Consider the following 70,350-nt stretch of genomic DNA (forward strand, 5'->3'; position numbering starts at 1 on the left):
AATTAGTAAAAAGCTAATTGGGGAGCCCATATCCAAAATCTTCCATAGATCCCTGTCTGGGCCCAAAAGGAACTTAATATAAATAGGAGAATAAAGGAGATAGAAATCATTCATTCATTATTATTATTCATAATTTTCGCCCCCCCTCTACCTAGAGGAGTTTGAATTTCTCTCATAATTGGAGAAGAATTTCTTCTGTCTTCTTTATTCGAGTCCTAGTATTTTGATAAGATCAGCCCACCCCTGATATCGCGATACAGTTCGGGAACCGCAGAGAAGATCCGTGGTCTAGTATTGAAGATCATCACGTGGAGAAGGCGCGAGCAATCGACGATTCTTTGGAGAATTAAAATCGGTAACCCTAAACCATAGAATTCATGTTTCATGATTTATTTTCTTAGAGCATGAATTATTTTGCGTTCTAGCATGCAATTATCTGTTTAACATGTGAATTGATTAATCGCATAATCGGTCAAATAGATCCTAGTCTGATTTATTTGTTTTGTACAAGTCTTTCGCTGTGCAAGGGGCTCCAAACCCCAACCGATTGAGCTTTGAATCTTCTAGTCAATTACTCATACCTAATGGATATTGAATATTGTGCGGACAATAAGCTATCAAATCCTAAATTTAGAAGAGAAAAAAATATTACAGCTTGAAAATTCCAGCGCCTTGGAGTTAGATCTGTGGAATTGATCCCCACTCCCTTATTTATGGGAGAGTAGTCGAATTTTTACCTTGGGTAATCTAATCTATTAAAGTAGTAAACTAAGAGAGTTAAATTAAACTATCTTATGCCTGCATTTAAATACAATTTTTTTTTAACAATATACATATCACATGTATTTTTAATATGGGCCATCAAAAACTCTAGACCTGACGATCAATATGCGGTCTTAGTTGAACATTTAAAAGAATGATTTAAAGCGACGCTATATATATAATTTTCTGAAAAAAATCATTAATTTTCAATGAGAATATTAAATTTTGTAGATATCAATTTTAAAGCCAGAAGATCAGATTGTGTTGATATCTATTTTGATTCTCTTTGGAAACTTGAATGATCTCCATATTAACTTGTTTAATCTCTACCAATCAATTATAGACGGAAATGATACTTACTTCTATTTAATGACATTTAAATTTGTTAAAGTTTCAACATTATCATTTATAATTAATGAAATGGAGTGTTATGCATGTAACGTGTAGACAATCCGAAGTTCTATTGTTGTGGGTGGAATTTTAAAATTTTATACTCCATAAAGTAAGAAAAGAAGTTCTGTTTAAAAGCAAACCAATTTTGTTACTTTCAAGTATTACTCACAGAGATAATTTTATACAGAAGACAATTGAATACTACTTTAAAGGAAGAGCGTGATTCGTGAATATATTTTTAAATAAAAAATACAAAACGTCGAACGCACCTCCCCTCATACTTACACTCTAAAATGAGACTTAGTTGGTGGAGCAAATCAATTTATCAATGATGGTCCATATAGCTATAAGTAAGGCAAAGGCAAAGACAAAGAAATACTCCTATCTTAAAGCCCACCCTATTCAATCTACGCCTTCACTAGAAAACTTAAAAATCTCTTTAACAAGATCGCCGGCGCACACAACACATGTCTTCCAACAAGATACACAAACTGAAGAGCATTTTCACCGCAAATGGCGGCTGCGGCTGCCGCCCTAAGCCAGCTGACATCATCCACCCACAATCCAAATCCAAATCCAAATCCTCACTCTCCGATCAAAAATCCTCCCTCCTCCCTTCCTCCTCCGCCACTTCCTCCGAGAGCCGCCGCTGCAATTCCGCCGCCGAAGACGATGGCTGGTCCTCCTCCACCACCTTCGACTCCCCCCCCCACCGCCACACCCTATTCTCCGACGCCTGCCCCAAAATCCAAAACAGCGTCGCGGTCGTCAAAGACTCCGACGATCCCTACCAAGATTTCCGGCAATCCATGCTTCAGATGATCCTTGAGAAACAAATCTACTCGACAAACGATCTGCAGCAGCTCCTCGACTGCTTTCTCAAGCTCAATTCGCCGTGCCACCACGAGGTCATCGTCCGAGCGTTCGCCGAGATATGGAACCGCGGGAAGGAGGAGGCGCCGCCGCCGTGCTCCATGTGAATACATTAGAGATGTGTGATGGGGGGGCACGTGGAGGTGGGGTGGCCATGTGATTACACATTAAATTTCACATGGTGGAGTTGAAATTTCAATTTATTGAATTGGACACCAAAAGCGATCGCCATTTTTGTGGCGAGGGAGATTGGAACAAGGTTGAATTCAATTCCATACTCTAAGTGTAGGTGTTATAATAAGTGGAAATGAAATTCCAAATAATTTAAGAATTTAGTACTACTCCTATTACTTATTATCTCTCTACTTTTGACCTTTTTCTGTAAATTTGTACTAATATGTAGCTTGATTGAACTTCGAGGATATTGCTGTTTATAAATTTCGTCCATCTTATTTTCTTCTACGGCATTCAAGGCAGTGACTTCATTTTATTTGTAGAACTACTTTTACGGGTTCCTAGTTTTAGCCATTTAGGGACTCGTACTTGAACATTAGCCATTGGTTTGCTCATACACCTTCATCTCGGTTATCATATTATGCATAATGATACATGAATACATGATATCAGAATTAAAGGATTTGTACCAAAAATGCATCGCACCTTTCACTATTGCCCAATGCGATTGTGGCATACCAAATGTTTGCTCAACATAATTCTGCACAATCTCTTGTTTTTGAGAAAATTAATCTCTGTTGTCATCAGTCGAACAAGTAATCGACTTCACAAACACGGGCCGCATCGGGTAGATGTCATCCGCCAAATAGTACCCATATAATATTGTTGGTCGTTGTCTATGAATTCAATGTCCGAGGCTCTACCACCACACAGATCGTTGGAAACAGGCGACTGGTTCAAGACATTGGTTTCATTGTTAGAACCGGCCAAATCGAAGTAAGCATGTCATATGCAAAGTCGTTGTTGAGCATTAATGGCTTTGAGAATCAGAGTCGGGTGTGTGTCCTTGTAGCCATTCGTGCACGCGCCTCTCCACACGCTCTAACAATTTTTCAGGCCCAATGCATACAATTAATGTTTCCCAACATACCTGAAAATTCATGAGCTCTCAATGCAAAAAATATCGGAGATTGAGCATCAACAGTGGTGGGCCTTTGCAAATATGTGTTGTGGAACACCTCTAGAACTTCACGGCAAAATTTCTTCAAGCATTCACGCCCAGTTGCATTGGCGACATGGAGATACTCATCAAATTGATCCATTGTGCCTCCATAAGCCAATTGCTTAATTGCAATTGGGCACTTCTGCAGTGTCGAGAGTCCAAGTCTGCTGCTGCAATCGACATGCTCTTGAAAGTAAGCATTACGTCCCACCAACGTGTTTGCAATGCATAAGAAAAAAAGAGAACGGCTCATTTTGAAACGACAGCAAAAAGTTGTTGCGCCCCACCGCGGTTGGTTAGCGAAGAAGTCATAGACTTAACCGTTGGGCGGTCAAGGCATGCTCATGAAACACGGGCTTCCGATGACGGATTTCCTTGAGTACCGTTTGTTGTCGTTGCTGTAGGACCCTCTCGTAATATTGTCGCACATATTTAGCATAAATTCACCTTCCAAGTCCGATAATGAATCAAAAGAAGACTTGCTTGCAGCAGAACTCATTTGGAGTAGAGAAGGGAAAAGATAGAAAGAGAGGAAATGGAAGTGAAAATGAAAGTAGATGGTGAAATGAGGAAAAGAATGAGAGTATTTATTTAGTAGAAAATATTCAAATCTGCGGCGGGAACGAGCCAAATAGGGTCGGGAAACCCTCTGCCCGCACGACAGTTTCCACGCCGCGCCCCCAATTCCCCTATGCATTAGCGCCCCAAAAACCGTCGCATCCGGTAGGCTGATTTGGGGCGTTCCTCCAAAAATATCTGATAAAATAGAAACAATACAGAAAAGATAAGCATAATTCGTACAAAAAAAAATGACACACGTAAATAGAAAAAAACTTTTATAACTTTACATAGTATTTCCTCCGTCCCATAAAAATATGGACTTTGAAGACGACACGAGTTTTAATGTAAAATTGGTAAAATAGAAAACATCAGAAAGAAAAAATGATTGAAATAGTGTAACTCAAGAATAGAGCCCACTTTATAGAAGAGAAATGACTTGTTAAAATTAGAAAGGGACTATTTTTATGCGACGGAGTAATTAAAAACAGCCTATCAAATTGGGTTTGCAATATGCACTGTCACATGTACTAGTATTGATTTTCCTACCTCCATCTTTGACTTTACTGTTCAACACTCTGGTCAGTGGTCCGTGTCCATGGCATATAAAATTTGAGCATTTCGACTTAAATTTAAGAGATCAACTTCTAATGAATGAATATCTAAATAACAAGTGACACATATTTTCTTAAAAGTAATAAATAAAATATCAACAATTTCTAGAGTTACCCTTATCAAACCAAGAAATACTTATGCTAATTAATCAATACACTTCTAGTCCGTACAGCACCCCAGCATACTTCTCGTGATCCCGCTCCACAAAATACAAATCCCTCATTCTCTGAAAGGCGTGCCACGTGAGCAGACTATCCGAACCAGCCTGATGGCACTTTCCCACCACCCGGTCCACATCTAGAGCCCGGGCCACCCGGTCCAGCCCGCCGTACAGGCTCTCACAAAACCGCATCAAGTACTTGATGTCGTACACGTTGCTCCCGAAGAACGCCCTCAGCGCCGCCGCGAACTCCCCGAGCCGGGCGGGGAGCGGGCGCCGCGTGAGGACCTTCATCAGGTATCCGAAGTCGTAGGCGCTGTGGAACGTCACCCAGCTGACCGCGTCGCTGCAGACCAGGCCGGAGCTCATCATCAGCTCCGCGAACCGGGCCGAGTCGACCCCCTCGGCCCGGTTCCGCTCGAAGTCGATCCCGTGGGCCCGCAGCAGCTCGATCGACTCCGGCGCGTGAGGGTCACGCGCCGCGTCGAAGTCCGCGAAGTTGAACTGCCAGATGAAGCGCTCGCCGCCGCCGCCGAGCTCGGGGAGGTTGCCGGCGGCGTCGGAGAGCGTGATTCCGAGCTGGATGAGGTTCAGGGCGTCCACGTTGGACTTCAGGAGGTGGTAGTGATCTGCGGAGGATGGTCTGCGGCGGTTTCGGGGCAGCGGTGCGGGCTTGAAGATGACGCCGGGGAACTCCGTGTCCATGGAAATGAAGGGGTATCGATCGATTAGGTCGGAGATGAGGTCGAATTCGGATTCGAGATTCTCGGACCACACTTCTCGGATCCTTATAGGTTTGGCGCCGTCGTTTTTAAGGTTGTCGGAAACCATATCGGAGACCGGAAAATTCGAGGGTTTGGATAAGCTTGAGTTGATTTTTATTTTGTTGGTGTTGGAGGATTGAGGGAAATTAAGGGATTTTATAGTGGATGATGACTGATGAGAGAGAAGAAGTAGCTTGGAAAGTGGGGGAGGAACGAATAATTGTTGCGATGCAACTAAGATTAAATTAATGGAAAAATAAGGAAAATATATTTGAAATGGAGCAGTCATTTAAGTAGAGAACGCGTTTCGATTCGTTGTATGACTGAAACGTAAAAATAGATGCACATTGCACTGAATGAGTTGGGGGAAGACCGTGTCCAAAGACGGCTGAAGAGGATCAAATGTCAAATCACTATTCTTGGTCTACTACAACTAGTCAACTAGTCTGTGCAGACTGCAGATACATATATTCACACTACTTACATTCGATCAAAATTGTGAGTTACTATCACTTATCGCATTAGTTTCACGTATTGGAAATTGTCAGTTAGTCTAAACTGCAGTTCTTAACTTATGGCATATATCGATTCTAATACTATTACAGAACTTTCATTTATTTTGATAATAAAACGATCTAGTTGTAGTTTTGAAAAGAAAATCACTACATATTACATTTTGTCATTTCTTAAGTGATTCATATTCTTTTTTGAGACGTTTCAACCTAAGTGAGTCAAAATTTTTGGACACAGAGATTAAGAAATTGTATTGAAAAGTAAGAGAAATAAAATAGGAAAATAAAGAGATAGTAAAAAAGTAGTAGGTAATAAAATAAAGTAATAGTGATTTGATGTTTTGTTTTTTGTCAAAAATGAAAATGACTCAACTTACTTGCGATATATCAAAAAAGAATACGACTCAACTTAGTTGGGATGGAAGAAGTAATTTTTTTTATATATATCTTACTTTATCCTTTCTATTTAACTAACAAGACACCATTTTTTTTAAATCTAGTGTCACAAAGAAATGTCTTATTTAGTGAGGGACGGATGAAGTACTAGAATTTTCAAATTCATGATATTTCCAAAAGTTAATTCTCGTATTTTCAAATTCATGTAAATATCATGGATATTTCCAACAACCAATTCTCGTTTGTCTTTAGCTTCTTCTGCTCTTATTACTCCTAGTGTTTAAGAAAAATGATCTAGAAAAAGATGTTTTAAAATTAATTCAATAATCTAGTCTCTTGTTTCATTAACTAGGGGCTGTAATATCAATGAACCTACATTTTATTATAAAAACTAGTGTAACACCTATGCAATGCACACACGCATTACATAATATTTCTGCAAGTTATGATTTATATATTTGATATTGATAATACTTTAATTGAATAATAAAGATATGTGGATATTATAATAATTGAAGTGTGAAAAATAATAATTAAAATATAGTAAAATAAATCCCAACTAATCATTATAATCTAAATATGGGGCAATATAAGGAAAATAATTAGATTCAACAATTTATTTTTATATGATCATGAATTCAACATTTTGAACATTATAAATTTATACTCCGGATTAATAATTTTATTGAATAGTCAGAAGAATACCTAAAATTGAACACAGATTTATCAAAAAATTCAGTGAAAAATGCAATATACAATAACATAATTAATGGGTAATTGAATTTACAGCAATCAATCAAATGTCATAAATTCATAGTTCAAGAAAAAGAATTAAGATCATGTTCCAAATCTTCCCATTACCACATTTATGATAAAAATAAAAAATAAACATACTCAAATCAGGGGTTGCGTTTGCTAACTAATTTATAGTAATAATTAATAACTTTCAATTCCGTGTATTAAAATTATAAACACAAAGATATAATTATATCAATACAACATGTAAATTTAAATATCAAGACAAAGACATAAGTTTATCAAAACAAGAAGATAGAGAAATTTATGTTTTTGTATTGAAATTTTTAACATACAACATTGATATTTAGTTATTACTATAAGAAGTTACTATTTGATCACACGCTCTCAAATCAGTATCTAAACATCAGTCAAATGAATCAAAACGTTTTCTGTACATAAAAAAGTGGGAGTATGATAATATAACAAATAATTAATTAAAAAAAATGATTAGCAGTGGGCGGTGCTAAAGTTTCATGAATATAAATGTAACGTATGAGATACCTTGCCACACTAAGAAAAAGGTAGTAATATAGTAGTTGATTTTATTATAACAATTTAAATAAAATATTTTATCTTTTTCGTTTGATTCACTAAAACGAATAATAAATGATTATTTATCATTTCTAATTATAACGATTATATATTTTGAGATTTTTAATATAATTTATTTTATTATAAGAATAATAAAACATCTTAATGACAATTATGAAATAACTCCAAAACTCGTCTTTTAAATTAGTAAATATAGATATAGATATGATGATAAAGTGTAAAATTCAAAGCATGTGACATTTCACTTATTTTGATAGTTTTATTTTCATGTTTCATAACATATTGGGTGCACTAGATCTAGATAGATAATATGACGTACTCACCTGTGTCTTTTAACGGTTTCAAGTGCATATTTTTGGCGTTAGGTACATTTTCCTTAATTTAAAATAATTGTTATTTGTGTCAAGTTAGTATTTTGGAAGAAGGAACATTCTTGGATCTTAAGTCACTTCTACTCTAATGCTTCCTTTTGTTTTTTAGCTCACGGTTCGTTGTATGGTTTTCTAATAGGGGACGTTAGATATGTTTAATGTGCCAAATTGTCAAACAAATTGCACATGTTCATATTAACAAGGATTTTAATATTACTAATATCGAGCCGTCTTTTGGGACACTATCAAGTTGATGCAGCTATGAATATATATTGCTTGAATGAGAGATTAGGTATTTACTTTATCCGCTAATAGCCTTTTAGTAGTGGTAAAGAATCTTTTGTTGTGTCCCACAACAATTGCGCAGATCACATTGAGTAAGTTAATATATTAATAATTGTTCGGATTGAAGGACCGTACGTCAGATTAAATATCTACTGCCTTTAATTTATGTGATTGTATCTCGGAATTAAATCATATTAGATAAATAATTATGTGATCATTAGTCATAGTAAATCCCTTCCAACAAAAATAAGCTCACAATTTAACCATATCTGTCTCATTCAATAGGTCCATTTTCCCTTTTTATTTTATGCCGCTCAAGATGTTCATTTTTAATAGTATTTGGTAATAAATCACTCTCTCATCTCTCATCTCCTGATTAAAATATTCAACTACTTTTTTTTTTCTATTTATTTCACTTAACAATTTCTCATAAAATTTCGTGTCATTTAAGAATGTGGACATCTTGAATAAGATGAAGAGATCATATTTTATGTTGGTACTACTTTATTTTAAAAATTGAACCCCACCTAATAGTACTACTATACTAGTAAATTCAAGTTTAATAGATGAGCTAAAAAAAGCAATTAGAATTTTTGGAGTACATCGTTGCCACTGCCTTGAGTGTTTGAAGACATCGGTTTAACTAAGATCATTTAGTTCCATATAACAAGTAGTTTAACTAAGATCATTTAATAGTATAGACTATGCTAACCTTTCACTCTCCGGTACTCCCAACTCCCAAATGGCAATACAAATATGGAGTATTTATTATTTCATTGATCCACAAGAAATAATCTTAGGGAACAAAATGAATATTAATCTATATGATACTGATAACGTAATAGAAAGAAAAAATAAAGTGGATAAAACATGAGTGATTAAGAGAAAATGTGAATAAAATGGAAGAGATAAATATAAAAATGTGAATAATAAATTGTGAATAAATTTTTGGTGGATAGGCGAATATAGAAAATGAGACTATTTTTTTGCGAACGTATGAAGTAGTAAAAGTTCGACAGGAAAAAGTGAAGAGTGAGCTACATTTTTTATACCTAAACTCTTGTTTCATACGCGGTATTCAAACTTTAAAAATATCACCACACGTCCATAGTCTTTGATTTTAATATCGTCGCGGGACTTTTGCACTTTTGAATTTGTTTTTTCAAAATACCCTATATCCCTTAAAGGATATCTTAATCTACTTACGTTGAGAAGGACTACCATCATTTGTTTTAAAAAAAATTGCAGTATAATAGAATAAAGTCAAATTAGTGTCAATAAAATGTGGGGTTTATGTTGTGAAATAGATAGTTTAAAAAGTCTTTTTATGAGGGGTGACCCAAAATAAAAACTGTTTTTATATTTAGATACAGTTTGATAGAAAAAATAAATAAACTAAGTTTGATAAAAAGAATACATATGTCATTTTTATTCATAAAATTCTAAAATAGATGATATCTATCCTACTAAAGTGAAACGATAAATACGACTTCAGAAAAAAAGAAGGGTAGTAGCACTTTCTCCGCCCTGCAAGTCTATTGGAACAACAAATCCAAAATATCATCTCTCATTTCGCTTTGATCTCTCCAGAAAAGAAAAAAAAGGCAGTTTAACCGATTCATCGTAGCCCGACCCGAATCCCAAGATGAACGACTCCGAAGTTTCCACGCAGATCCAGCAGATGGTCCGATTCATCCGCCAGGAGGCGGACGAAAAGGCCAACGAGATCTCCGTCTCCGCCGAAGAAGTACGCCCTGCTCGGAGCTCCGACACGTTCTGATTTATTTTTTCGGTTTCTAGGGTTTTTCCGATAAGGAGTTTTGTTGATTCGATGAAACGTCTTTCTGTTTTAGGAATTCAATATCGAGAAGCTGCAATTGGTGGAGGCTGAGAAGAAGAAGATCAAGCAGGAGTACGAGCGCAAGGAAAAACAAGTTCAAGTGCGCAAGAAGATGTGAGATTTACGGTTGCATTTGAATTTGTCGGCATTTGGTTTGTTTTTGCTGCGTCTCTTGTTGGAACTAGTGGAGTAAAATATAAGCGAAATTGTTTAATTTTAAATAATTTCCCAATACTCTAAAGCAGGCATATCTACATTGATACTCTGATGTTGATGTGTTGGTCCTCTGAATGATTTTTTCCCTCCGATTTTGTTGGAGTCGGAAACTTGCTTCTCCTAAAAAAATCTCTTGCTCAACAATATATAAATTTTGACTAGACTTGAAGTGAGAATGATCAATATGTCAATTGACATGTAAGTATCTAATCTGTAAATGTTTTGGTTGAGGCTCACCGCTCATGTGACTAGACTTGAAGTGAGAATTATCAAGAGCTTATGTGAGGACAATGTTTTGATCTATTTTGGATGTCATCTGATTAAATTTTTATACTTCACTGTTGTAGTGAGTACTCAATGCAACTGAATGCTTCTCGAATTAAGGTTCTCCAAGCCCAGGATGATCTAGTCAATTCCATGAAGGACAGTGCATCAAAGGAACTACTGGGTGTTAGCAGTGTTCAGAAAAACTATAAAAATCTCCTGAAGAATCTAATTGTTCAGGTTTCGCAAACTGAATCTTGATCTTGTATATTCCTGGCATTTGCATCTTGCACTCATAGTTCAGCATATTCTGCATAATACATTATTTCTCAGTAAACTACCGGGTTCTAGTGATTTGGTTGTCCAGCCATAGAATTGATTTTCCTTGTACTAGTATGTTACCTTACGGAAAGAATTTCAGGAAGCTGTATACATGAGGCCCTAGCACAATGCATGATGGACCCCTGGGGAAAAGTTACAGGATAGGGAATATAATTTTATAGATATTTGAACATTCTGCTTTTTTTGTTCAATTTCATATTCAAACTTATATTAGTAGTAATTTAAACATATGCTTTCTGTTTCACTATGAGTCATTTTTGTGATCCATAATCATGATTGCATTTATATGTCATTGTAAATCGAATTGGGATATTCCCTTTATTTACTCCGTCTATATCACTGAATCTCCTTAGGCATAAAATTGTCAAATAAAACTTCATCTGCTATTGTTCAAAATTGTATTTTTTCCACTGCAGAGTTTGTTGAGGCTGAAAGAACCATCTGTGTTGCTGCGCTGTCGTAAAGAGGATGTGAAATTGGTTGAGTCTGTTTTGGATTCAGCAAAGGAAGAGTATGCAGAGAAAGCACAAGTTCATCAACCTGAGATCATTGTTGACAAAATTTATCTTCCACCGGCCCCTTCTAAACAGAATGAGCATGATCGCTACTGGTAATAGAAATTGCAAAATAATAGTGCACTTTTGTTCATGGGAATATGTCAAAATGGGCTTATGCTAGAGTTGACCGAGAACACACAACAAATTTCTAAATGATCTCCCCTCCCTCCATCCCCCCTGAATTATAGAATTGACTGATCTGGAAAGTTGACACTGCTGACAAGTGACAATGGCATGATAATTATTTTCAGTTCTGGAGGTGTGGTGTTGGCTTCTAGGGATGGGAAAATTGTTTTTGAGAACACTCTTGATGCAAGACTGGAGGTTGTATTCCGCAAAAAGTTGCCAGAGGTACCTCCGAATCTGAGCTCTCTGTGTTCACTTTTCTCTGTTTCTGCTCATTATGATACCAACCATATGGAGCTGGCAGATTTGAACTATGAATTATACTCTGCTAGCAAGCTAAGCTCATTTTATGTTCCGTCTTCTATATATTCTGTATTCCTCTTATTGTTTTCTGTTAATTCCACGTCAAGTAGTTAAGAGGGGATGTTGATCTCATAATCTTAAAGATCATTTTTGGAATCAATGTTAGAGTGTTTGTTAAAATAAAGGCCAACCCTGCTGCTGCATAATGTGCAGAAAACACATCTTTTTTCAATCTATTAAGCGTTTTAAGAAAGAAATGAGTAGAAAATGATTACCATAGATAACAAGAAAGAATATGACAATAAGGGGGCATTTACTTTGAGTGATATGATTGAATGATAAAGTATATGATTAAGTATTTGAAGGATAAACTGGTTAAACAAGTTCAAAATTAATCAATCCATCAAAATAAATAGTGAATAACTTGGATTGTTTTTATAAATCCATCTTTCACTCCATGTAAATGCCCCTAATGAGAAAATACTCTTTACATGTTAGTCCTGCCAAATAAGCTTTGTCTAATTGCAGGAGTCCTTAATATAACCCTTACCTAACACCATTAAACTATCTAACCCATATTCACATTCTAGGTTATTCAGCATGTTCTTGGCTTAATGCAACTGTATCTGATTGCAGATACGCAAAAGTTTGTTTGGCCAGATCGCTGCTTGATGGTTGGAAGCCTAGTATATATCTATCTATCTATATACTGGCTTGGCCATTGACCCAAGAGAAGTATATCTGGTGGCCTGTTCGTGGCTGTATGCGCTTTGTTCTTCTGTCACATTCTTAATTGCATCGCGAGGTGCACATTTTCCACATTTCATATTTTATGTATGCATAAGTTTAGCTTGATACTGCTATTTATTTTTTTATTCTAGGTATGTGTAATATTGTAAGCTGCTCGGACCTAGTTTTTGATCCTGTTGTTAATAAACCGATGACGGATATCGTCTTGAAAAAAAGTTGCCTGTTGTAAAAGTAATACGAGTAAAATATTAAAATTGCCTGACAGAGATTGTCTTGAAAAATACTCCATCCGTCTACTTTTGACTCGGCACAATCTTTGAATAAAAAGTTAGTGGAATATGAGACTCATTTAAAGTATTAGTTTAATATTAGATCATGAGTGTTAAAAAAGCTAGTGGAATATGGGGTCAACATATATAAAGTGGAATGAAGTAAATGGTTCTATAATTCGTGGACAACTCAAAAAGACAAAATGGTTCTACAATTGGTGGACAGAGTGAGTACATGAATTGTAGTCTGTTGGTTAATAGTGTTTCTAAGAGCATCCGCAATAGCGGACTAGCGTACTCCCTAGCCGCACGAAGTAAATGGTTCTATAATTCGTGGACAACTCAAAAAGACAAAATGGTTCTACAATTGGTGGACAGAGCGAGTACATGAATTGTAGTCTGTTGGTTAATAGTGCTTCTAAGAGCATCCGCAATAGCGGACTAGCCGACTCCCTAGCCACCTACGTGCGGCTAGGGAGTTCGTCTTGTCCGATATTGGGCTCGGCGAACGCGACGGACCAAAAACCAACGCCCTAGAGCTAGGGCGCGGACAAGAGCGGCTAACCGATTTTTTATATTTGTCTTTTTTCTCTCTAAAATATCATATTCCTATTTCATTTTTTTCAATGTTTTTTTTTCTCCAATTCATTTTGTTGTTGTTTTTGGTGTTTTTTTTCTCGGGAGGGCTAGGGCGTCGGCTAGTCCTAATGCTAGCCTATTACTGGGTTGTTGGAAGTCCTAATCATGTGGCAGGTTGTGTGAAGTCCTAGTGATGTGGCAGAAGGTGTTTGTGACTAGTCCTAATGCTAGCTTATTGGCTAATCCGTGCTATTGCGGATGCTCTAATTTACTATCTCTGTTTCCAATTAAATGTCTCATTTTTGATCGGTGTGTATTTTAAGAAATTATTTAACTTTGTTAGTAAAAGTGGGTTGAAAAAGTTGCTGGAATGTGCACGCTATTTTTATTAATTAATTTTAGAGTAAAGGTCAAAATTAGTCCTGAACATATGACCATTTTACCTTTTTGGTCCTAAACATTATCTTTTGGATTTTTTGGTCCTAAACATATGAGAATTTGATCATTTTGGTCCTCTGTTAACTTTTCCGTTAAAAACTAACGGTCAACGGATTTAAATCCGTTTTTGACCAAATTTAAGTTTTAATTCTGTTTTTTAACTCCTTAATTAAAAACCCTAACTATTATTAAAAATATTCTTTTAAATAAAATTAGAAATTATGAAAAATTGTTGTAAAACTCAAAATACGATTTTTCATTCTCAAACCACAAAACGTCTTGCTCTCTCAAGCTTTCACTTCGATCATTTCTTCTTCCAATCGGCGACGGTGAATCCAGGCAGACGACGGCGAATCGAAGGTAGACACGACGGAATCCTTCTCCACGAACCCTATTTTCTCGGAACCCTAATCGAAGCAATCGCGAAACCCTAATCGAAGATAATCGAAGCAATCGCGACAATGAAGAGGAAGAAGGATCTACACATGCATGGAGCTCCTCCGGATCCGCCTCCTCGGACTGGAAATCCGCCTCCTCCCACTGGAAATCGGCAGCTACCACCACTTGCCCCTCAAAATCAACCCCGACCACGTAATCCAATGGCACCGACGACTGCTTATTGTGCAGGTGAAACTTTTAATCAAATGTGCTTGGAAATCAGTCTCGTTTTATACATATTAGGGCTCGACTGTTTTGGTTTTGTAAAGCATTTCACTTTTTAAATCAATCTAATTAAATGTGCTTGGAAATCCACAAACTTTCGTTGTTTGTTGTGGATTTTTATTAGGGAATGTGTAGATTGTGGGTTTGGGGGACATGTGGTTTTGTAGTTTGTTGTGGTCCTTTGTTTGTTGTGTGTTGTGGTCCACACGCATGAATAGGAGTATTTTTATTGGGATTGGATGCTTTCCCAGCTTTTAACCAAATAGGGGTGTGGATTTGCATTGTTTTTTTCTTTTTCTGTTTCCAGTTCGTGGTGAGGTCAAATACTTGTGCTTGGGGAACATGTGTGGCTTATTTTTTTGGTGATGGGGTCAAATACTTGTGCGGGGGGGACATATTTAGTTTAGTTTTTTGGTGGTGGGGTCAAATACTTGGGTTTCTTTTTTATTTGCTGCAGTTCCTTTTTTTACTGTGATTTCTGTGTTAAATGTATTTTTGGGATCAGATTAACTGTTTTTTGGATTCCTGAATACAATTAAACTTAAGGATTTGGTTTGTAAACTGAGGGATATGAGGGTATATTTGGTTCAAGTAAAAAGATGAAGGATTTGAGAATACCTATTATGTGCACATCAGTATCTGGTTGCCTCTGGGTTCTGAATTTGTATACATCAGCATTAGTTTAGTTTTTAAATTGTTTAGGGTTCATGATCACAAGACTGAAAAATTAGTGAAATAGCAGTAATAAAATTTAAAAAAAATCTTTGATAGGATCATTTATGATGGCTCTGCCCAGAAGCACTATATATACAACAATAGTTTGGTGCATTTTCTCAACTCACAATCAGTGAGAGATCTATCTTCTCTGTTTTCCAGAGGCTTCACTCCCTTTCCCTTAGTTTAGTTTTTCGTTGGACTGTGTTCAAAATGCTGGGCTTGTTTCTGCTGATATTTTACTTATTTATTTGGAAGACTAGGAATGTGTGTATGTATTTATTTTTCTGATTTTATTTTGTTTTTTGGGTTTGTTTGTTGTACTTAATTTGATCTACTTGCACTACATATGGAAATTTTACAACAAGGCTGCATTATTCCGGTGTGATGGTGGAATCTAATGGAAAGCACTATGTTGGTGGGAAGGTACAGATGATAGACAATTGTGACCCTGATAAATGGTCTAAATTGGAGGTAGATGATGTCTTAGAGAAACTTGGTATTGATGTGAGTAAGTTAGAGTATTACTACTTGAACCCTGGGATGAGATTAGATGACGGGTTGTTGAGGTTGTTTGACAGCCTCTTAGCGGTGGAGATGGCTGAAATTGGGGTTCAAAATGAGGTAGTTGATGTATATGTTGTCGAAGCAAATGAGGTTGTGGAAAGTCAAATAACACAGGAGGTTGAAGTTGGTGGTGTGAGTGGATTAGATGATATGGGTGTGGGTACTGTGAGTGTTGATATGAGTGATAAGTATGATGACATAGTGCACTTAGATTTTGAGGGATGTGAATCTGGGGAGGGTGGTGAGTCTGAGGATGGTGAGATTGGGGTCGGAGAGGATTTTGAGGGATGTGAGTCTGGGAAGGGTGGTGAGAAGGAGAAGGAGAAGGGGAAGGCAAAGGCTTCTGCGAAGGGGAAGGGGAAAGTGAATGAAATTGTTGAAGATGATCCAGCCAAGGATCCTTCCTTCATCGATAGTGACTACGACCTTAGTGACCATGAGGAAGATGCTATCATGGCCCTTCAAGTAGAAGGGTGGAAGAAGGTTGTCGATGAGATTGTAACTGTCCACATGGGTGATACTAGTGATAGTGACCACCTCCCTAGTGAGTCACCAAGTTCAGCAAGCGAAGCTGAGAATGAGCATGATAACAGCAATAAAATTGTGTCGAGAAGATATATGGTAGCAACCGATTTCAATGATCCCAGATGGGAAGGTGGGATTCGGTTCAATTGCAAGGAAGACTTCATTGACCTAATCCGTCATCAAGGAGTGTTGCATGGAAAGAAATTGAGATTGAAGAAGAATGACAAAATTCGGTGCGTCGCGCACTGTAGAGGGGTGATTAGAAGCAAGAAGAATTCTGGATGTCCATGGTTTGTGCAGATTTCGTATAAGGACAAACTTGGTTTTTGGCAGATTTCCAGACTCCGCAATCAACACAAATGTGGCGGGGTGTCGTTTAACCATGGATGTGCGAATTCCAAGTATTTAAGCAAAAAATACAAGGAAGATATTCGGGTGTTTCCTAGTATGTCTGTGGGGCAGTTTATCGAGAAGTTCCATTGCGATATGAAGATAACCATTTCTTGTGGAAAAGCAAAGCGGGCTATGCAGCAAGCACGAAAGCTAGTTGAGGTGGACTTGGTGCGACAATATAGGAGATTGCACGACTATAGGGCTGAGATTTTAAGGAGCAACCCGGGAAGTACGGTTGTGTTGTCGACCCTGAAGGGGTTGGCAGCGGAAGCGCATTCATAAATCAATTACATAATAATCAGATCTATTTAGCGGATTATTTAGACAAATTCTATTCGCGTAATCATCTCACGTATCATGCTCATAACTCAAATAATCACATGCTTTAAATTAAATGAAATCTAAAACATGCTGTTCTAGGGTTTAGCCATTATACCTTGATGATTCTTCAAAGAATCGAAGATAGCTAGCGCCTTCTCCTCGTGAAGATCTTTAGTACAAAACCACGGATCTTCCGATCGGTTCCCTGACCGTGAACTCGATATCGTGGTGGGCGATCTCACCAGCGCACTAGGACTTAAATAGAGAAGACATAAATCCTTTCCCACGGAGGAGAAAAATTCGACCCCTCCTAGGATTAGAGAGGGCCGAAAATTTTGAGAAAAAAAACAAGTGTATTTTTTGTTTCCTTTATTCTCCTATTTATAATAAGTCACATATTGGGCCCAGACAGGGATCTATGGAAGGCTTTGGATATGGGCTCCTCCAATTAGCTTTTTACTAATTAAATTAAACCCAATTTAATATAAGCTTAAAATTGGAATATTACGAGCAGCCACTACAGAAGTAATACTGCACTCCCCATCCAAATTCGAAATTACAAGTACTTCGGGTTTCCAATACTTTATATTTATTTCCCGCACTTAAGATAGAAACATCCATTAATTAATTATTGTCTGCTATGGACTTAATTAATTAATATCTTATTTATTCCAAGAGAGGACTCAGCAAAAAAATCTTATTTATTATTCATAGAGTAATTAAACTCCAACTAGCTAGGTTCCAAATAATAAAACCTTATTTCAAGCTTCTCTTGATGATGTTATCAAACGAGACTCACCTCGCGCACGATTCAACATAATAGCAATCCTAGCACCGCTAGATACTAATCACCACTACCCAATATACCAGGCTTATTGGGTTACGAAAAACCCGCACCATTTGGTAAGTCAAAGTAGTGCATAATCAATACCGTATGCTCAATGCTAACGTACATTGATTTAGATTTGCAACATATTTCTAAACCTTTAATATAGTTTTCGCAGCCTATATTTCAATGGCTAATTGTATTTTATAAATGCAGGGAAGAAGCGCAAGCGATCTAGTGAAAAGCAAAAATGCGCATTGTGTCGCCAACCCGGTCACAATAGGGCACGCTGTCCAAGTACCATAGCTAACATGTTTGCCAATCCAGCCTCATCCTCGGTGATGGGTGACAACCAAGGCAGTTCATCTACTGTGAAGAAGTCATAAACAGTAGTGTGGTTTTAGTTTTTTGGGTATGGAAAGTGCATATTGGTCCTGAACATTAGCGAATTGTGTAACTTTTTGGTTTGGGCAGTGCCCATTGGTTTGTGGGGTTTATAAACTGTTAGCTTATTGTGTTTTGGTTTGGGAAGTGCATATTGGTCCTTAGCATATTCATGAATTGTGTAACTTTGTGGTGTGGGTAGTGCCCATTGGTTTGTTGGAATTCACAGCCTTTTTGTGGGAATTCATGAATAGTATGGTGCATTTCATTGTGAAGCCTTGTACATTTCATTTATGATTATGGTTTGTGTTTCATTTATGATTATTGTTGTCATTCTTAAGATATTTTAATAAGACATGTGATCCAACTACGCTCTAATATTTTTTTATGCAACAATTATAGCTTTTGCAATTGATATTTTTATGAAACAATGATAAAGTATCAGCATCTGTCTTTTTCATTGCCTTGAACTTGGGGATACATGCACTGCAAGTTTGTTGGCTGATTACAGATTCCAAGTTTGAAGAAATAGTTTGATAATACATCATTAGATCCTCACTTATTCCGACACACTAATATAAGATCTAATGTACTGTACACCACATTAATTGGTATCAGTAAGCAGCCCCAAGTAGAAGCACTTTGATGTGAATTTAAGAATCTGCGACAGGAAAAGCAGAGCCAATTCTGTTGCCGAGACGTAGCACTTGATATTCACAAGGTATGGACCAAGTTCTTTGGTTGTTGTCCCATTTATGAATGGTTGTTGTCCCCATTTAATTCTAAAGGAATTCAACTACTTATAGGACAAACATATTTACAATGAAGCAAAATAATCACACCCATCTCTCTAGTTCTCATTCCAAATGTATAACTCCAATAAACTATCGAAGGCAACATTGAGAAGATAATGAAAAAGTTAAGGAAACCGGGCGATATCGATCGACGTCCGAGTAAACGTTTGGAAACCGTTGTGGCATCAACAAGCGTCATGAAGCCAGAACTTAGACGAGAGAATGAGAAGCCAGAACCTAGACGAGAGAATGAGAAGGTCGATCATCAACTCCAAATCGAGATCAATCTGTTTGAGGAGATTTGTAATGCATCTATCCAATGATAAGTTCAATTTTTTTGTGTAAATTGTAGCTTCCATTTCAAAGAAAACACATTTCAAATTTGAGATTACATAGCATTTCAGATTTCTGCCAAAATCCATAGATTACTTCACTCCACATTCATGCCAAAGACTACCAAATGCATACCTTACTGCCAAAAATCCATACATTACAGCCAAAAAATCCTTACTGCCAAGATATTCAAACATTACTAAATCCATTGATGCCAAATAAAGCTTTTACACCATGATTCCACTCCACATTCATGCCAAAATACATACATTACTTCAACATCAAAATACAAGCCAACATCACAATAACCAAGAAACTAAATCCATACTTCACAACACTAGCTAATTTCTGTATGGCCTGTTTATTGTCATCGATCGATGCCAAAATCAAGCCTAAACTGTCACCATCCGTCTCTGCCAGTGTGGGCAATGATTCCACAGCATCGTCTTCTTCAATTGGTTCGATTGGTGAGCACCACTTGAAAAAAGTGCACTCTTTTTTCTCACAAACAAAGTAGAGCTTCCCCCTTGTAGGTTTTTCATGGCTTTAGACGATACGGAGGGAAGCAAGTCGACTGCAATTGCAATACTCGTACCGGAATCGAAGGTCACGTTGACCGCCGCCACTCGCGCCGGACCCTTTGCTCAAAGTCGTTCGCTCCATAACTAGGGTTTGAGAGGGAGAAGATGGAAGATGAGCGGAAGAGAAGGAAGAAGATGAAAGGTGGAAGAAACCCTCGTCGCGAAGAGAAGGAAGAAGAAGACGCGATGTGAAAAATAAGAAACGTAAAACAGAATTATTTAAAATATTTTTAGTTAAGGATTTAAAAAGATTTTTAAAAGATTTAAAAGAATATTTTTAATAATAGTTAGGGTTTTTAATTAAGGAGTTAAAAAACAAAATTAAAACTTAAATTGGTAAAAATCGGATTTAAATCCGTTGACCGTTAGTTTTTAACGGAAAAGCTAACAGAGGACCAAAATGATCAAATTCTCATATGTTCAGGACCAAAAAATTCAAAAGATAATGTTTAGGACCAAAAAGGTAAAATGACCATATGTTCAGGACCAATTTTGACCTTTACTCTTAATTTTATAATAAAATGTGAGTGAGAATAAGTTAGTGGATCCACCACTTTAAAAACATAAATATAGAAATGAAATATTTATTAGGAACCATTTAAATAAAGAAATTTGAGACATTTAATAGAGACTATTGGAGTAATTTTTTTCTAGAAAAAACAATTAACAACAAGAATCATAAATATCATTAAAATTTTTGGAGCCAGGTTGCGTAGCCTCATTGAATTGTTAGGTGATGATAGATAGGATAAGACTTTTGCCGCCATGTCATTATGCAAGATCTATGATAGTAGTAGTATGAAATATATGCTGACATGGCATTGCCATTTTCTTTTCAAATCATACCACTAATGTGATAGTGCGCAGACCAAATTCGGTCTGATCCATTATTCTTTAACCAATTATTTTAAAACAATAGTAATTTATAGAACAACAATAATTTAATTTCACTATAGGAATGACTTTATTCATAAAAATAATAACCATTTTAATTTATAATAACAGTCACTTTTAATTATAAGAATAACATCTTTGAATTCTTTTTGAAGTCGATGAGAGAAAGCTTATTTAAGTTTTTTTCTTGTATAATTATTTTTTATTTTTAAACTAGAAGTCTTCGGCAAAATTTTACTATGGAGCTATATATGCTACTCCGTATCAGTAAACGCCAAATAATATTGTAATCACATTCCAACGTGGCTTTTGTTGTGCGAATTTATGGTTTTTCTTAAATATTGCAAATAAATATACTAGTTGTAGATAAAAATAAAACACCCCATTGAATTTTATTAACAGCCGTATTTACTTAGAGCATGCTACATTAATCTCCTCACTTTATTGAATCTACTTTTCTTTAATAAACAATTACTCCGTATAATGTCCAACGGTAAATATGGCATCCAGATTCAATAAAAATCTTGATTATAGTCTAACAACTTCATTTAATAATAGGCTATATTTGCTTGCTTCCAAGAAGCATGTGAAAATAGCAACTTTAAATCACACTCACATAAATATATTTATGCCTCACAATTATAGCCTACGATGTTCGTTGCAACTGCACCACATCACATTCAACGCACTTTGAGAAATTGTTTCTTGACAAAAATCCAAGCAATGTAGAAACGGAAATAAAATAAAACATTGAAACAAAAAAAAAAAAAAAAAAAAAAAAAAAAACAGAAAATGAAATCGTAAACATGCCGCAATAAAAGCTAATCACTTCTTGAACTCTCTGGCCTTGTCTTCATGCACGAAGTCAAGCAAAACAGTGCTCTTGCATTTGGGGCATTTGGGATCATCTTCAAGCAGCATCACATACATCAAGCAGCGTGGGCACCCCACCACCATCATGTTGCTGCTGCTCTCGGGGCTGCTCGCCTCCCCATCCGGGCTCATCTCCCGGGAGACGCATGAGCTCTGTGGGGAAACCGACTCGTGGGGGGACCCCACTTGCCTCCGGGTCGGGGACAAGTTGAGTTTCAGCTCCAGCTTCGGGCTTTTGTCTTTGTAGCTCATTCTAATGGAACAGGATTACAAGAATTTGCTCCAAAATTGGATTAGCCTTGATTTTGTGATGTGACTTTCATGGATGGTTTGGGCTATTTATAGGAAAAACAGGACAGGTTTGCTTTAATGACTACTACTACTACTACTATAAGTTATTACTAACAGAAGTGGAGTGTAATGAAATGCAATTGAGAGAGACAGAGAGGGAGAAATGAATTGTAATAAAGAGGAGAGTGGTGGGGTAGGAAATGAGGGATTAAAAATCCCAAGCAGGAGAGGAATGTATTAATTATATATAGGTGAAAAGATCACAAGAAGTTTGCTGGCAGATTGAAAATTAGAGTAAATATTTGCAACCATAGTGTGTCTAATAGGCTTCACTAATTCAAGGCTGCAATTGTTGCCAACATATACTGTTCGAAGAAGCAATTAAATTGCCATTAAAAAGAGCTAACTGCCATCAGAACCCTCTTTATTAACTTTCACTATGTGTAGGTTACATGTACATAAATCTCTCTAGCCCCGTCTACCCATCTCGTTTATTTTCCAGGTTTTTTAGGTCCGGTTCTTGACAGCCCGGTTTCGAGCAAGAGACATACAGAATATAACTGCAGTACTCCTCTCATCAATGCCTATAGTTGCTAATCAAAAGAGCAGGTGTTGGTATGATTTTGCAGCCAATAAATCCACACACACCGTTACATTTATAGTCAAAGAGAAAATGAAAATAGACTTAAATTTCTAAGCAGAAGGTAGATGTGTGTTGGAAAGGCTCCAACTTTCTGCTATTATGCCCCCAACTATTTCTCATCTGCAGCAGAAATGAGTTGAATGTTTTTTTACAGATTGGCAGAGTTTAAAGCATTTACTTAGCCATTGATGAGCTTCATCAAAAATGGAGGGGTCTCACTTCAACTAATCCTATTTATGACTAATAGTACCATTTTTTTTTCTCAATTGGAAGAACAAATATACCACAGCAGCTTTGTTTTTTTTTTAACGTCCTAGAGTTGGGGCAAGTAGCATTTTAGGGCCACAGTTTTACACATGAATAAAATAGGATGTTTGTTCATTGTAGATACCTTAAAATGGCGTCTAAAGTCATCCGTCATCAGCAGGCGTCGTTCCTGCCATAGTCGGACTAAAAAACACAAATGGGGTTGATGGTTAGGACATGTTTGGAGATGTCCTGGATTCATCAAGATTCAAGAAAATGAGATGAAAAAAATCAACCACCATATTTAAGGCCAAACATGCTCCCAACCAATGTTGTTACTGAGTAGTAATTAGTAAACCTTGTTGGGATTGAAACAAGACGCAGCCATAAATTCTCTCCATCTACTAGAGATATTTTCAATTTACTCACCTTAATCTTATCTATGTCCCTAGTTCCTGTCTTCGTGATAAAAAAAAAACACAAACAAATATGTCCCCCACACTTGAGATAGATATCTTTCATGGTTATGATTCAACTAGCATATACAATAAGGGCAATAAATTGAAATGGTGCAAGAGAAGAGCTCCATATTAAGCAAATTCCATAAATGGAGTTTCATAAAAAAAAGGAAAGGCAAATGTTAGAAAATGATCTTTTACAATAATGTTCGTGGTATTACCATGTCAAATTTCAACAACTGTAAATAGAACTTTTTACAAGTCTGCTACTTCACTGAGTTAATTATGACACAAGCATATTGCAATGCTCGCTGCAAAGCATAAATAAACACCCCTCTCAAAAAAACAAAGATTGCTAAATATAAGAAGCAAATCAAGAATCCGAATTAAACAATAAACATCCCCTCTCTCTAAAACAAAATATTGCTAAACATCTGAGCTGGGATATTTTTCAAATCGTAATTATTGCGATTTTTTTTAAACTAGGATAGTATAATAATTTCAATAGCATGTAACCTATGTCGATTTGAAAAGCTTTAAGAGTGAGCTTCAGAATTAGTCTCTGTAAAATTAGATTTGCACCTTTGAGATATCAGCAAGTAGAAAAAGTTACTCCCTCCGTCCCAATAACACACTTGGGTTGTGACATCTAAGATTTTAGATGATGTTGCTTTATGTAATAGGTGGAGAGAGAATATAGTATGTTTATATTAATGTGAGGAAGAATATATCCAAAAAAGAAAATATGACATATTTTAAGGACGTAAACAAGGAAAAATTAAATGGTCTCTACATCTTCCTGGCCTTTGCGAATTAATTAATTAAGCTTCCAAAGCTCAATCCTAATTTAATTCTAGTCCAAGCGTCTTGGACTTATTTTCAGCCCAATAATAATTGATCATTTCTCTCCACAATTAATTTCTCTCCAAACTTCTCGCCCGGCACCACCAGATCACCGGCTACGCCGCCACGTTTTCTACCCCTCCGACTACAGATCGAGGCTCGGCGCCGGCTATGAATTTACCAAATTTGTATCAGACTTACTAGAGCTGAGCACACTTGCCATGCACAATCAGTGCACACAACGACGGGTAAGAAGAGTATGAATCAACAAATTCATATTATGCTTACAAGTTTACATTTGTAAAAAATGCATGGTATGAATCCACCAAATTTATACTATGTTCAACTGTTAGGATTTAATGTATCTTAAATAAAAAATTTGAAATGAATAATTGCTCTATTTATACCCTTATTACTCTATATCCTCTCAAACCTAAATTTGCATCCATTATTTGGAATATGACTTTTTAGAGTTCCACTTGTTAAAAAATTATGAGTCATTTTTTCATTTCAAAAAATTTCAAGATAATTGAGTTATTTCTATTTATAGCAAAGAATAATATTCTCTCTTATTTTATTCCTTCTTCATCTCTATTACTTTGTTTTTTCTCCATTTAACATATTAAATATTTCTTTCTCAATCTCCATATTAAAAAGAAATGACCCAATTAACAAAAAATAGAAATAAATTTATAATGTCATTTGGTATATGTAAATTTTTCTCAAACTGAAAAAATCATGTCGTAGCACAATTCAAACCAATTGTAGCATAAATCTTTACGGTGCATTTGTAACTCTCTCTACATATTATAATATTATTGGTCATGGGGCGGAGAGTAGCTTGATGTGTACTTCCTCCGTCCCAAGAAAGATGACTCATTCTTTGGGCGACACAGGATTTTATGCAACTTTATTGTGTGTGTTGAGATGGAAGGGTAAAGTAAGGGAGAGAGAATAGCGTAGAGATGGAAGTGTTTTCCTTTTAAGTAATTAGTTATCTTGATTGAAACAAACTAAAAAGGAAAGCGATTATCTTTAATGAAACGGATGGTGTATTTTCTTTATTAAGCAAAAAATGGGAAAAATATGAGAAAGCAAGCGACCGTTGTACATGACATGCCCCATTTCTTTATTCCAAACTTCCATTTAATGATTACAACCAAATAAAACTTTATTTATTGTTATTATTATAAAATAATACTCCATCCGTTAGCCTATAGAGGCCCAATTTATCATTTTAGTTCGTCTACCCATTAGGAGTTTCGATTCACTTTTACCGTAAATGGTAGGTAGATTTCATTCGAACGGATGGACGGAGAGAGTAGGAAAGTTGACCTTTAATTGAGGAGCTCAAATAGGTTGAAGGCCTTATTCATGACGGAAAATCCTCCATCAACCATAAGGTTATGTCCACTCACATACTTGGATTCATCACTCGCCAGATAGAGAGCCGCCTCAGCCACATCTTCCGCTTTCAAATTCACTCCTTTTAGGTTGCTATAACACCCTCGGATCCAGTCGCCGTCCAATCCCCCCGAGCCCGTAGTCAACGGCGTCGCCAAGATATACGGCGACACGCAGTTGACACGCACCCTGTGGGCCCCAAGCTCCACGGCGGCGTTCCTCATCAGGCCCACCACCCCGTGCTTGGAGCTCGTGTAGGCGTGTGAGGTGCCGCCCATCACGGAAGACACGCTGGCCGTCGTGATGATGCTCCCGCCCTGCTGCGGGATCATCACCCGGGCCGCGTGCTTCGTCCCCAGGAACGCGCCCACGAGGTTCACGTCCACCACGCGCTTGAATTCGGAAACCTCGGTTTCTACGATCTTCAGTTGTTTAGATTCGCTGATGCCGGCGTTGTTTATCATGATGTCTAGCTTCCGGTATGTGGAGAGCGCCGTGTTCACGGCACTCTCCACGTCGGATTCTTTGGTCACGTCGCAGTGGACGAACGTGGCCGGAGCTAAATCTTTGCACACATTGCGAGCTAATTCGTCTTGGATGTCCGCTATAACAACCTTCGCTCCGTGCCGGGAAAATAATCGGGCGGTGGCCTCTCCGATGCCGCTGGCGCCGCCAGTTATTAGGGCTACTTTCCCTTCAAGCCTACAAACATGAAATTAGTTGTATAATAAGGACGAGGTCGACGATATTAGAAAATGTGAACGTTCAACATACCGTCTAAGAGAAGTTAAGGCCATACTGACGATATTTTTTTTTTGATGTCGTGAGTTTCAGTTATGTATTGTTCTATGTTAATTAAAGGTCATCGATATTTATAATCAAATTTGGAAGGCTAAAACATGCCTAATAAGTCTATTGATATTCGAAATCACCGCCTAACTACCATTCTTATTTTTAATCATTTTAAATCGCCCTATATATAACCTGATTCGCTTTGCAATCTACTCAACAACCTATATTAATGTAATTTGTACTCTTAAATTCTTACTCCACCTAGTCTTCATTTTGTTTTTTTTTAGTTTATGTTTTTATCACAAGGCCTAACCTATGAATAAATAAATATATGAATTCCACCTCTAAGTAACCCACTCCTATTATATTAATGCTCACAGGCGCCACTAATCCTAGAGTCCTTAGGATGCCGTGGTGATGCCTAAACAGTACTGCAATAGTACTGCAAAATCTTTATTATAAGTTTTTAAAAAAAATATACTACTATTTACACTAAAAGTATACCAAAACATTTTTCAGATTATGATTTATTGCATTCATGAAGTCCAAGTCATTCTTAATTTATCAAAATAAAAAAAAAAGAAAAAAAAGAAAGAGAAATAAAATTTCAAGAAGAAAGGCATGGGAAAAACTTACAGAAGAGAGACGTAGATATAGACGACTGGCGAGGGAAAGAAGAAGAAGAAATAAGATTTAATAACTTAATTATTTTTTATTAATATTAGGTTAGTTATTGTGTAGTGGGCTAGCCCATATTATACATTTTTTAAGTTAAACTTAACATTATTTATATAATAAGATAGATACCATAGTTATACTATAATTCATAATATAACTCAAAAGAACACTTTTATATTTTCATAGGTTAGTTATAGATTAGTGTATTTTAGTAATATTTTCATAGAATATTAATGTATTTAAATTTTCTAAGTTGATTTTTTTTTTAATTTTATAAATAATACCCTTTCATATATAATTATATTAATTAATAAATTTTAGTATATTATTTAATTTAATTTAAGATATTGACAGAGTGTCATGGGGTTAGTTCATAGTTTAGATAAAATATATAGGTATAATTGAAAAATATAAAATGTAATGAGTTGAGAATATTCTTTTGGGTTTGAGTTTAGTGTAAATGGTTGGAGTAAAATCACTATTTAGTGTGACATTTACACTAAAATGAGTTCGAGTTTAGTGTAATGGTTGGAGATGCTCTAAGAACATTAGCAGTGGTGACCCTTCTCCGGAGCCCATCTCTTGGTCTATCTTCATTTTCTCATGTCACGTCAGCAGGCCTATCTCATAGCCTATATCCCTGCAATGAGAGCTCATCCCGGAGCCTATCTCCATTTTCACATCAGCACTCTTTTATTTTATTTTTATTAATATCGATGTCTAAATAATTTGATTAAGTTAATATACATGAATATATTAATTCTTCGATGTATTACAATATTGGAAAAAAGAATACAACGAGAAGAAAATTCTGAAAAAACTACAATAAAACATCAGTTCCTACGTGACCACATGTCATATCAACAAATGGGCTTTGGCCTAACGCATGTCAACAAATGCCTGAAGACGCTCATCATCGCTTGCAACACCGTGGCTTGGTTCAGCAGTGTTTTCATTGACGACGTTTGTGATTCCTTCTCCTTCATCTTCGACTATCATGTTATGCATGATGATGCATGCATATATGATATCAACGATATCTCCAATGTAGAATAAACACGATGAGCCTTTACTAGTGCCAAACGCGCTTGGAGCACATCAAAAGCCCGCTCCACATCCTTCTTGCTGTTGGGAAAAATAAGTCCTCTTCGGCTTAGTTGGGCATCTGATCGTCTTCAAAAAAATGGGTCACTACGGATAGATGCCATCAGCCAAGTAGTACCCCATCTTGTACGAATTGCCGTTGGCAGTGAAGTCGATGGTTGGGCCTAAACCCTTGCATTGCTGATTGAAGAGAGGCGAGGAGGAGGACGTTGAGGTTGTTGTTCGACCCGGCAACACCAAAATAAGCATGTCAAATCCATAGCTGGGCTCTGAGTATGACGGTGGGGTGCGTGCCTTTGAGCCCGGTGGTAAACTGGTCTCTCCATGCTATTGGGAAGTTCTTCCACTGCCAGTGCATACAGTTTATGCTGCCCAGCATCTCCGAGAAGTTGTGTGTCATCCCGTGCAAATCCAGCAAGACCTGACAATTAGCTGCAGTCGGCTTCCGTGGATAGGTGTCTCCGAATGTCTCCCTTACTCCCTGACAGAAATTCTTCAGACATTCGCATCCAGTCGTCTCAGCGACGTTAAGATATTCATCGAACATATCGGCACTTCCTCCGTAAGCCAGCTGTTGCACGAAAACCATGCGTTTCTGCAATGGCGACATTCTGATCTTGCCGGCTGCGTCGGTGCGGAGCTGGAAGTACTCATAACGCGCCGAAAGCGTTTACAATGTGCAAGAAAAGTGGCCACCGTATTCTGAAACGCCGACGGAAAACTGTCGGCGGATAACGTGGCACTTCAGCAAAGTAATCTGCGAGCAGCCGATCGTGAGCCGTGACATGGTTACAGTGAATCGCCTTTCAACATCGGACTGGCTTAGGGACTGCCACCTGTACTTGTTCCTGCTGTTGTCGTTCCGTTATCTCCGCTATGCATCCCCACATCGGACAATGATTGGATTGTTCTCGCCAGCGTCAGAATCGGAAGAGGAATTGAAAGACATTTCTAGTGATGAGAGAAAAATGTGAGTAGAGAAGGATGTGGTGTGTGAAATGAATGGGATTTTGAGGTATTTATAATAGGGGGAAAAATATAACAAAAATAGTGAAAAAAAAAAGTTATTAGCTCTGGCTTCTGTAATGGGAGCCGGTGGCAGGGCCCATGAAGAGCCGAATGCCAAGGCCGCCCTGGGCGGGAGGTGATTGGGTGCGTTTGTCGGCTCCTTCTCCACAATGGGAGCCGGTTGGAGCCGATCGCTCGGCCCTTGCGATCGATCCTCATTACTAATGCCCTAAGGTTGTACTGTAATGTTAGAAATTTGATACTCCAATTGAGGGTAACACATTATCAAATTAAATAATATCCATGACTAACTTTAGGAAGTCCAACTAAAATAATCAACTAAAATTAGGAATTTAGGGATTATAGTTATTTAATTCAAGTTTAGTTAAATATTGATTAGTCAATATTTGACTAGATTGTCCGAGAAGCGGTTTAGAATATAAGTGAACGTCTTAGTAATTCCAGAATCACGATTATATATCAGAATTAGAAGTTTATTTAACTAGAATTGGAGAAGTAAATGTCCTAGAATTCATGTTTTAACACATACTATTCCAATAATTTATTTATTTTCTTTGTTTACTTGTCTATTAGTTATCGAAACCTTTCAAAATCTCAGTTTCCCAGGATAGTATTTGAAGGTAAAATTACAGTACTTAGTTTAATCATTATTCCTAGCGATTCAATATTGTTTACCTTCACAATGTCATTCACTATACAAATCCACGCAATATATTACCAAATTATTTATTTGATAAGAAGTAGTGAATTACTCCCCAATCAACTAATCAAACATTGAAAAGGCTGAGTTGGTAATAGTGAAGCCTCCATCCACAACCAAATTATGTCCATTCACACACCTCGATTCATCACTCGCCAAATAGACAACCGCCTCAGCAACATCCTCTGGCTCGAGCTTCTTCCCCATCAGATGCAACTTGACATCATCCAACGGGTCCTCCTCCGCCCGACCCAGCAACGACCTCGAAATCCATGACGGAAACACGAAGGGCGACACGCAGTTCACTCTGATCCCGTACCGCCCTAATTCCACCGTTAGCCCCACCACCGCGTGCTTCGAGCTCGTGTACGCGTGCGTGGCCACTCCTCCAACCACGCCGCACACGCTCGCTGTGTTGATGATGGCGCCACCACCGCCGCCGCGCCTCATGGCACGCGCGGCGTGTTTGGTGCCTAGGAAGACGCTGGCCACGTTGACGCGGAGCACGTGCTCGAAGTCGGCCTGGCTGGAGTCGGCGATGTCGAGGCCCACCCGGTCCAAGATTCCGGCGTTGTTGAACATGACGTCGAGCTTGCCGTGCTGGGACACGGCTTCGTCCACTCCTAATTCCACCGTTAGCCCCACCACCGCGTGCTTCGAGCTCGTGTACGCGTGCGTGGCCACTCCTCCAACCACGCCGCACACGCTCGCTGTGTTGATGATGGCGCCACCACCGCCGCCGCGCCTCATGGCACGCGCGGCGTGTTTGGTGCCTAGGAAGACGCTGGCCACGTTGACGCGGAGCACGTGCTCGAAGTCGGCCTGGCTGGAGTCGGCGATGTCGAGGCCCACCCGGTCCAAGATTCCGGCGTTGTTGAACATGACGTCGAGCTTGCCGTGCTGGGACACGGCTTCGTCCACTGCGCTCTGAACGTGGGATTCCCTCGTCACGTCGCATTGGACGAAGGACATTCCGTCTCCAAAGTGGTGATCGCCTTGCTTAATGTCCGCGATAACCACTTTGGCTCCGTGTTGGAGGAAGAGCTTCGCCGTTGCCGTGCCGAGACCACCGCAGCCGCCGGTGATTAGAGCTACTTTTCCCTCCAATCTGTCAATTGAAGATTTAGTCTAATTACCAAGTTACGAGCAAGTATAAAATCAAATAAACTTCGTACTAATTAAAAGTCTGAAATTTTGTGTTTGAAGATTTGAAAATGTATAAATGAATATTATCCTCTGCATAGGTATCAAATACTAACCAGTACTATCTTTGATTTATTACTACTACTATCTTTAGTCTTTACTAGTAGTAATTAGTGTTGGTTTCTTTGATTTATTACTACTATCTTTCAGTGTTATATGCCAGCTTTGAATTGCCCGATTAACTAGTAGGGTACGTACTATTATTGTGACAGAATAGCAATACTTAAAAACTTCTACTCTACTTACCTCTTAGCTACAGCGGATACAAGTAAGCTGCTTCCCATGGCTCTGTATCTGTCTTGTTTGTAACTTGTAAGTAGGCAATCATACAATTACCATACCTCATCCAGAGTGTTAAATATATAGGCCACAATGTGTTGTATACATTTGTACGTAACACAAATATTAATACTCCCACTGTCCAAAAACAATAGTCTCATTTGTTGACAGCACCGATTTTAATGAGAAATGGATTAAGTAAGAGAGAAGGAGAAAAAGTAGGTCAAGTATGAGATAAAAACTTTCTATATTTAGAAATGACAATATTTTTTGTGTATATCCCAAAATGATAAAATAAGAGAATTTTTATGGACGGCGAGAGTATTAATTAATAAAATACTAGACTCGGTTGTGAGTTTATGGGTGATAAAATACAAGACTAATCACGAATTCCCGACCTAGTTTCCATTTTCCAGTTACAGCTAAATTTCTGCTAAACGCCATGCTCTAGGTTTATCCGTTTCAGTCTGCTAAATGAGAACTACATTTTTAGTTCCCATCCGCTATCTCTATTCTTTAAAAATATCATACGGCTAAAAAAAGTAATTAATTCTCTGTATCTCTAATTTTGAAGCAGGCAGCATCAAAGATAATGACGCTCTACCAGTTTTCTCTTCTGTCACGAGAGCCTCAACAATTCAAATTGCAATCTTTCTCTTAACTTTGTTTGTATCAAAAAGTTAACACGTTTGGAAGTATAACCGCCTGGGCTGCAACAGTGTGAATCGCGGCCCTATTACGTATGGCCTAAGAGCCACTACAGAGTCATCTCGGTGTGGCTCTATTGCAGATCATAAAACAGAGGGGTGGCAATGGAATTTTCCGACGACTTTGATTGTGGCTCATTTGTATAATGTGGCCACTTTCTACATAAAGCTGTCTCTTCACGTGATGCTCATTTGGATTATTGCTAGCTAGCTTTGTCCTTGCTGTTGTATTTTGGGTGGGATTCAATTATTTTGTACTACCATTGATGCCTCTCTTCTTCCATATGCACAAACCTAGCTTGGTGAGGTGGTTTGGGTGGGACTCAATTATTTGTAGAGGGTTCGTTTGACAATAAACATAACATTTTCTTGTTTGTTAAGGTTTTTTGCGTGGCCCCTACAAAATACGAGGTGTCTTATCATGGATAAATACGAGGGTGTCTTTTCATATTCTAAGTGCCAAAAAAATGAGTTGTGAGATCGAAAGAAAGAAGTGACAACTACGTACCATGATGAATTATTTGAGGTTTTTTTTTTTTTTTTTTTTTTTTTTTTTTTTTTTTTTTTTTTTTTTTTTTGAGGCGCTGGAGAGATAAAAATTATGAGACCCATCCGTCTATCAAATATACTAGGGGTGTGCATTCGGGTTTCGGTTCGGTTTTTCGTCCAAATCGAACCGAACCGAAAAACCGAATTTAGGCAAAAATTGAAACCGAACCGAACCGTAAAACCGAAAAACCAAAAACCGAACTTAAAAAACCGAACCAAACCGAAAAAACCGAAATTTTAAAACAAAAACGAAAAACCGAAAAAAATGTATATATTTATATCTATAATTTATTTTATTTTATATACTATAATAGAATATAAATATATAATATAAAATAAAAAGAATATATATTATATATATATGATATAATATACTAAATTAATAGAATAAAAATATATAATAATATATTTAAAATATAATTCGGTTTTTCGGTTTTTCGGTTTGGTTTTTCGCCCAAACCGAACCGAACCGAAAAACCGAAATTTTTGTATTTTTAAAACCGAACCGAACCGAAAAACCGAAAAAACCGAACCGAATTTCAAAATTTCGGTTTGGTTCGGTTCGGATATTCGGTTTTCGGATTTTTTGCTCACCTCTAAAATATACTATCACCAAGAAAAGAATACAATCACAAGCTCCACCGATTTACTGAGGTGTTGATTATTTTTTGTTATAGCTTCTCGTTATGATCTCATTAATTCGTTTACATTAGGTAATAATTTATATACTGTGCTCATAACATAATTTTGCAAATTGCGCAGATTTATTTATCTGTTGTGCTTATGATTAGGCTACTCCTTCCCACAAAAGAGAATATACATTTTTTTCTAATTTTTTTCATGATTTTGTTTGTTTTATAAATTTGATATTATAAACATTAATACTCTCCTTTGTAAGAATGAGTTATTTGACTCAGATTCATTCTTACAAAATATAAAAATTAATATTCTCCTTTGTAAGAATGAGTCAGTGACTCAAGCACGAATTTCAATTTTTCCATTTTCAATTTATTAAAATAAAAGTATAAACAAATCAATCAGGAAACAGGAAGAAATGCATCTTAATCTGAGAATATTATTACAATTATCGCAAGTTGTAAGATAAAGGGTTTTGTATGATTCCACCACACATGTTCATAAAGCTAACTATGGTTCAATAAACTAGTACTCCCTCCGTTCCATAGTAATAGGGGCGTTTTTCCATTTCCGTCTGTTCTATAGTAATAGAGTCATTCCCTTTTTAGTAAAAGTCAACATATTTTTCCACACCTACTTTACTCTCTCTTACTTTTTTCTCTCTTCTTCTCTCTACCTTTTTCATTTTCCACTTTATTCTCTCTTTACTTAACTCACCTAACACAATTTTTCTTAATCTCCGTGCCGAAAAGTTTTGCCTCCATTACTATGGAACGGAGGGAGTACTAAATTTTGATTATGTATTCTCAATGTGTCAATTATCTATCTTCAACTTAAATAATTGCAGACGGTATGTGAAACTTTACATTTATCTGTCTTTTTAAAAATGTGGTGATATAAAGTATTTAAATTTCAAATATGTTCAACCTAGCTATAATGTTCAAATATGGTGATATTGGTCAATTTGGTCTGTTTTCTTAAATATGCACCTGATAAACTGTATACAGAATGGAGTATATTTCAAAATTTCAACTCAATTTAGGAGTTTGAGTAGAAGTGATTTTTTTGGCATCTTGAAACTTGGATGAGAGGAGTTGGCTAGCATCCGAAGCTGCAAGAAGATTTGACTAATAAGGTGAGCATCGCTTGAGTTGTTATTTGTCTACCTCTGTTTGTGGCTTGAGTTGTTGTTTGTCTACCTCTGTTTGTGGCTACCTTTATGGCGTTGGCATGTGTTTCTAGTTACTCCTTTGTGCTTTCTAGTGGGTTTGTGTTAGTTGTTCATTTTTGTTATTAGGTCTAGTTATTTGGATCAAACTGTTGAGGTTGTTGGGTGTTTGTGTTTTGTTGCCATGGTAGGATTGTGGTCTTTGTGATTTTGGGAAGTGCAGGTTGTTAATGGTTTGTGGGGGTTCTTGTTACTATGGTTGTTTCTTCCTTTTGTTTGGTAATTTTTTTGAACTGACTCATCTAGTTTGCCACTTTTGTTAGGCTTGAGCATTTCTCTTTACTAAAAAACTCAATCAAGTGGACAAAATAAAATTAAACATAAATGAAGATAATTGAAAATTAATATTTTAAACTTCGCACCAGTAAGTTAACCAATAAAGCTATTAGTTCATGTTTTAATCGGTTAGACTAGTTGAACCATTGATTAAACCAAAATATTACTAGTACGGAATACTAAGTACATAAATAAATACTAATATACAAAATGGGGAGTGATCAATTGCTAACTAATTAGCAATCCCAAACTAAAAATAAATCCTAGCCATTAGATTAGAAGATATAGTTTGAAATAATGCCACATGTATTATATTTTTAACTAAAAAAATTGATAAATAAAATTAGAGGGTATTAATGTCAATTCTCTCTCATTAAAATTATCTTAAAACTTTAAATTTATGTAGCTCTCTCGATTTAAATTATTTTTTCACAAAAAAATATATCAAATTAAAGATAATTTTATAAGGATTCCAACGAGATCCCAATTGCATATGTTCTGACGACGTTCGGATGATGAAATTTGATACTCCCTCCGTCCCACTTTAGGAGTCCCGGTTGAGTTCGGCACGGGTATTAAGAAATGTAAAGGAAAGTTGGTGAAAAAATATAGTGGAATGTGGGTCCTACCTTTTTATATTAGTTTTATAATAAAATGTGAGTGGAAAAAGGTTAGTGGAATGTGGGGCCTATTACCAATTATGGAATATTTCAACCGGGACTCTAAAGTGGGACATCCAAAAGTAGTAAACCGAGACTCCTAAAGTGAGACGGAGGGAGTATTTTTTATTTTAGTTTTCGTAAATGTTGATAACCAGATTTTTATCAACAAATACATCAAAAAATCTCAATAAAACCATGTAAAAATCTCAATAAATATGTGTTGATATTTTCTTGTACTAGTGTTGATATTCGTATGTCATATTGTTGATATTTGCAATACACTATGTTGATATAAAAAAACATTCACGAAAATGATCATATAATAACATAATGACGATATTACCCTTTTGTTGATATTTTGTCTACTATTTATTGAGATTCGTAAGATTTAATCTCATCCACTCATTTTAAAATCTAAGGCTGAAGATTTGGTCTTAATTTTGGATTAGTGTGCTATAAGCATTAGAATATGACCCTATACAAAATATATTAAAGTTTTAGCGAATGATAAAATATCCTGTAATTAATAATTTATCACAAAAATATTTAACCTTAAATATAATTAATTGGGTCATATTCTAATATTTATAGCACCCTAATCCAAAATCAAGACCAAATCTTCACCCTTAGATTTTAAAATGAGTGGATGAGATTAAATCTTACGAATTTCAATAAATAGTAGACAAAATATCAACAAAAGGGTAATATGGTAATATCGTCATTATGTTATCATATGATAATTTTCGTGAATGTTTTTTTATATCAACATAGTGTATTACAAATATCAACAATATGATATAAAAATATCAACACTAGTACAAGAAAATATCAACACATATTTATTGAGATTTTTACATGGTTTTATTGAGATTTTTTGATGTATTTGTTGATAAAAATCTGGTTATCAACATTTACGAAAACTAAAATAAAAAATATCAAATTTCATCATCCGAACATCGTCGGAACATATGCAATTGAGATCTCGTTGGAATCCTTATAAAATTATCTTTAATTTGATATATTTTTTGCGAAAAAATAATTTAAATCGAGAGAGTTACATAAATTTAAAGTTTTAAGATGATTTTAATGAGAGAGAATTAACATTAATACCATCTAATTTTATTTATTAATTTTTTTAATTAAAAATATAATCAATGTGACATTATTTCAACCACTATATCTTTTAATCTAATGGCTAACATTTAGTCTTAGTTTGAAATTGTTAATTAGTTAGCAATTGAGCACTCCCCTAATTAGTTATATATAGAAAAATATATAAAATATTAGTAGTAAATTTAGTGAATTAAAAAAAATTTAATTAAAAGATTTTTGAATTTCAGTTTAAAAGTCCCACTATCTGCAAATTTAATAGATTTTTAAAAAATATAATTATAAATTAAAAAATTGGTTTTTGATGTTGGTTGGACTGGTATGACCAACTGGTTTTATCGATCCTCGTAGCTAGATATCGTAATGTATTTTAGGGGTGACCGGATCAGACCACCCATTGGTTTGCGGTTGGTCCAGTCAAACAAGCTAGCCCGGTCTGGTTTCCAAACATTGCTTGAAAATGATGCCGCCACATCACATGAGACAATCATTCATTTAATCAACATGCATATATATAAAATAAAATAAAAAAATTCCATAGCTTCCAGCTGTGTATCTGGCAATTATATGCGTGCATATATGCTCAAAAATCAAAATAATCCAACACACCTTAGTACAAATTTATAATTACAAAACCATGTGTTTTGTAAGAAACAAGATTTTGATGGAATTAACATTTTTGTGGTATTAATAAGGTGACAAACTTTCATTTTATGTATTTTGTGTCTGGGCAGTTTTCCAAGTTAGCATGCACCGGTTGGGCAGTTTTCCGCTAGCAATTACTCCACTTCTCTCTCCCTTTAAAGGGAGTGAATTGAATATTTGGATTCACAGTCTATTTTGCATTATTGTAATGAAACTTTTGTAATCAAAAAAGTAAATGTATCACAAGATCAGAAAAAGGTTTGTGGGAAGCAATGAGCAATCACTATCTGAGTAGTAAAAAACTGACATGATTCAGGAGGTTGTACTATGATGATTAAATAACATGGGACCAGCAAAAATAGTGCATTATTCTACAACATTATCACAGCATTATTTGGTTAAACTTTAAGATTTCTTTAAAAAGCTATTCATGCTACAAGAAATTTCAACATAGTATAACACTTTCATTGCTGCAGAGGCAAATAAGCATAATTTATACAATTGTAGACTTATCTAAATCTATGGAAACAAAAGTTTCTGTTTACAATCCTGAATTCATGAGATAGGCCACACTGGGGGGAAGTTTTCACACTTACCCCGATAAGGAGGTGCGACGAAACGCCTCACCTAAAGCTGCTAGCCATGACATGGCACAGTCACACCACCATTAGGAGGATCCTCCTTTGAAGGAGTAGCCAAGTCTTGAGAGGATGCAATTCTTGAAGTGGAAACTATATGGTCCCTTAGGTCTTTGATCATGTTGTATCTCTCGAGCTCGTCTTTGATTTCCTTTTTCTTCCATGGCATCGATGAGAACTCAAACAACCCTCTCCTGTCAAACATGTCTAGAGTTTCTTGTTTGTTCCCATCTGACAAAATGGCTGCTTCTGCTACTGGTGATGGTGGTTTCTTGATCTTTCTTGAGATGGATTTCCTCCTCTTCGACTCTGCTTTGGCAGCGTCGCCCCATTGGAAGCTCTGGCTGATGTCATCCATGTTTAGTTCGATGGAGTGGAGATCGCTGTCAGCTGAATCCTCCTCCTCCTCCTCCTGCTCATCATCATCATCGTCGCTATCTTCTGCTTCCTCTTCATGTTGATTATCTTTGTTTAGGGCTGAAACATCCAAAATGCCATCTCGGTTTTTATCTTGGTACTCGTATGGGCTAGGAAGCGTCTCCCTCAAGTATCTCTCGAGCTCCTTGATCTTGTCATAGCTTGGAGAGCCATCACCTTGTTGTTCTTTGCTATTCTTGGACTTCAAGTAGGCCTCGAGCTCGCTCCTCAATGTGTCAACAAGCGCGTTTTTCTCCTCGAATTGATACTTGGCCTCCGCAAGCTTCATCTGCACTCTTTCCTCACGCAGCACATCAGCTAACTGGAGCATCTCTCTCTCCTTCTCCACCTCTTTACATACTTTAGCCGAACGCCTCTTGAGTTCCTCCACCTCAGCCTGATCCTCCCCTATGCCCCGAGCCAGTTCATCACAAACTTGCTCAAATATCTCTCGTGCCCTCTTCTCACTCTCGAGCTCCTTGCTCATCTTCGTCAGGGACTCCCTCGTCTCTGCCAGTTCTACCCCGAGCTTCTTGTTCAGCCTCTCCGTCTGTCTCCTCATTTTCCTCTCAGTTTCAAGCTCTCCATTTACAGAGGCAATGGCACTGCGAATCCTATCTTGCTCTTTCAGTTTCCAAACTAACTTCTCCTCTTCTAACTGCTTTACCAACACACCAATCTCACCCCCCTTCCGTTGCTCTTGGATCAATTTACTTACATGGATACAAGCCCGGTCCAGCTCAAACTTTAGGGCCGAGAAAAGGGATAAACGCGTAGAGTTCTGTTCATCAAGATGGCTAACACGGCTCATCACTTTGAGCAACTCTTTTGAAGTTATGAGGCCGTTATAGACATCCTTGAGACGATTCTTGGTTCCAACTACGTGCCTATATGGGCTTCGGGCATGGTTCTGCGCCTGATCAACCTGCATTGTCTACATTAACCACCAAAGTCTTTTACCTTCTCCAGAACATTCCAATCAAGAAGAAACAGCTAAAAGAAATTGGTTGACAAATGAATGTGCTTTTAACTATTTGTTGATATCTATATGGAGACAAACATTTGACATGATAGGCATAGTGGTGTCACATAACAAAAAACAAACCATGTTCTCAGCTCCACGGTAACACCATACAGTTTTTTGTCCGTTTATGTCATGACTCATGAATCAAAATTTTCACTAAAAACACATTTAGTCTTAGTTGTTCCTAATAAAGAAGTATATGCTTGATGCATCTTATTGACCTAATTCAAGAAAATGTGTTGGATCTCCGAAACATATTCCACCAACACACTCCCACCAAAGGGAACTAAGTTCCTAATCATTTCTTGCAATAACCATCTTCTTCTAGTAAAAGGACATTTCGACATATTACTAAAAACCATACCTCAAGGAGGCAATTAGTACTATCCAGCTTCTGAGAACTTGCTGATGCTCTCCTTCTGTGGCTGGCCATTTTTGGTGGATGAGGTTCCATTCTCTGCAAAACAACATCAAACACAATTTATGGACATATTCACTTGTTACAGCACCAAAATCCTAATCAAAACTAACACAACAAAAAGTAAATGGAGTGTCAGATAAGTGTGTCCATGTAAATGCACAATCCCCACCTCAGTAAGAGGACTACGAAACGGATCAGACAAAACAAGAGCCGTTGATCCCGATTCTAGCATCCTAACAACTCCCCCAACCTCACTCCTCCTATCATCCAAATTCTCCCTCTCCACTCTTGGTGAAGGAAAGCCATCAATCTCCCAGAGAGTGGCAGCCAGCTTTCGGGCTGAAATCGACAGCTCCCTCGCCTTTTCATCACCCGTTGTGGCCACATAATTGAGTGATGGTGATTTGGAGGTCATCATCTTCCACCTAGGAACATGGGTGGTGCTCGATCCCAGTCGCTTCCCGACCAAAAAAGCGCGCTTCAACCAGTTATTCTGCACCAACGATGATGAAGAAGATGATGAACACCCCCTCTTTCTCACTTTGCATTTTCTCCTTCCAATTTTCACATTGACATTGATCAAACTCTGCCTCGGCATTCTCCAACAACACCTATATCTAACGTTATTCTATATCATAACAACGTCCTACGCCCAAAAATCCAAACTTATGCATAAAAACCAAGAACTAGCCAACACCAAAATCCCAAGAATCACTCCAACAGAAGGCCTAAACAGATCTAGAGTCAAAAAATAAGGTGGTCTAAGAATGGTAAGAAATGAAAATATTTTCTTCTTTGTAACTGCCAAATGAGTTGTAAAATGCTTTAAGCAGTAAAAAAAATAAAAAGGGGTGCAAATTTGAACGTACCAGGTATTAATGTAGTGTCTTTTTGGAGTAGGGAAATTTGAGCCCCCTTTGTGAAAAGTTGGGCTCTGATTTTCAAAATTCCAGAGAGGAAAAGGAAAAGAGAAGAAGATACATGTGACAGTGTAGTTGCTAATGAGGCAACTGTCAAGGCTTCATCTTCAACTGCAGTTGGGAAAAAGTGGTGTGTGTGTGTGTGAGAGAGAGAGAGAGAGCTTTCAAGGAGTGAATCTACAAACCTTATTCATGGAAAAGAAAAGGTTTCTCAAATATGCATAGAAGACATTTTAGACTCAAGACTAAGACCAGTGCTATAAAGAGAAGATAACGACGTGGCATACACGTGAGAATCAAGAAGATACGATCACCGCAATTGTTTTTAATTTATTACTACTAGTAGTACTTTGTAATTTTGAATTGATAGTGTTACTTTTCAATTTCATAGACTGAAAAAATGCTGATACAAAATGAGTGTTACCTTGAAAAAATATGAAAAATAATATCGGGAGTACTATTAATCAATTTGAAATGGCGTATAAATTTTTTTCCTAATCTGATTTCTTGCCTTTTGTGTATAGAATAGCCCGTGCGTGATAACATAACTGTGGTCTGTGTACCTTAGCAGATTATTTTTGATAAAGTTGGCTCGTCATCAATCATCATAGATATACCGAAAATCATTAAATTTACGATATTTTTAAAAAAAAAAAGTTAATGAGATTTTATTAATTATTATCTTCTTTAATTACTTGATACTAATAATATGACCGTTTAGGTATGATCTTTCCTACCATATTTTTACTTTTATGCTCAATTTAATTAGGGATACTCCCCTCCCTCCCATAAGACTTATGTAGCACGATATTAGTGAGTTATTTTTACTCATTCCATCCCATGCACTTTCTAAATTTAGAAATTATTGGTAGGACTCATTTTTTATTAATAATATTTTAATTATTTTTTTAATTTTTTATTTTAATAGTTATGCATTAAAATTTGTACAAAATGCATATTTTGTCAGACATATGAGATTGAGTGATTCGTTGAGCATTATTTAGGTTAAAATGGCAAGTGGTTTTAAAGATTATGGTAAATCTGCAAACAGTAGTCACATGAATTTGTAAAATTGTGTTATGAGTGTCCAATTTTCAATTGTAAAGAATCACAATATTGGTAGACGTCCCATCCATAGATTGGCAATGGTCCACTTTTGGCAGAATGGCATAAGGAGTATTGATTTTTATATTAAAATACATTCACATCTTGTAGAAGTTGATATCAATATCATGTGGAGCTATTTTGTTAATTTTATCATTAAAATTTGTCACATTTTAACTGAATACGAGTTTTAAAAAATATAATAGAAAGTGAGTTGAAAAAATTAATGAAAAGTGACCCTATTTTATATATTAATTTTATAATAAAATACTATAAATTAGAATGAGTCAGTGAAATATAAAATCCATTATGAAAATGATAAAAAGTGAAATGTGATAAATTTTATAGGACATATGTAAATAAAAAAATGTGAAAAAATTTAAAGAATGAAGGGACTAGTAATTTTCTAATTGATAAGAAAGTAGAATTTGTATAGGGTGTCCTTACCTAAATAATTGCATGTTCCTATTTATATAATCTAATGAAATGCACATAAAATAATGTACGGCTATGAATATTATTGTAATGAACAGTAGTTGCAAAATTTGACTCGGATCTTTGCATTTACATTTTGTTCCCCACCGATTTTATGTTCATTCACGTATCACGACATAGGATAGAGGGACATATTTGCAGGCAGGCATCTTTATTATCGGGAGTTCTCGATATTAGCACTATCTTCAAGTTCTCAAATATGCATAATAAAATTACAAATAAAAATTTATATAAATAAAAAAAAATTGCGGAAAAACAAAAGGTTTTTCCACCCCCTACGTTCGGAGAACACTAAGGAAAGTGACAATTCTTACAAATTTATTTTTATAAACGGTTGTCATGAATAAAAATTAATAGTATTATGAACAAAAATTAACCATTATTAACAAAAGCACTCCCTCTATCCACCAATAAAAGTCTCATTTATGTTTTACAGTAGTACTATTTTTAATAATGGACGTTACATTTCACTAACTTTATCTAACTCACATTTCATTATAAAAGTAAGGAGTATATAACAGTAGGAGTGTAGACCTACCTTCCCAAAACTTTTCCACTCACTTTTTACTGTATTTCTTAAAATCTGTATCCCGTCAAATGTGACCTTATAATGGTAGGTAGATGGAGTAACAATGATCACAATTTTAGACCATAAAAGCATTGCCAAAAAATTTTAATGCGAATTTTCTTAATCTTTTAGACATTTTAGAACATTGTGTGTGTTGTAATCTTGATGTAGTCTTCTTCGCTTCTAAAACACCGGAATAATACCATAACGCGCGTTGTGCATGGAGATATTAGAACAATAATCCATTGAAAAAAATATTTTTATCAATATTAATTTTACCGTGCTTTGTAAAATATATGTACACCATTTTATGGAGACATGTATTTGGATTTTCTCTAATAATTTAACTTAAAATACGTCAAATTCGAAGGGGGAAGAATGCAAAATGTTGGAAGGGGAAGGGGCCATGAGCAAATACTATAATGCAGAAGGTACGATGTGGTATAATAATTGAAACAGAGGGGGGGAATTGAGGGTTTTGAAAAGGGCCCATTTAAACGGCTCCAAATAAGAAATAGGGTAACGGATTTATAGGAATATAGAAATTGTGGATTTGGGGGAATCATAAAACACTCACATACCGATAAACTAGAGGGGGCCTTCCCCACATGACTAGGCCCCCACCCTCCAATTCCATTTTCATGCACCAAAATTTTATTTTTATGATCCATGTGTTTGGATTTTTGATGGGTACAAGATTGTTTAGGTGGTGCAGATTCTACGTTTGTTGGCAATATATTGTGCTGTTGCCAGCACATGATTATTTTGGCGTTTGAGATTCAAATGTTAAAAGAAATTTGTTTGTTTTGACTTAGCATCTCTTTTTTATTGGCAAATAAATAAAAATTTTAAAGACTATGTTAGTCGTGTGTATTATCATTCCACGGCTAAGCCAATTCTCACATATATAAGTTGCGTACCTCATTTTATAATTAGATAAATGAATATAAATTAAAAGTGACATTATAGTATATTCAAATCTGATATCTTTGACTTCAGACATTAGGGGTGTCGAAACGGGTACCTGCGGGTACCCGCACCCGACGAGTAGGGTACCCGCACCCGATTTTGGCCCAAAAGTTAGTCCCGATACCCGCCCCGCAATTAGTCGGGTATTACCCGATACCCGAGTCGGGTATCCCGCACCCAACACCGCGGGTACCCGACCCGAAACATTAATTTTTTTTATCAGATCTTTTTTAAAATATTATTTGTATATTTTAGATGATTGTTTTAAAAATATTACTTGCTGAATGTAATAGTCTCACTTGAAATACTCCGCAAGTCCGCAAATATGACAAATTCATATAATGAATTGAAGCCAAGTAGGCATCACTTCTAATTTTCAAATAAGAGAGAGTCGAGCAAAATTGCTGAAGAAAAAAAAACTCATAATTACCTTACCTGATTGAATCAGCGGCTGCAAATGCGGGTGGAAAGAGGAGGCAAGTGGAAGGAGACAAGGAGTTGAATTGTAGAGAAGAGAAAAGACGGAAACCCGATTTGTGATCTTAACCCTAATTAAAAGTTAAAAACTTAAAAAATATGTTTTATAATATATTACTAATAAAAAATTACAATATGACATATTTAAGCCAACACAGTCAGTAACTTTTAAAATTAAAAATAATAAAATATTAATATACATATCGGGTATTTCGGGACTATCGGGATTACCCAGTCGGATATCGGGATACCCGATACCCGCAACATCAAATATAATTATACCCGACCCCGACCCGTTACCCGATTCCGTCGGGTAACGGGTACCCGATACCCGCCTGGTATCGGGTCGGATTCGGGATTACCCGTTACCCGCTACCCGTTTCGACACCCCTAATCACCATAACACTTAATTATTTGTATTATACTCCCTCTGTCCCCTATTAGGAGTCACACTTTGACCGGGCACGAGTTTTAAAAAATGTAAAAAAAAGTTGGTTGAAAAATTTAGTGAAATGTGGGACCCATTTTTTTATATTGGTTTTATAATAAAATGTGAGTGAATTAAGTTAGTGGAATGTGTGACCTACTTACTATTTATGGTAAAAATGAAGTGTGACTCGAATTGGGGACGACCGAAATGGAAAAGTGTGACTCTTAATCGGGGACGGAGGGAGTATGAGGTTGAATTTTAAATAAGTACATTGAACATAGTAGTAGAAATTCTTATGAAGAAAAAGAAAATCTACTGGGAGAACTTAGAGCATCTCCGGTAGCGCCCCTCCCACTTGGACTTCCCATAAAAACTTCATGCCACGTCATCACTAGGACTTCCCCCTGCATTAGGACTTCCCGCAATAAAACTAAATTCACAATTATTCAATTTATAGAATTAAAATTTCGACACAAATACGAACGAGGAAATGCGAATATTTCATTAAAAAAAACATACATTATTCGGAAAAAAAAATTACATAGTCAATAAAAAAAAGCAACCACATCAACGTCCACCCCTCCGCGTCCAAACCTCTTCGATAATATCCTCCTGAAGTCGAATATGGGCATCTCTTTGCCGCATGTCGGCAAATGCGCGCAACCGCTCAACCTCTCCATGAGGTACCCCCATGTTCACATTTGCGTTGGCCACGCCGTGGCTTGGACCGGTACCCGTATCATATTCGTTGGTCCACTGAGTCAGTTCGTCACCTTCACTTTCGACAATCATGTTGTGCAAAATGATACATGCGTACATGATGTCGCCGATGTTGGGAATATACCACATCCGTGAAGGACCCTTCACCATCGCCCATCAACTCCGGAGCACACCAAATGCCCGCTCAACATCCTTGCGCGCTACCTCCTGACGGCTTGCAAAGTAGGACTTCTTTGGTCCGATCGCATGCTTGATCGTCTTCACAAAGACGGGCCAGTTTGGGTATATCACATCCGCCAAATAGTATCTCATATTGTGCTGGTTGTCGTTGGCGACGAAACCGATGACGGGACCAACGCCTTGCACCGATCGTTGAACATGGGGCGACGACTGGAGGACGTTGAGGTCGTTGTTCGACCCGGCGACTCCAAAATAAGCATGCCATATCCACAACCGGTAGTCAGCTACAGCCTCAAGGATCATCGTAGGATGCTTGGCTTTGAAGCTGGAAGTGTGGATCCCTTTCCAGGCGGCGGGGCAGTTCTTCCACTCCCAATGCATACAATCTATGCTGCCCAACATCCAAGGGAACCCGTGCACCGACCCGTGCATATTTATCAGCAGCTGGCAGTCTGCGGGGCTCGGACTCCGAAGATAGCGATCCCCGAATATCGCTCTAACGCCCGCGCAAAAATTCTGCACACACTCGACGGCTGGCGACTCGCCAATGTGGAGGTACTAGTCGAACATGTCGGTCGGGCCTCCGCACACCAGTTGCCTGATTGCGGTAGTGCACTTCTGTAAGGGCGTGTGTCCGGGTTTGCCAGCCCGCATCCTCCCCGATCCTGAAATACTCATATCTTCTCTCTAAAGCACCCACGATATGCATAAACAGCGCACGATGCATCCTAAAACGTCGCCGGAATAAGGCATCCCCAAAACGCGGCTGCGGAGCAAAGTAGTCCTGATACAACCGAAGATGTGCATCAATGTGGTCCCGGGGTGCATGACGTCGGCGATGGATCGGCCGAGGTACCGCCGCTGCTGCCTCTGCCGTAGCAATCGATCAATCGCCCCTTCCACAGCGATATCCAATTCACTGTCACTATCACTATCACTGTCACTAGCGCCCCCGCCACTACCCCCGTACGACTACTAGTCATTCTAGATATACTTGAAAATAGAGTTTAGAGAGAGAAACTTGTCAACACAAGTGGTGTGAATGAAATGAAGTTCAACGAGCCGTATTTATAGAGGTTTTTTTTTTAAAATAATAAAAAAATCAAATTTAATCGGACGTCCGACCGGGACGTCCGACCCACGCCACAGCGGTGGACGTCCGGTCGGACGTCGGGCGGATGTCCGAGCCCATCCGACGGGCAAATGGGACGGGCGTGTCCTACCATTTCGTTCACAGCGGCAGATGTCCGGTCGGACACCCGCGACGTCCGCCGTTGGAGATGCTCTTAGTTTTTCTGAGTTCTAGAATTTGACTAGTTAGTACTCCTTCCGTCCGCGAATAGGAGTTTCATTTCTTTCCAGCACAGATTTAAGAAAAGTGGATAGGAAAAAGTTTATGGAATATGAGTCTAACTTGTGTATATTAGTTTTAAATGATATGTGAGTGAATGAGTTAGTGAAATGTAGAGCCCCTTTACTATAGTAATTATGAACCGGGACTCCTAATCGTAGACGTATCAAAATGGAAAAAACGAGACTCCTATTCTCGTAGATAGAGGGAGTATTCATGACTAAAAAATTCATATATTTTATAAATTTTCTTTAAGAATATAGTTTTAGATGATTCAGTGCATTGATGTGGCCTTTGATTGCAATAAATATCCAATAAGTCAAAGATTTGGAGAGAATAAAAATAAGTACTAGTACTATCTTTTGGTCGTGACTCGTGGCTTAAGCCTTCCTCACCACCACTAAGTCTTTCTCTGGCCATTTAAGAATACTTAAACACCGATTATATTCTGATCCCTGTTGTTAGTAAAAAAGTAGATAAAAAAATGCGAGATTAAGAAGAGTCCCTAATGATTATCGCAATCAAATTGTAGGAGTGTTTATTTATGGTAGCATCAGCATGTGGCGTAGCAGCACATGGTTAATCTAGAAACAAAAAGTGGGAGGCTGCAACTGCTAATCTTGTTGACCAATTGACATGTTATCAAGCTTTTGTCATGATAATTTTATTTTAATTGAGGGAATATATTCTGGTGGCTTAGAGGAACAATTCTCTTTTATTAAATGAATAGGTCATAGTAATTGTTAACGTGGCCCCATTTTTCAACATATGATTTCAACTATTAAATATAGGATAGCCATTATAATAACTATCATTTCATCATAGCCAAATCCAAAATCTTATAAAAGGCTTTTGTATTTTACTATAAATAAAAGATGATCTTAAAAAGAATAAAGTTGGTTGAGTTTAAGGTACAATTCGAGTATTGGATAATTAGCTGGACGATTTGACTATTGGGCCAGCCCATTGTTGTTTTTAATTACTATCACTCACATGTGCATAATGGATTTATGTAGTACTAACATTTTAAATCTTATACTAGTAATATCTATAAAGTCTATAATGATAAGTGATTACTACGGCTACTTGTAATTTATATTTCCAAATCTCTTCACTTTTATGCAAATTATGTAGTACTTTAAAACTTTCAGAATGCAAATAAAATACTGCCTCCATCTACGAAATGTTATTCATTTTTGACTCGGCACGAGTTTTAAGAAAAGTGAATAGAAAAAATTAGTGGAATTTAGATTCCACATTTATATATTAATTTTATTTTATAATATAATGTGAGTGTAATGAGTTAGTGAAAATTGTACTCCATTTATCACAAATGGAAAAATAAAATAAAATAGGCAACATTTTACGGATGGAAAAAGTAGTATTATTTGGGAAAATTCGAATATTAGCATTGCCTAACATATTCGGACTTGAGCCCAAATACTATTATTTTATACCATTATTGAAAATCATATTGAACAATAGTCAAATCCCAAAATTATAAGTAATTTGCGCATCCTTTTTCATTTAATATTTTTCATGTTTAAGAGGTCACGATCGCACTTTGCTAAGGATAGCGAAAGCGGGTAAACCGCGACTAATGAGAGGGATTAAAGAAACGGGAAAGAAAAGGGGAAAGAACTTGTGAATAATGCCCAAAGGCCAAGTCGATTCATATCATAGAATAGAAGCCAAATGTACCATTTCATGGTCTTAGAACTAGAATAAATATTACATCAATAAATCAGAGTTCGAAGGTGAGATTCTAAGATGTCTCACTTCACAAAAGAGCAGCGGAATAAGTCCATACTAGACGACTTCGTGTATGAAGACACGAATCGTGAAAAGATCCACTGGATTATTTAGTAGCATCGACTCCGATCATTTCTCCCTCCTCTTGACGTTCAACTTGCACGTTTATAAATACATGCAGGGCTGAGTACAGGAGTATCAGTGGACACATGCCGAAAACAAAACATACAATATATATTTGTCATCCATCCACAGTATCGCACGAGGGTTTTTCTTAAAAGGCCCGAGCATACTAAATTCTTTTGTGAGCTAAAAGTTCGTCTGATCAGACTAAGTTCTTTCAAAATTTCTACCATATCTGTGAATTGTGTACCGTGAAGGTGGCCGCCTTCAGCGGACACATCGCCGGCCAACTGTTGATGGCTCATGGCTCTCGTGCACGTTATTCCGAACAGGATTTGCGGTCCTATTGGGAACCGAATTCGTTAAACTCGGGCTGGCATCGCCAAAACTCGCAGGCATCTAGCCCCTAGCAGATGGGCCTCAAAATAAACATTTTATGGCATGACAACAACTTGAAAAAAAATGAATCACTGCTCCATTTTGAGAAAAGATGATTTTTCATAATTTCACAAGTATTTGCTTTATATCCATACTATAGTGCTAGATATTAAAAGAAAACCCACCTGATATGCTTATGTCTCAACTCAAATACTTGCTTTGGCCTCACTCGCCCTTGAGCAATTTATCCCTTGAAAATAAATAGCGTAGCACGCTAATTAATACTTGAACTATTTTTCTTTAGAAAGAATGCATGCATCCTATTGGATAGCACCTATATCTCAGTCTCGTCTTATAGGATTTTTCTTAATCCTACCTCGGCTTTACTACTCTGCAGAGTTTATTTATTCTCTTTATCAACTTTGGAGAAATTCTATTTTCTCTAAACAAATACTCGGCCCTTATTTACAAGAATAGGAATTCTTGGAAAGTCTCTTCTAAAATTCTTTTCTTCGGATTTTTCTTAAGGCCGCCCATGGCGTCGCGGGGCGACGCCGGTCGGCTCTCGCGTCTCCCACTTTACTACTTTATTTTCCCGGAATCTAAATAAATTATTCGGAATTTATTCATCGACTTTTCGGGCTTCAACTCAAAATTTTCCATTTTCGAAAACTTAGCAAATTATTCGGGAATTAATTAATTGAGCTCCAACTCAAGTCCTTAAATTAATCCCATCCAACAAATAACTTCTTAAGTCCAAAATTAAGAGTTATCGGCCCAAACAGTAAATCCATTGGCCCACTAATTATATAGTAATGTCTCATCACTCCATTTAACTCATATGGCCCACGCTAAATTAAATTGAGGCAATCTACTACTCCAAATCAATTTCAAATCCTTAATTAGCCCACTGGCCCAACAACTAATTTATTTCCTTGGCCCAACCTCTTAATCAATTACTAAGGCCCAAACACATTAATTCAAAGTCCAATTTATATACTTCCTTCCACCCATCGGTCAAACTCTCTCTCTCTCCTACATTTCTCAAAATCAAAATTAGAAACCCTCTTTGAACAAGGGAACGGCGGCGACTACCCTTTCATCTCGGCGACCGGCGTTCTTCGTCGTCCTCTGTGTCGCCGTTCCCGTCACCTCTCACAAATTCTCCATCTCTTCTCAAATTTCTCCCAAATTCGTCAAATTTCAAAATCCCTAAATTGGGAATCGGAGAAACAGCGCCTACCCTCAATTCTCCTCACTCCACCGCCGCTACTTCCCTCGCCGGCGTGCTGGCTCCCGGCGTCGACCTCTACTTCGCGCCGCGAGCAGCTGCTCTTTCTGCCGTCACTCGCCGTTCGCGACTCATGCTGAACCAGCGCTGTCGCCGGCGCTTCGAGCCTGCTCTCCTCGCTCCGGCGAAGTCTCCGATAGGTGAAAGGCGTCGCCTTTCTCCGCCGCTGCTACCAACGCCCTGCATCGGCCCTCCGCGTTGAGCCCTCCACCGAGCTCTCTCTCTTCCCGGCGAAATCAGTAGCGGAGAGGAGGCATCGCCTCTTTCTCCCTCTCTGAGCCGCGACTTGCAGCCGCTTCGCGGAGTTCCCGGGGTTCCGTCGACATTTTCCCGCCGCCCGGCAGCCCCTCCGCCTAAGCTAAGTCTTCTTCCCCTTGCTATTTCCTTAATTAGTGTGTTGTGGCAGTAGCTATTAGTTGGAGTTGGGAGAAGGGTCCCTTTTTAAAAGAAATCCTAAATTTCGACACTTCACCAAAAAGTGTTCTTACTCCTGTGACTTTGCTATTGCTTAGTTCTGTTCCAAGATATGTGTTGTTTCTATTCTATGCTTTTGAGCTTTAAGCATAATATTCTATACTTGCTACTGCTGTGAATATTCTATTGACCTTCTAAGAATCTAAATTATTGGCTATCTATTGTTGTTCTACATGATGCAAAGGTTATTGGGTGTTGAGGTTGTTACCTCACTTTGATGAATCCTCTCGGATGGGACTGATGTCCAGCCTCAAAATTCCTCCTTGCTCCTCCTCCCTTCCTTGCTATATTCCTTGACTTTATGTGAGTTTGGGGTGTCGATTTTGTGGGGAGGAGAAGAGAGATGAGGGTGTTTATATAGTGCTCTACTCTTGGCTGTTTGTGCTTGAGACTTGGAGGCAAAGACTCCTATTTTGGGGCTGCCAGCTCCACTACTTTTGAGCTTGATGTTCATGCTATCCTTACTATTTTGGTGTATGTATGGTTGTCTCTCTCTTGGCTGTTTCCTCAGCCTTGATCGATGGGAAAACAAGAATCTTGCTCATGTCTATATTGGGCTTGTGTAGAGGCTCATTCTACTATGCTCTCTTGTCTTGGTTCTTCTTTGATGGTAGTTGAGAATGTGACAAAAATAGGCTGACTTCATGCTCTAAATGGAAGCCTCCTAGCTGCACTATTTTCGTCTACTACTCCACTTTCCTATTTGAGCTTGTGCCTCCCTTCCTTGTTATTTGTGAGTCATCTTCTAACCCCATTTTTGTACTAATTTGCAGGTACATGGCGGAACTTTGGAGTCTTGTGGCTGCTCCCTAATCGAAAAAGAGAGTGAGGGAGAAAGAAGATGCTCCTCTAGAGATCCTTTGGCTCCATCACCAAAATAGCTAGCTTCCAAACTTGTTGACTAGTGTAGGATAATGGTGTAGAATAGAGGTGTGTTGTCACTCTCACATGTGTAAACATGTGCTAGATGTATCTCCAACATTCTTGTATATCTTATTCCTCAATTATTTATCTAGTAAAAGCATAGCTTTTACTTTTATCCTTGAACACATAAATTCCTTGCACTTTATTTCTTCCAACGAAAATACTTAAATTACTCCAAAGTCGAATTACAACGAGGAAATGTACGATTACACATCTTCTAAACGAAATTAATTAAGCTAATAAATCCGATTTATCCCGAAGGAAAGGAACCAAATTCCGGGGCGTCACATAAGATTTGAAGAATAATTAATTATTCCAGTATGCTACTGACCCTTAATTAACAATTTATACCAAGAATGATCCATGTACTTATTTTTTATTCATTATATTAAACTCCAACTTACCCGGTTTTTAAATAACTAGTGTTAGTACCCGTGCTATGCACGGACCAAATTTTTTTCAGATAATGAATATAAATTGTATATAATTAAAAAAATTATAATTATATATATATATTTGAAGCTTATATAAAAAAATGAAGATCCTCTCCTCCTAATCTAAAAAAAAAGATTTCCTAACTTAGATTTTTAATATATATAAATTTAAGACCACAATATGAAAAACTTCGATTTATTAAAAAGTCGAAAAAGTACATCATGCAATACTATATATACAATTTCAACAGTTATATGAACAAATTTTTCAATGGGAAGTGAGTTGGGGAAAGAGATTGGAAGGAGTGAGGAATGAAGATAAAATATGGTGTATTTATCGAGTGAAAAATATGTATAAAAACAAAAAATAAATAAAAAATTAGAAACTCATAGTCCGAGCTATAATCCAGGTGCCCGCACTATATTCCGAACTATACATAGGGCGGGTTTATGGGGTGAGGCTTAGGGCGGCCATCCGCAATGACGGACTATAGTCCGGACTATGCATGGTGGGATAAATTTTCATGATTTCGCACACGAATATTCACTTGCAAACTCTATTATTTGTACTTTGATTTTTCATTTTCATTATCGTGAGAGTTAGAATAAGTGATTAAACTATAATTAAAAAAGTGGAAGAGGTTAATGTGATTAAAATTTTGGTTGGATGTCAAGCAAAAGAACTAAATTCATGGCATCAACACAATTATTAATAGGCAGATTTTAAAAGAAACTTAATAATCCTCTCATCTCGTAATAAAAATATGTGTACTTTCTATTTTCGCCCGTTCCACAAAAATATGTGTATTCCATTTTTGGAAAGATATCCCAATATATTACTCATATACATCAACTTATTTACAACTTATACCCTCATTAAACACTACTACTAAATAAAGATTCCACTATCCACTAACACTACTTTAACTACCTTCTCTTTATCTCCCTTGCTTTACCAATTTTGTCTTAATTTCATGTCATATCAATTGCCCATATTTTTATAGGACGGATGAATCAAGAGTTCTAATTTGTGTTTCTAATATACCCTTAAAAAAGAGTTCTTATTGTTGGTGTTTCAATAATAAATAGAGGACGCAAATGAAAGCGTTCTAAACAATAAAAATAAAAAATTAGGCAATTTGTCCTTAAGTTAAGAACGCTTTACTTTGCAACCTAAGTTGTTATTTTTAAATTTTTTTCAACGCAAATAATTGTTTCCCGAATTTTGTGTCCTTGAGATTAAGTATTATGTAGTGTATGTTTATGAGAATGGAAACGTATATCATGGTATATGTATCATACTGAGTATGTAAAAATCAAATACAAATATTTAAACTACGTTAGCAAATATTTTAATTATGCAGAATACTAATTCAAAAATGGTGCATACCAATATATAATGTTTATTATAATGCAAAATATGATTAAAAGAAGCGTAGTACTCCTCAATTTTAAGATCGAAAAAAATTTATCATTCTTCGTAATGAAAATATAAAGATGGAAAAAAAAGTAAAACTAATATGGGATGAACCACCCGATGTTTTTGGGTATAGAAGGGAAAATAATTATCGCAGCAAAACTTTGCTTGCAAATACTGTATTTTTTATTGCAGGCTTGCAGCCTTGCAGAAACCGATGGCAATGGGAAGAGAAATGCTTGGATTAATAGCCTCAACTATTTAAATTCTTGAAGTAATAGCCTTTAGAATATTGTTGCAACTTTGCTTGCAAATATAAAATTTGATTTAAATTAAAAAACATTAAAATATAAATTCTATACTACTCTATCATTTAAAATTTATAAAATCTAAAGTACTCAATATCATACAATTAAAGCCCAATTATATACAATAACTATTCCTTTAAACCCTAGATGAATGTTGCGCCTCAATCTTTCTCTCTCTCCCTTGAACGACAGATTCCAGCCTCACTGGAGGAGTTTTTGGTTCTGCAACCCTAGCCACATTCACCAGCTGCCTCACCGCCTCACCCGCCAGCTGCCTCGCCGCCTCACCTACAGCGCAGCCTCGCTGCTTCGCTTGCACAGCCGCGGTCGACGTCAGCTTCTCTCTTTCTCTTTTCCGCTTCTTTTTCTTCTTCTCCGGCAGGTAAAGATTGGATCTTTGAATGAATCTTGGGAATGACGACACGGCGGCCTGGTAGCCGCCGCCGTCGTCATTCTTCTTTCTCTCCTTCCTCTTCTTTTTTTTTTCGTCTTCTCACCATTCCTCCCCATATCTCGTTTCGGATACCTCACTTTCTCTCGGCCAACCGCTGCCTTGCCGCCACCACCCCTTCTCCCTCAGCTTTGCCGCCCTCGTCACTCGTCGCCGGAGCTGTCGCCAGATTCCAAGAGCACTGCTATGCTGCAATCAAAAATCAGAAAAAGTCCCCACAGATTCAATTAGTGGTGTGTTTATATAAGTATTTAATCTTCTTTGAGAAGCTATTAATTCTTTAGGCCAATATTTGTCCAATAACATGGCTGTCGGCTGACAGAATATTTTACTCCTAATTAATGGACTCATTTTCTCGCCCAAAATGAATTCAGTGGCATTTTTGTGATTATCAACACAACTGTCACTTTAGATATTGATAGATATAGCCTTTTATGAACTCTTCTTGATAATATTATCAAAGCGGTTTAGACATCACACAATTCAGGCCATGATTGGTTGCCAGAATTATGTCTTAGGAAAATAATCTGATTCCTTACATTTTGAATTCCCTTGTTTGTTTCAGTTTTTAATCAGACTAGGGGTGGCAAAATGGCTAGCGGGTAACGGGTAATTCCCATCTCGACCCACTACCCGCTGGGTATCGGATACCCGCTACCCGACGATAACGGGAAACGGGACGGGATTGGATAGTGTATTTTAGAGTTTTGCGGGTAATGGGTATACCCGCTATCCGCGCGGATATACTCGTTAGTCCGATAATACCAGTCTTTTAATACTTTATACAATCTTATCTCCTGACAAACAAAGCTTACCATCAAAGATTTAAAATTAATACGGTAAATAAGGGAATATTGCTATTAGGTTTTTAATTTTCTATTTTAGTTGATTAATATTAGCAATATTTAATGTCCCATATTATTCTCTTATAAAAATTCTTTAACCTCTCTCCAAATTTTGCACGAAGAATTGAAGATTGAAGAGCAAATAAAAAAAGTAAAAATCTAAAATCATAGTGCAACAAGACAACAACAATGCAAAATTCATTGACTTAGTATAAAATTGCAATAGTAAATGACTTGCATTGATGATAATTACTAATGAAAACTTATTAGTTTTATGAACTCATATTTTGGTTTGAAGCACTTTGTGCACGATTATAGTTAGAAGCACCGGTTTCGGGTTGGGTACGGGTATCCGCAATATCGGGTATGGGATACCCAACATGGGTATCGGGTAATCCCGTTATGTTGCGGGCCGGGTATTGGGACTACAAATTTAGTCAAAATCGGGTGCGGGTACCCGACTTGTCGGGTGCGGTTACCCACGGGTTACCCGTTTCGCCACCCCTAATCAAAGTAATCAGAATCCCGGAACAAGGAAAATTAGTACAACTTTCCAGGATTCAGAATCCTAACTTTTCTTAGGTACTCTCTTTCCCAGTTTTAGGATTCCTACATATTTAATGCAATATATTATTATTATTATTATTATTATTATTTATTATTAAATAAAATATTTTAAAATAATTTAAATTATAAATCATATTTAATTTCAGTATAATAAATAACTATAATTAAATTTATCGTAATTATAACTGTATTATTATAATATTTATATATAATCGTTATTATCATAATAGTAATTAATAATTTATTAAATAATTATAATATAGTTATAATATAAATGATATAATAATAATAAATAATAAATACTATTATTTTATAAATTAATGATTAATCAATAAAATCATAGTAAAATTTAAATTATAAAATTTATTTAATTATAATATCTTCAAATATAATAATAATAATAATAATAATATTTATTATTATAATTATTTATGATTATAATACTCCATGTAACTATAATGACATTTATATTACTATTATATATTATGATGGATGATGCATATTTAAACTATCTATCGCAATAATAAATATAATAATATAATTATTATTATTTATAATTAATAATTTATTAAAAAATTTATATTATTATTTCTTTTATAAATAAAAAATAATATAAAAAATAATAAGTACCATATATATAGTTTGGTGTTTAAATCAAATATAAAATATAAAATCTTGATATTTTCTAAACACTGGAAAGTAAAGTTATTAGGAATCATATTTCCGAGATTCATTTTTCCTGGAATCATTTTCTTTTCCAACTTTATTTTTCCGTCAACCAAACATGGTCTTATTAGTGCAATAACATTCCTAGCACTGCCAAATTTTAATTACCATGTCCAAGATATCAGGATAAATTTGGGTTACGAAAAATCAGTACCTATTAATAAGTCAAATTAATAAAATCAATATCATATGCTTAATGTTATCTACAAAGATTCAGAAATATCAATTTTCTGAGATTGCGCTTTTCGATACACTGCACCAAAGACTTATCTAAGATTGCTATTATATCACACAAATGTTTGTTAAATTTTCGAAGTAAGAAAACTTTATCACACAAATGTTTGTTACTTTTTCAAAGTAAGAAAACTTTATACGACATTGCAATTATGTAATAGGTAGTCAAAGTCTATCGCTATGAAATATCTTTCGCTCAAGGTTGTGAAATGGAACACTATTTATCTTTTGCAAGGAACCAACTGAAACACCTACTATGGTAACATGTTCCACGACCCGCCTACAAGTGGCTATAATGCAAAAGACATTGACTCCTTTGCTCTACGACATAAATACAATGTATTTAATGAATGAACAAAGACAATATGGTAATATTACTTCTTAAATCACGTTTAAGTGAGGTTGGAGTATATATTGTGTATATTTAATATTTAAAATTTTATTTTGTTAAAAATCTATTTATTAGTAATTCATTTGTTTAGCTTTTACATTCAACTTCAATTTCGTCGTGGAGTTCCCTTATTATATATAACAAAAGAGTAAGCGAAATAAGATCTTATGATTTAGAAAGAAAAAAATAATTCTATATAATGATTTAGTTCACATTTTGTAATCCATTTTTTCTCTATTTATCTGACATGCATACCAACAATCTTCCAATGAGTTCATCGTGATTCTTAAGAAATATTCTCTGTAATGTAAGTATGATGGAGTTGTGAATTTGTCATTAGTTTCATTTCAATAGTTTTTTGGGGTAAATATTCTGTTTTTCTCATCATATGAATTTTCTTTGAACTTGTTATGAACTTGTGTAATTTGACTTGACATTGATCATTTGGTTCCCTACATGATTGACAAACTCATGTTTTTATCGGTTTAATTGGTTTGTTGAGGTGCTTAATGTCGAGTTTATTGCTTGAATTGTTTATTTCCAGCCAATTATTCCATTACTTGGAGTTTTATTGTTTGTTGAGTGTTTTAGGCAAAAACAGATGAAAAGAATGTGAAAATTCGGTTGATGAAGCTTTTGAAGGCAGATAGGCCTCAAAACACTACACCCGGCTAGGTGGATTTTTTAGCTAAGAAATCCTACCCGGCCGGGTACTGTTCCGCAACTTCAAATGGCCAGAGAGGGTCCGAAAAGTGACACCCGGCCGGGTCCGTGAAGTCAGCGAGCGTTTTTGCTGTTACGATTTTCGAACGAAGAAAAGGAGAAAAGGGGATCTAGGTTTTGGCATTCTACATTCCACCGCCTACCACACACTCTACACTTCTCCAAGAACAATTTGAAGAGAGAATTGAAGATTGAAGACTACAAATCGAGAGATTGGAGTCTCTAATCCATAGAATCATTCCACAGGAGTATTTATTTGCTTTCTTTGATGTATTTGATTGAATCCATTGTTTTGGTTTTCATGAAGAACATGAGTAGCTAAATTTATTGTGGAGTTTTGGTGAAGACTACAATAGATGTTTGTGATTAATTCAAGGACTTCTTTTGATTGCTTAGCTCTTGTGATTCCTTTGTTCATTCTTGTGCCTTTTCAATTCAATTGCTTAGCTACCAATTGAGTTTGTTTACCTTTATAGTTATAATCGAGACCTATCTAGGTTTGATAAAAGAGTGAGCATCACTTTGATAATCTACACTCGAGAGAGGGGAACCTTAGTGAGGGCTTGAGTCTTTTGTTCTATGGAGTTAATCTAAACATATTAGAATGAGACTTCGATATTAAGGGTTAATCAACGGGGTGAGTACACTCGCGAGGGGGCTCAACCTAAACTAGCGACTTTCCTAATAATCCTAGAGACATAAAATGGGTAATCGAAGTTGTTGAATCAATCACAATACAATTCCATTGTAGTTGGATCCAAAACTCTACTCTCCTCTTTGTGGTATCTTTTCACTTGTGTTTATTTCCTCTCGTTTTTATTAATTACTTGTTCTTGTTATATGCTTATAGTAGTTTTAGAACAAAACCAATTCTCTTTCGATTGTCTAGATAGCAGTCGAAGTTTGTTCGTGGTACTTGAGTTGATACAATCTTGTCTCTGTGGGATACGATACTCTTGCTTGCTAATTGCTACACTAGCCCCATACACTTGCGGGTATTATTTGTGTAAGTCGGGTCAATGATTTCAAAGAATTGACGGACTTTAGCTTGTTGTTGTTTTTGAGAGCTAAACCCTAAACCCAAATCTTCTAGCCGTTCTTAATCATTCAAAGTCAAGGATTCTGAGGCATCTTAAATGTATTTGTCGTAGATGAAACTGGATATTTATCGTATCGAGGGTTTTTTTAGCTGATTTTAAAGTCGTGGGAAAATTTTTTGACCAAACTTCATTTTTTTTTTCAATTTCACTTTGAAAATAATTATATGAAACATAATGCCATGTCATAATTATTTTGTATATGTTCAAAAATATTTAGATAATATATATTGTTGGTATTATGGAGAATAATGTACCATTTCTAATAATAGAAATTAGTGAAATCTATATGCAGATGTATTATTTTTTTCTATCAAGCACAATATTGGTTTGTCAAATTCACAAGAATCAATTAAACAAGAAAAAGACGAAAAAAAGAAGAAAGTTCTGTATACCCAATTTTTAATTCATTTTTTATTTTATTTATCATTGTAATCATCAACTTTTATGTTAATATCAACAATTAAACATGCTATTATGAACTTCAACTAGATGAGAGGCAAGATGTACTATTGAAATAAACGTATGATTTGATTGTAGATTTCTCTTAAGTTGAGTATTATTTGGTGTATCAATTTATGTATAGAGCAAAATCAAATTTTTATTTCTTTAAACCATGCAATTAATGAGTACCATTTTTTAATACCTCAAAAGTAAATGTTCATGCAAGTTAAGAATTAGAGACTATGTAAATCTAATCATGTTTGAATTAGAGACAATGTAAATCCAATCTTGTTAAGAGCTGAGTTTTGCAAAGTTGGACATATCCATGCGGCATATGAGTTCTTGTAAGATTAAAATTTGATTGGAAGCCCAAAGTTAAACTTATAAAGTGATTTTCTCATTAAACATAAAATATTAGCAGTTTAATTATACTAAAAGTTCAATCTTAAATTTATGATCTAAAAAAAAGTGCGAGTAACATTGGACGGAGGAAGCATGAGATTCTATTATACAGTACATAACTTTAAGTATAAGATTTGATGCATAGATAAGCTAGACTATTACGACCATTGAAATAGTGTAACCACCGGTGAAATCTCATTATTCCAACTCACCGGACAAGTAACACTATTAATCCTGCAAAATAAGTACAATATGACATCATTAGTAAAATAAATCATCATATACTCTGAAAACATATGTGGATTAGAGTAAATTTTAATACTAAATTCAACAAAATTCAATACTCTTTTGTGGATTACAACAAATTTGTCAACAAAGTTCCACAATAAATTACCCTAAGGGTGTGTTTGGTAGAATTGACGAGGTTTACAAAGTTTACAGATAAAAGCTTTTCCCATATTGTGGGATAGTCTTTTCCAGATTGTACATTATTTGGTACAAATTGCCCACATTAAGAAAACTCATTAACATGTGTTTGGTACAAGCCTTTGTACAAATTGCCACATGTGTAAAATGATAGAAAATGGCAATGCTGACCCTAAATTCAATAGTGAAATGTCCATCTGCCTTTGTTCATACTTCATCCGAAAAAAATGGCGGCTACAGCCTTCTCTTTCGCGCCATCGCTTCTCTCGACCTCCATGATCGGCGGTGAGCAAATGGATCAATATAAGCTCCAATATTGCTCGTTACAATCATGGCAACACATTCTTCTCGTCCTCCTTCATCACCTCCACTAGGCTGTCGAGTACCTTGTGGTTCACCTCCAAAAGGGCCTATCTGGAGGCGGGTGTGGAACTCCTTCAAATTGCCATCGACTGCAGCCTCCGGCCCTGCACAACTACTCGTTGCAGCAGACGGGAACGACACCTCCCCTAGCACCCCCCACCCCCTCGCGTCTTGATCAACAGCCCACAATCCTGAAGATTCAAGTTACCGCATCAAGATCATTTGCATCCGAAGCTTCCCCTCGTATTTCTCCGTCACACACAAATCTGTCAATTGAATCAATAAAGAAGAGATCCTCACAACTACCTGACCCACAACATCAAAACACACAAGCAGAAAAGAAAACAAGAATCTGAGAAAGTTTCTACCTTTGTTCTTTGCACAAAACAATAGTGTCTGAGAAAGTTTCTCTCCTCATCACCCCTTGAATACTGCAATTCCTAACTTTCTCTCTCGCAGTCGTATTGCTGCTATCTCCTGCCATGTGTTTGAAGAAAGGGATGATAACATTTCTGCTTCACAAGTAGCATTGTTGGTCAAAGAAGAGGAAATCGCAAAGATGGAAGAGGAACTGATGAAGAAGACTAATGTAGCTGCTAATGCTGAATCACAACTCCGTTTCAAGTCCGGCTCCTGGATGAAGCAAACAAAGTTGTGGAAAAGTAAGCACTTGAGCTCCAGCAACTTCAGATAGCTTAAAAAGATCTTTTGTTGGAAAAACAACTCGTTGCTGAGCTACAGACAACGTTAGTTAAAGGGAGGTCAGCTTTGAAACAAGCAGTTTCAGAACTCTCAGCTCTCTGCGAAGCAAAATCCTCTCCAAAATTCTGGTGCAAATCCTCTCCAAAGCACAACACTTCACTGAAGAAGAAAATCACATTAATCAACACTAAGCACACACTACTTGGATAATTCTTAACCAAACAATGAGTCAATATGTAGTTGAAACTAATTAGAACGTTAAGACATCAAGTTACAAATCCAAAATTCTCAAATTTGATCGATTTATTTTCAGATATAACATTCACCACAATGATTCCAATTTCTGATCATCAATTGATTCACAAATCCATGTGCATGTTTCAGAAATTAAACAAAAATTCAAAAGAGAGAGAGGGAGAGGACCTCTGATTCCGAGCAACGAGGTTGAGCAGCGCGAAGAGAGCAACCTCCTGTGCAGCGAGCGGCCGTGAGCTATGGAGTATCGAAACAAGTGGCGGACTTGGAATTCGAGCTGGACGACTTCCTCCGATCTTTCGCCGCCTTGATTTTCGCTCTGAGATCCCCAATCTTCCGCCTCCGCACCGTCTCCTCCACCATCATCTTCCGACTCCACGAATGAGTGCCATTTGGTGATGGGTATGTGCTTGTAGAGGTGGAAAACTGGCAGGGCAATTTGGGCATAAAGCTCGAAATCAGGAAGTCAGAGAATCCGAGAAAAAATTATACCACCAATTTGCTCAGATAGTGAAATGCCAGAATCACCGTTTCTATTCTTTATTTCACTGAGATCCGGAAAATTTGTGTTGGGTCCTCCGATAAAATTGAGCTCTACCAAACGGTGGAGATGAAGGGATAAGAGAGCCTTTTATGGGCTTTTATGGTCTTTCATTAGTTTTTATGGGCTATCGAACAAGCCCTAATGCTATAACCAACAATTATAAACCCTATATATCTATATACAACAAAATTATACTCAAAATAGCAATAACAATTGAAATTAAGGTCAAATATTACCTAACAACACTTAATAGGAATGGGAGCTGCTGGAGGGTTCGATTGTGGTCGATTTTCACCAGCAGGAAAGTGAAGAAATGAAGGCAGGTTCTAGGATGTAGGGTTTCTATATCTGAAAATGAGACGTGTTAGGCTCATGCGTCGTTCTCTTAGTTGGAACGTTTTAATATCTGGGTACATTTGGCAGATACTTAGCCCAACCAGGTTCATATATGGAAAAAAGTCGTCGTCCTACGCCTTCCAAATGTTTGACGAGATACGTTACATGGGTGTCCCGATCAATATCTTTACATCTGCCCGCGCTATCAAATCTTGCATCGCTATGGGTCGTATAGATACTGTATTTCTAGTGATGGGTCTTTTCATAAAGATCGGGCATCGACCCAATACAGTGACCTTAATTGCTCTAGTTGACGTTCTCTTCAAAGCTAAAAAGGGTTCTGACACAATGTTCGTGCGGATCGTACAGTTGAGACTTATCAGCCAGATCACATCTTGATCCTTATTGTGATAGATGGGCTTTGCAAAGATGGGCAAGTCTATCAGGCGTTTGATTTGGTTAGAAGTTTAAAAATCACTCAATTGGAATCCGATGTCAGGTCGTACAATGCCTTGATTAATGGGCTGTGCAGGGCTGAAAATGTTGGGGGCGCTTTGGATCTTCAGTCAGACATGATCCGCAAGGGTGTATTACCCAATGTGGTAACTTATACCAAATTGAGTAAGGGGTTGCGTGATGCTAAATTGATGGATGATGCTTGCATTTTGTTGAAGATCTGAAGTCTGTGAATACTACGACATTAAACATACTAATTAGTGTCTACTCCAAAGATAGAAACACCGAAAAGCCCTGTATATTGTTTAAGGATATGCTGGAGTGAAAAATACCGCATTTTCGGTGTTTCCATCTTTGGAGTAGACACTGATTAATATGTTGAATATCGTGGTATTCACAAATTTCATTTTTTTCAACAAAATGCAAGCATCATCCATCAATTTAGCATCACACAACCCTTGACTCAATTCGGTATAAGTTAACACATCGGGTGATACACCCTTGCAGATATGTCTGACTGAAGATCCAAAGCGCCCCCAACATTTTCAACCTTGCACAGTCTATTAATCAAGGCATTGTACGATTTGACATCGGGTTCAAAGTTGAGTCAGATCTTATGACGTTTAACACTTTGATCAACAAATATTGCAAGAAGGGCCTATTGGATTGAACATTTCTTCTCTTTGGCAAGCTTCCTTCTCACAAATTGGCGGCCAACACAACCACTTCTACTACCCTCATATATGGACTCTTCAGCACAAACAAATAAGTGGATGCCTTGACATTTTTCAATGAAATGAGATATAAAGGAGTATGCCCTGATAGGATGACATACAACGTCATTGTGAGAAGTCTACTAAGGATACTTGAGTTGATCAAGTTTGTATCGGTCCTCGATGATATGCACCGAAGAGCAATCCATGTGGACATTTCTACTTTGTCGATGCTAGATCGATTGGGAGGAAGAAGATATGATTTGGCATCGTGGATCAAGTTTTTTTTTTTTTTTACAATCATCAAAAGATGCGATGTGATTAGAGTTCAAAATAGACTAATTACAATCATCAAAAGATGATTTCAAAATAGACTAATTACAATCATCAAAAGATGATTCAAAACGTGATATAGAAATGAAAATACCTACTTAGATAACTACTACTTAAATGAGTTACTGGGAAGTAAGAAAAACCATTAACTCAATCTTCACCCACCACCGAGCCATCATCACCTTCATCCAAAACAGGACTCCCGTCACCTTCACCCATGACCGAGTTGTCATCACCTTCATCCACGATGAAGTTGTCGTCGCCTCCAGAGCTACCATCAACCACATCCACCAAAGCTCTATGATCATCTTCATTCGCATCTTCTTCAGGACTCCCATCTACTACTTTCACCACATGACTATCATCAACATCATTCACAACAAAGCTAGCATCACTTCCAGCCACATCAACTTCATTCACCACAGAACTATCATCAACATCAGTCACAACGAAGCTACCATCAGCCCCATCCACCACAAGGTATCCATCACCTCCAGCCACCCCATGATTAGAAACCACTTCATTCACAACAAGTCCATCATTCTCACCTTCAACCAAAGTCAAAGGACCAACAATACCTTCATCAACCACAAGGTTAACCATCACTCCTCCATCAACCACAAGATCTTTATTCCCTCCTTTAACCACCACAGGAACATCATTCCCACCTTCAACCAAAGGATCTGCAATCCCTCCATCAACCAAAAGATTTGCAACCACTCCTCCATCATCAACCAAAGGATCAACATTTTCTCCATCAACCAAAGGATCGGCAATCCCTCCTTCAATCGCAATCACTCCCCCATCAACCACAAGAGGATCATCATCCCCACCTTCATCAACCACTGGAATAACAATCGCCTCATTCAAAACAGGATGTTCATTCTCTCCACCATCCACAAGAATTGCATCAACCTCAACCCCAACCAGATTAGCATTACCTTGATTGAAAGCAAGATAAGCTTGGAGTGCAGCCATGTGTTTCTGCCCCCTCCTTGGTACCGGAAACCCCCATCCGTTAAGTTGCAGCTACCACCATTTGAATAAGTGCTTCTACCTCTACGACAAAAGAAAAAACAAGAAATGCATATAACAGTTTGATTTCCTGCTTCATCCACCGTTGGATGGCTCCAGGGATGACGAACAACCAAGGTCTCATCCCAGCCTGAAACAGGGATTATCTCTAGAAAACAAGTGGATTAAGTTGCTGAAGAAAGTGATGCATGAGGAAAGAGATTGAGTTAACATCATGAAATACAATTGACAAGAGTTACTAAATTGAAATATTGTAAGAAAATAATTGATTTTATCTTGGATTTTAATATTTTGAATATTTTTTAATAATAAAAATTTTGAAGATTTCTTTATGGATGGATGAGGCTTTTTGCTAGAGCTTCTCATCCATGATCTACTTTCTTAATTTCTTAGCTACTATTGTTAGATGCCACTAACTGTTTACAATATGGATATGTTGTTAACTATGTCGAACGGTAGTGGGTATTTGTGCTCCAAGTTATCAACGTTGCAAAAAATTTAATTATGTTTCATTAGTATGTTGATGCGTTGTTTTGGGCTGCTACTCTCATGACAAAGCCAAAAAATTTATGTTGGGGGGCCCAAAACTTAGGTATTTTTTAATGTTGGCATCGCCGAAAATTTTGTAACATAAGCAATGGGAAATTGCAAAACATATAGTAGGTGAATGATGAGAGAAAAAAATAGAGAATGAATACTAGAAATTAGAAATATATATGCCTGTTATCGTTAAAAAATAAGGTGCAAGTAAATTAGAATATAAGACTAAAAGTCGGATATATGTAAATAAAATAGCAGTGGTAGTAAAACTATTGGACATAAAAGTGCAAGAAACTAAAACAAGAATTTTTCTTTTTTGGATATATAAATTCAAGGATTTGAACTTGGGAAAATAAAAATAAAAGAAGAAAAGAACAAGTACATGGAAGTAAAAGTGTAAGAAAATAAAATGAAAAAAACTGATTTATAAGCTGAATGAATTGAGCTTTGGGAACCTATAACAAACTCCTGAATACTCTATATAAAAGTGTAAGAAAATAAAGCACGGGAAAAATTGATTTTTAGGCTCAATAGGAGTCCAACTTGAGAACATAGAGATGTAAGAAAATTAAACTTAAACAAAGGATAAAAAAATAGATTTTGGGACTAACTTAGCTTGAAACCAACTGCGCTACTCACAATCTTTTTCTTTGAAGCATGATATATATAGTAATAATTTCATTAGCTGAGGCCCCAGTAGCCCCCAATCCCCATAGTGACTTCGCCACTGGCTTCTCTAATCCTTGTGTAATGTTGATTCCACTGTATTCTGATGTGCCAGCAACAAGAATAATATCTCCATGTTCTAATTTCTCTTCCCACATTCCTTTCATTCTTTCATTATTGAACAATTGGTTTTGTTGGCTTTGGTTTAATTTAAACTAGTTAATTGGTTTTTAGATTTTTTCAATCAGGATTTTTGAACTGCTTTAATATTCTATCATGCTTTGGACAGTGACCAATCCCGGAGATCGACATTATTGTTAAATTAGAGAATATGAGAGGGATAATTGTATTTCATTGCTAGATGATTTCTTAACTACTCATGTTCCCCTAGTAGATAAGTAAGTGTCTATGCTCTATTGAATCTTTAGAGCATCCCCATCCGTGCTCTTAGCTAGGAGTACGGAAGTGGGCCCGGACCCACTTTTACTCCTTATCCTTAGCTAAGAGCACGACACCCACATCCGTGCTCTTAGCTAAGGACAAGCTCAAGGGTCCCACCATTCTATTATTCAATTTAAATAAAAACATTTCCACAATATTAAAATGCATTAAAAATTAAAAATTACATAATTAAAATCCTAAAAAATAAAAATTACATAACTAAAATCTTAAAAAATAAAAATACATAATTAAAATCCTAGAAAATAAAAAAATACATAATTAAAATCCTACAACCGCGATTGCCGGAGGGGTGATCATCGGAGCCGGACATTATGTAGTGTGGTGGGAATTTAGATGAGAGAATATGAGAAAAAAGATGAGAGAATGTAGATGATAGAATAGATGAGAGTGTGATTTTTTTTGTGTTGAAGGAAGGGTATTTATAGATGAAAATGTGAATTTTGAGGAAAAAAAATTAAAAAATAAATTAAAAGTGAATAGAAAACGAATATAATTTTTTGGGAAGTGGGAAAATATTTTTTTTATTTAAAAATATTTTTTTAAATAAATTTCGAATTTAAAAAAAGATAAAAATAAAAATCGAATTTAGCTAAGAGCAGCGCCGTGCAACTGGCACGGACGGACGAGCTGCAGCGGCGGACGGACGCCGCCTGCTCAGCGGCACGGACCGACGGACAGCTCTAAGAGCACCGCTGCGGATGCTCTTAAAAAATGCTCTCTACATGCATAACTGCATTACCAAGAATTTAGATATTGTGCAGGGAGGTGAAGAGAATGTGTTTATTTACAGTGGAAAATCTTAAATAAGGTTGCATTGTAGTAGTAATAACTAAATAATTAAGTTTCTGCAAATTCAACGAGCTAAATTAGTCGATTTATGAAAGAAAAAAAAAAGCAAGTAGACTAGTACACATATAGTCAAATAAAAAATAAATAAATAATCCCTCTCACAAACATAGCAGACATATATACAGTATTTAGACTTTAATATCAAAGCTCCAAAACCTCTACCAATGGCGAAATCGGCGTTGGTGGACCCGGTATACTCGTCGGCAATTACGCTACTGATTATAGTCATGACTTGCGTGGAGCTCTGTGACGCCGTCGCCGTCGTAGACGTCTACCGCCTCGTCCAGTACGATCTGGCTGGCGTGCCGTTTGGATCCAGACTAGCCGCCCTCAATCACCACGCCGCATCTTCTCTCTTCTCCTCATCCTCACCAGCTTCCGATCTCTCCCGCACCGTCCTAATACTCCCCCTCCGCGATTTGAATCTCACTTTCATCAGAGGTCGCTAATTCCTTCATTTCCTGCTTTCTACTTGTTTTTTACTCGATGCTCCAAGTTATGGAATTCAGAGCTTTTGTTATCGGTGAAGTTATGCGCGTTGCTGTTTTGGATACTTAAGTTGACTGAATACTTGAACAATCAAGAGGGAAAGGCTAGGCGTTATTTATGAATAAATTCGTGTTTCAGTTGAATTCATTTTTTTGTTTTCTGACTTTACTAAATCTACTTCAATTCTTCAATTCCTAAAAGACAGTGTGCTTTAGTATTGGTTGTGATAAGCTCACCAACAATTTATATCATATTACCTATTCCTTTGTTGGTACCATATCATTGCAGAATATATAGAGGAGAAGAAGAAGCCATTAGGTGGTTTATTGCTTCTACTCCCCCAGGTTTTCAATCCACAGAACATAGATAGCGAGGATGAAGCAGGTTATGATTCTTCGGCAGGCATCAACAAAGTGTTGCTTGAACTTGAACGGTTGCTTATACATGCAAACATCCCTGTGAGTGAAATAGATTATTCCCTTGATAAGCTATGCTAAGCTATAAAAAACTGATATTTAATGTACTTATGAACCCTGTGTTTATATGAGAAGGCGACGGACATTGTCTATCTTGTGCTTACTTTCTGGCTAACATGTTCATAGCTTATTTGTTATTTGATTCTACAATTGGACAAGTTAATTTCTATTTTTCAGCAATTAACTGTTAGTGTTCGTTACCGGATTATAATTTTCCCACTTTTCAGTATCCTGTGTACTTTGGTTTTGAGGATGACCATGTCAATGCTGTCCTAGCTGATGTCAAGAAGAATGATGCTACTGGTCAGCTGGCGACTGCCACAACTGGCGGGTTAGTGGATATATTTGTTTGGGATTCATTTTCAACTAATCAATTTGTAGCTGATTCCATCATAAACATGTTTCAGATACAAGCTTGTTGTTGCTGTTCCTGAACCTAAGAAAATTGTGTCTCCAACTATATCAAATATTCAGGTTCTAGTTTTCCTTCTATTTTCTATTGTGATATCTAGGATATGTGAATTTGGTGGCTAGTTCAATGTGTCTTTGAGCTCTACATCTATGAATTGATTAGCATATACACTAGGGAACCCTAACTTAACCAAAACCATGATCAAGGGTAAAGTGTTGGCTATCATTTATATGTCATTCCGCACTTTCATGTGGAACTGATATGGGACTCATATCAATCCCACCATCCATCTTTTGAACCGGATGGCACGCATTGGGTGGATAACCCAAAGTAAGGCCCACCATTCATTTGTTTCCCCTTGGGCTCACATCTTCAATGGCAACCCCCCGTGGTCACACCTTCGGGTAGGATTTCACATCATTCCATCCAATATTACATACCAAAATGGAGAACTCATGCCAAAAGACTAGCATATCAGGAGAGAGTGTTCATTTGGTCTATAAACCCTACATTTGTTCTCTTGCACAAGCGCTGTGGGATATTACTGGAGTCTGTAACAGATTTCAACTTATTTGTAAGCTTTATTCATGTTTTCAGGGTTGGCTGCCAGGATTGAGAGCTGAGGGAGATTCAACTCAACTTCCTACCATAGCTGTAGTGGCATCATATGATACATTCGGGGCTGCACCAGTAAATCTCTTTCCTACTTACATCTAATTATTGTTGGCCTGGCATCTTATTACGCATCTCAATGCTAACAGGGATTATCTGTGGGAAGTGACAGCAATGGAAGTGGTGTTGTGGCACTCCTAGAAATAGCTAGATTGTTCTCAATTTTATATTCAAATCCTAAGACAAGAGGAAGGTATAATTTACTCTTTGTTCTGACATCTGGAGGACCCTATAACTACAATGGGACTCATAAGGTGCTTATTCTTCAAAGGACTTATACACTTGGATCATTGTTATATATTCTGACATCTTACCTCTGTTATAGTGGCTTCATAGTTTGGATCAACGCTTGCGTGAGACTATTGATTATTCCATTTGCTTGAATAGCATTGGTTCAATCCGCGATGAGTTATATATCCATGTGTCCAAGCCTCCAGAGAATGCCTACATTAAACAAATCTTTGAGGTAAATCCCTAAGAAAAAGACAGGATTGTCTTCAGACAGCTGTTTATTCCTCAAGTGCTTCCTGCAGTGTTTACAAATGGACTGTTGCAGGGTTTCTCTAGTGTGTCTAAAGAACTTGGGCTTAAAGTTGGGCTGAAGCACAAGAAGATTAATATTTCTAATCCTCGGGTAGGTAACATTAGATCCAAAATGTGAGATTTTGAATCTGC

The 70,350-nt window shown here is 36.8% G+C and overlaps 9 protein-coding genes and 1 long non-coding RNA gene across 15 annotated transcripts in view; 4 read left to right on the top strand and 6 right to left on the bottom strand.

The window, feature by feature from the left end:
* Positions 1–1,525: 1,525 nt before the first annotated feature.
* LOC125218840 (transcription repressor OFP7-like) lies at positions 1,526–2,495 on the top strand. Its single transcript, XM_048120616.1, has one exon. It carries the CDS (start codon positions 1,623–1,625, stop codon positions 2,133–2,135), a length of 513 nt encoding a protein of 170 aa, XP_047976573.1. The 5' UTR covers positions 1,526–1,622; the 3' UTR covers positions 2,136–2,495.
* A 1,894-nt stretch (positions 2,496–4,389) lies between these two features.
* On the bottom strand, positions 4,390–5,451 carry LOC125218838 (probable CCR4-associated factor 1 homolog 11). The gene has a single exon (XM_048120614.1). The coding sequence runs from the start codon at positions 5,367–5,369 to the stop codon at positions 4,527–4,529; it is 843 nt and encodes a 280-aa protein (XP_047976571.1). The 5' UTR covers positions 5,370–5,451; the 3' UTR covers positions 4,390–4,526.
* A 4,283-nt stretch (positions 5,452–9,734) lies between these two features.
* LOC125218839 (V-type proton ATPase subunit E-like) lies at positions 9,735–12,845 on the top strand. The gene is made up of 6 exons (XM_048120615.1): positions 9,735–9,963; positions 10,070–10,170; positions 10,620–10,776; positions 11,295–11,488; positions 11,687–11,786; positions 12,501–12,845. Exons 1-6 carry the CDS (start codon positions 9,862–9,864, stop codon positions 12,534–12,536), a joined length of 690 nt encoding a protein of 229 aa, XP_047976572.1. The 5' UTR covers positions 9,735–9,861; the 3' UTR covers positions 12,537–12,845.
* Positions 12,846–14,204: 1,359 nt separating this feature from the next.
* LOC125217757 (espin-like) lies at positions 14,205–18,489 on the top strand. The gene is made up of 2 exons (XM_048119284.1): positions 14,205–14,527; positions 18,126–18,489. Exons 1-2 carry the CDS (start codon positions 14,362–14,364, stop codon positions 18,293–18,295), a joined length of 336 nt encoding a protein of 111 aa, XP_047975241.1. The 5' UTR covers positions 14,205–14,361; the 3' UTR covers positions 18,296–18,489.
* Positions 18,490–21,720: 3,231 nt separating this feature from the next.
* On the bottom strand, positions 21,721–22,020 carry LOC125221218 (protein GL2-INTERACTING REPRESSOR 1-like). The gene has a single exon (XM_048123346.1). It carries the CDS (start codon positions 22,018–22,020, stop codon positions 21,721–21,723), a length of 300 nt encoding a protein of 99 aa, XP_047979303.1.
* A 3,345-nt stretch (positions 22,021–25,365) lies between these two features.
* Positions 25,366–26,473, bottom strand: LOC125185405 (secoisolariciresinol dehydrogenase-like). The gene is made up of 2 exons (XM_048081927.1): positions 26,428–26,473; positions 25,366–26,355 (listed from the first exon to the last, which is right to left on the bottom strand). The coding sequence occupies exons 1-2, from the start codon at positions 26,448–26,450 to the stop codon at positions 25,587–25,589; spliced, it is 792 nt and encodes a 263-aa protein (XP_047937884.1). The 5' UTR covers positions 26,451–26,473; the 3' UTR covers positions 25,366–25,586.
* A 3,476-nt stretch (positions 26,474–29,949) lies between these two features.
* LOC125224107 (secoisolariciresinol dehydrogenase-like) lies at positions 29,950–31,526 on the bottom strand. 2 transcript variants are annotated; one of them, XM_048127452.1, is made up of 3 exons: positions 31,406–31,526; positions 30,809–31,064; positions 29,950–30,508 (listed from the first exon to the last, which is right to left on the bottom strand). In XM_048127452.1, exons 1-3 carry the CDS (start codon positions 31,441–31,443, stop codon positions 30,020–30,022), a joined length of 783 nt encoding a protein of 260 aa, XP_047983409.1. In that variant the 5' UTR covers positions 31,444–31,526; the 3' UTR covers positions 29,950–30,019. The 2 variants fall into 2 exon arrangements, with proteins under 2 accessions (XP_047983409.1, XP_047983410.1); XM_048127453.1 differs by having other exon boundaries at positions 29,950–30,310; positions 30,590–31,064.
* Positions 31,527–37,644: 6,118 nt separating this feature from the next.
* Positions 37,645–40,866, bottom strand: LOC125218748 (major antigen-like). Of its 4 annotated transcripts, none has more exons than XM_048120488.1 (4): positions 40,621–40,866; positions 39,921–40,368; positions 39,695–39,787; positions 37,645–39,231 (listed from the first exon to the last, which is right to left on the bottom strand). In XM_048120488.1, the coding sequence occupies exons 2-4, from the start codon at positions 40,347–40,349 to the stop codon at positions 37,888–37,890; spliced, it is 1,866 nt and encodes a 621-aa protein (XP_047976445.1). In that variant the 5' UTR covers positions 40,350–40,368; positions 40,621–40,866; the 3' UTR covers positions 37,645–37,887. The 4 variants fall into 4 exon arrangements, with proteins under 4 accessions (XP_047976445.1, XP_047976446.1, XP_047976444.1 ...); XM_048120489.1 differs by having other exon boundaries at positions 37,646–39,240; positions 39,921–40,244; XM_048120487.1 differs by having other exon boundaries at positions 37,646–39,240; positions 39,921–40,362.
* An 8,052-nt stretch (positions 40,867–48,918) lies between these two features.
* On the bottom strand, positions 48,919–52,024 carry LOC125222823. Of its 2 annotated transcripts, none has more exons than XR_007176613.1 (3): positions 51,192–52,024; positions 49,404–49,468; positions 48,919–49,183 (listed from the first exon to the last, which is right to left on the bottom strand). It is a non-coding gene; the product is annotated as an uncharacterized LOC125222823 (long non-coding RNA). The 2 variants fall into 2 exon arrangements; XR_007176614.1 differs by having other exon boundaries at positions 48,919–49,246.
* Positions 52,025–67,736: 15,712 nt separating this feature from the next.
* The window catches only part of LOC125221328 (nicalin-1-like), a 4,929-nt gene continuing 2,315 nt past the window's right edge, over positions 67,737–70,350 (top strand). Inside the window, exons 1-8 of the mRNA XM_048123449.1 lie at positions 67,737–68,067; positions 68,404–68,573; positions 68,819–68,922; positions 68,999–69,065; positions 69,601–69,693; positions 69,765–69,929; positions 70,001–70,141; positions 70,232–70,309. Coding sequence (XP_047979406.1) covers positions 67,791–68,067; positions 68,404–68,573; positions 68,819–68,922; positions 68,999–69,065; positions 69,601–69,693; positions 69,765–69,929; positions 70,001–70,141; positions 70,232–70,309 — 1,095 coding nt within the window. The 5' untranslated portion in view covers positions 67,737–67,790. The remainder of the gene's footprint in view (positions 68,068–68,403; positions 68,574–68,818; positions 68,923–68,998; positions 69,066–69,600; positions 69,694–69,764; positions 69,930–70,000; positions 70,142–70,231; positions 70,310–70,350) is intronic.

Source organism: Salvia hispanica, chromosome 4 (genome assembly GCF_023119035.1).
Source record: "Salvia hispanica cultivar TCC Black 2014 chromosome 4, UniMelb_Shisp_WGS_1.0, whole genome shotgun sequence".
NCBI classification, from domain to species: Eukaryota; Viridiplantae; Streptophyta; class Magnoliopsida; order Lamiales; family Lamiaceae; genus Salvia; species Salvia hispanica.

Bases quoted from the DNA above. Each gene is read 5' to 3' on its own strand.
- LOC125218840 (XM_048120616.1), top strand. From the start codon at position 1,623: ATGTCTTCCAACAAGATACACAAACTGAAGAGCATTTTCACCGCAAAT.
- LOC125218838 (XM_048120614.1), bottom strand. From the start codon at position 5,369: ATGGTTTCCGACAACCTTAAAAACGACGGCGCCAAACCTATAAGGATC.
- LOC125218839 (XM_048120615.1), top strand. From the start codon at position 9,862: ATGAACGACTCCGAAGTTTCCACGCAGATCCAGCAGATGGTCCGATTC. The intron at 9,964-10,069 runs GTACGCCCTGCT...TTTCTGTTTTAG, and splicing joins TCTCCGTCTCCGCCGAAGAA to GAATTCAATATCGAGAAGCT. The intron at 11,787-12,500 runs GTACCTCCGAAT...ATCTGATTGCAG, and splicing joins TCCGCAAAAAGTTGCCAGAG to ATACGCAAAAGTTTGTTTGG.
- LOC125217757 (XM_048119284.1), top strand. From the start codon at position 14,362: ATGAAGAGGAAGAAGGATCTACACATGCATGGAGCTCCTCCGGATCCG. The intron at 14,528-18,125 runs GTGAAACTTTTA...TTATAAATGCAG, and splicing joins GACGACTGCTTATTGTGCAG to GGAAGAAGCGCAAGCGATCT.
- LOC125221218 (XM_048123346.1), bottom strand. From the start codon at position 22,020: ATGAGCTACAAAGACAAAAGCCCGAAGCTGGAGCTGAAACTCAACTTG.
- LOC125185405 (XM_048081927.1), bottom strand. From the start codon at position 26,450: ATGGCCTTAACTTCTCTTAGACG. The intron at 26,356-26,427 runs GTATGTTGAACG...TCATGTTTGTAG, and splicing joins GCCTTAACTTCTCTTAGACG to GCTTGAAGGGAAAGTAGCCC.
- LOC125224107 (XM_048127453.1), bottom strand. From the start codon at position 31,443: ATGGGAAGCAGCTTACTTGTATCCGCTGTAGCTAAGAG. The intron at 31,065-31,405 runs GTAAGTAGAGTA...TTCAATTGACAG, and splicing joins GTATCCGCTGTAGCTAAGAG to ATTGGAGGGAAAAGTAGCTC. The intron at 30,311-30,589 runs GTGGAATTAGGA...ACGAGCTCGAAG, and splicing joins ACGCGGTGGTGGGGCTAACG to CACGCGGTGGTGGGGCTAAC.
- LOC125218748 (XM_048120487.1), bottom strand. From the start codon at position 40,349: ATGCCGAGGCAGAGTTTGATCAATGTCAATGTGAAAATTGGAAGGAGA. The intron at 39,788-39,920 runs GTGGGGATTGTG...GTTGTTTTGCAG, and splicing joins TTCGTAGTCCTCTTACTGAG to AGAATGGAACCTCATCCACC. The intron at 39,241-39,694 runs GTATGGTTTTTA...TGGTTAATGTAG, and splicing joins GTACTAATTGCCTCCTTGAG to ACAATGCAGGTTGATCAGGC.